Genomic DNA, 72,089 nt, shown 5'->3' with positions numbered 1-72,089 from the left:
GCGTCCTTAAGGGGTTAAGGTAACAAAATCAGTGTTCCCCAGTTTAATTTTGAAAATAAATTAATTAGGCAGTGCTGTATGTAATATTTTGTATATAATTTACAAGGATGCTGTTTATATGAATTTGGGGGGCTGCTGTACATTATGTTCAAGGAGGTGCTTTATGTAATACTGTATTATACATTCTATTCATATTAATTCAGAGAGTAAAGTTTATATTTATTTAGTGGACCTATATTATAAATTATTTAGAGGGTATATCAGATATTAGAAAATGTTGAGGGGTCCAAGATGAAGGAACCAGACGAAACACTTGTTCCAAGTGCGAAACACGTTGTTCAAATATTCTTTTATTCGCTTTTATAGTTTTTAGATGTATGGTAATGTACAAATAAAGATTTCTGCTCATAACTACAGACCATTGGACAAACAAAGAAGACAACTTCAGAAAGAGAGTACATATTTAGTTAGACTAGTTAGAATATTTTTATAAGGTCTTTTTCATATGGATCCTGATGTTCCTGAAGTTATTAAAAACAGTTACACATGCTACCATCAGATATTCTAATAGAATTTGTCCTTTAAAAAGTGGTTCCAATCATGGTACCTAACCCTGTTTCCATAGATGTAGTCAAAATATATAAAATTTATCCTCATAATGCATTTGTAAGTATATATATATATATATATAAGGTTCGAGCAATACCATGTACAGTATACATATTTTTCTTAAGCACTTCTTATAGAGAAATATTGTGTTTTTTTTAACTCCCCAATACCAAGTACCCAAAAATCTAATTTGGCTTCAACGACCTGATAAGGAAACACTCAGGTAATTGACTTACATAAATACAGTTTTTAAATGTCATAGCTGCAATGGGGCAGATTTACTTACTCGCTCCTGTCGCGATCCCGCGGTGCGCTGTCCACACGACGGGTCTGCCGCGATTAAGGTTCCTGCATGTGTTGCTTCCGCGCTGAGATCTGCCGGAGCTCACCTTCTTCTTCCTGGTGTAAGTGATTGATCTTGCGACACAATTCTGTTTTTAAATTCTGCGGTTTGTCCAAATCCGTCGGGTTGTCCGATGGCACACCCCCTGATTTCTGTGGCATGAAAGCCGGCGCCGATGCACCACAATCTGATCGCGTGCACCAAAAACCAGGACAATTCATCGCAAAATAGAAATATTCTGGAAACCCGGCAGAATCGCAGTCCGCGGACCCTTAGTAAATGAGCTCCAATGAGGCAGATTTACTTACAGTCGCGATCCAGCGGCGGGTTTTCCGACGCTGATTCGTGTCCAGCCAGGATTCGCTAAGGTCCGTGCGCTGATATCCACTACGTGTCGCTGCTGCATCGAAGTCCGCTGGAGTTCACCGGTGTTCACCTGCTATGTGTTGGTGCAGGTAAGCGCGTGTCAAGCGACACTTTTGTTTTTAAATACCGCGATTTTTCCGAATCCGCCGGGTTTTCCGGCGGCCACGTCCCCCGATTTCCGTCACATGCATGCCGGCGCCGAAGCGCCACAATCCGATCGCGTGCGCCAAAAATTTGGGAAACCGCACGAAAAAAAGCGACTCGGGTCCTTAGTAAATGACCCCCGATGTGTCACTTTTTGGGTGTAAAAAAAGTCAAATACTATAATTTGCTCCTTTTCACAAGATTCTCCTGAAAATTGACAGACTGACAGATTTTGCATTTCTTATACCAAAAACTGTCCCAAATACAGGCATATATTTAAATTTCTGTTTAAAAAAGGCAAATAAGCACCAAATTTACTAATCAGGCATATAATTGGACATGCACCTGTTATTAAATTTCACACAATTGACTAATTGGATAATAGGGTAGAAACATTCGTCTGTATAAATTCCCCCATAGTGATTCCTACATAGCATGGGATCACTGGACCCTTCCAGAAGTGGGATCCTAGTTCTGCGTCTCTCCCTATAGCTATGCCTCTAGCCCTAATCTGTCTGGTGACAGATGCCGTATAAGAATGAGGACTATTAAAACGTTATTTGACAGACAGTTTGTAGATTCTGGACCATTTGTATATTGATTTATGCGCACGTATTGATTCATGTAAACGCGCTAATCCTACTCCGCGCTGAATTATTACCATCACCCCTTTTTTTACAAGAGGTCGCCCATTGAACACGATACATAATTCAGGCAATTTCAATAAGATTTCCCTATAAAGAATATGTGTAGTCGGGGGGTCTCATATATTAAGTCAGTATAATCCCCCCAGAGCGAGGCAGTAGCCTGAACACCTGTCACAGCCCTGGGACACAGACTGCCCTTTATTGTGGGAGCTGCAGCTGCCAACTGCCATCAGCATCAAGTTACAGGCACAAAGACCAAGGCTTCATTCTTCTGGTTCCCGGACTGAGCACAAATGATGAGGAAGGGAAGAGGATGTCATGGAAATGATAATCACGTCATGGGTGGTACAAGACGAAATGTATATGGAAAGAAAATACATCAATAGCACATTAAGAAAAGATCTGATTCATCAACTTTTATTTATATTTATAACAAATGGAAACTGAATACGGAACAGTAAAAAATGACACAAATTTCCTCTTCCACAATGACTGAGCCCTAAAATTACATATACCTTTAATACTAGACTCTAAGAGCATCATTTACCAAGGGAATATCCAAGTGAAGAACGAGATCTACTCAGATTATGCCCAGACTACAGAGCATGTTCCTTCTTTATTTCAAGAGTGGGATTGCTTTGGTGGTCCCACATAGAGAAAATCCATGGGCAAATCTGCCACATGAGCTAGTACAAGATTGGACACTGACACATTAATTTCAATGGACCCACGAACATGAACACGTGTTGCAAGGAGTCTGTAGAGCAGCTCCTATCCCTACCCAGGTTTGTGGATCAGGGCTTCCCATACAGATGGCACACGGGTGTCATCCGCACATGGACCATTTTCAAATCATGTGACCTTTCAAGAGTTTGGAATTAGCTAGTGACATCATTTGCCAGGCTTAAATTTTCTATTTTTGTGCTAATGCAAAAAACTGATGACAGTATGGCATATTTTTTATGAAGGAAAGTAAACCTGTATGTTCCTGTATGTTCCTGTATATTTTGCTGGTAGAGTGAGAAGAAGAGGTGACCCAGTTGTGTATACGCAAGAGGTAACTAAGAAAAAGTAACTATCATGATATTCTCACCACGCCGATACATAAGTTGCTCCTCCAGCTCCTGCTTAACACCGCAAAAGACAGAGTACGACCCTGACCCATCATCACTACATCAGTGACAAGAAGAGTCCATGGGGGAGATTTATCATACACCAGTGCATTTTGTGCGCCGGTATATGATATAAGCCCTGCTCCGGCCTCCTCGTGTATCCAGATGATGGCTTCGCTGCTGTTAAATTAGACACCAGCCATGCCTGGAAAAAAAGTTGCACAATTAACGACAACCATTGAGGTTTGTACATTCCCAGGCTATAGCGAGTGCACAGGCATGGGGCAGGAACACCCTGTGCCGCTCCACTTCGCCACCATCTGTGCTCCCTTCATACCCCTCCACTCCAACTTGGAGGTGGGGTACAAGGGGAAATAATTGAATTTCCTGGCAGCTCAAAGAATTGCTATAATTTCAAGGATAGTACACCAGAAAACTTGCGTACAAGTCCTGATAAGTCTCCAATAAGTCCAACTGTCTACTTAAAGGGAACCTGTCATCAAGAACCAAGTTTACTTTTCTCTCTGCAGAGCAGTGTCCCATAGAAGTGGACTGGGAGGAGTGGTTCCCCTCCCAACATCCTCGGAAAAACGCTTCAACATGCGTCTACTCAAATAGGAGGGAGTTGGTCATTTTAAAAATCTGCGACTGGCAGATTCGGGCCCGATTGTAGAGATAAATAATCAATTATATGTGTGACTTAAGACACACATATAATTACCCCACAGACAGAGACGTGCCCACACACTCCATGTGGGCGCACACTATGCTTTGGCGATAGCTTGATGACGTCATCAAGCCTCCGCGCAAGTCATAGTGTTCGCACACAAAGCACGCAGATGCGTCTCTGTCTGCGCTGCTGCTGTGGATGACTAGAGACGGAGCCGAAGGATGAATAAAGAGGAAGGTGAGTATTGAGCTGTTTTTTTCACATGGCATTGCTGGAGATTATATTATCCCTGGATTTTTTTGATGAAATTTTATATGTTTTTAATATGGTTAATAAAGTTGTGATATTAATTGAAACCACAAATTTTCCCTCTTGTTTCTATTTTTGTGATCATTGATATCAGTATTGAGAGTTGTGGATTGTTTCTCTGGTTACTGAGCTATGGGTCCTGATATATTTTTTCTATTCTATTCTGCATTTCTATATAGGTGTATATATTTTATAGAAGGGAGGCTGGCTGCGGGGCATTTTGTAGAAGGGGGGCTGACTAGGACATTATATAGAAAGGTGGGAGCTGGCTGCTGGACATTAAACAAGGGGGGCTGGTTGCTGAACAATATATATATCGGGGGGCTGGATGCTGAACACTATATTAATTAGCGTATATACTCGAGTATAAGCCGACCCGAGTATAAGCCGAGGCCCCTAATTTTACCACAAAATACTGGGAAAACCTATTGACTCGAGTATAAGCCGAGGGTGGGAAATGCATTGGTCACAGCTTCCCCAGTATATAGCCAGCCAGCCCCTGCCCCAGTGTATATAGCCTGCCAGACCCTGCCCCAGTGTATATAGCCTGCCAGACCCTGCCCCAGTGTATATAGCCTGCCGCCGCTGCCGGACAGATCGCACAGAAGATATACAGGGGTCGCCGGAAAAGTGAGTTTAGATATATTTATTTTTTTGACTCGCATATAAGCCGAGTTTGGATTTTTTCAGCACATTTTTTGTGCTGGAAAACTAGGCTTATACTCGAGTATATAAGGTAATAAGAGGTTACTATACTTTGTATTAACTAAGAGGGGCTGCTGACTACATGCGGATTGGTGAGGAGGTGCTGCTCTGCCACTTTAATGATGGGTGCAGTGTTACATATGACTGCTTTGATAGATATTATTGCTGATAATATAGATTAAAAAAGTAGTGATGGTGTGCACAAATTAATAAGAGGATGTTGTTGCTTGTTAAAAATTAGTGGGTGCCGTATATAAATTAGGATGAAGTTTTAGGTGACAGTGTACTGTAAGTAACTATGATATTTTTACGGTTGCAGTTTCGAGATGTGCTGCACGGAGCTGAACCTATATAGTGTAATCTGTAACTGAGTCCACCAGGACGGACTAGGCCAGAACTGAGTTATACAGTAAGTGATGTCCATTTCTGCCTTATGACAACTCTGGCGTGCAGTATAATTTTTGGCGCTATACAGTAATGTGCAGTATATTCCCAGCTGGTATATATTTATCTGGGGTATACTCATTGCTTTGATATTTTCAGTATTGTACAGGTATGTAGATATTGTATATAGGTGTGTAGCTATATATGTTTATGTGCACCTATATTTGGGTTTTCCTATATATGTATGTGGGTCTGCTGTGTATTTGTGTATAGTATATATATTTGGTGTTGTATTTATATAATTGTGTAAGGCATATATAGTATATGTGTGAAAATATCTGTGTCGCGTATGTAATTTATATCTGTGTATTCTAAAGTAAGATTTGAGGAATGAGACCAGTAGAATGGATTAAGGAATATGGGTCCAGATGAAAATTTCAGAGCCAACTGGTGTCTTGTTACACCACTGACAATGGCCACCAGTAAGTTATCCCCTATCCCCTAGAGCAGTGGTGGCGAACCTATTGCACTGGTGCCAGAGGCGGCACTCGGAGCCCTCTCTGTGGGCACCCAGGCCATCACCCCAGCATGTAGTTCACCAGACAGAACTCAAAGAATCTTCCTGCAGAATCTTCCTACAATGATAGGCGAATTTGCTCTCCTCCTTTCAACTGCGTTGGTGTCTTTAGGAGGCTGAACAATTGAAAGTTGTCAAAGAACAAGGAGAAATAAGTTGCTGTGCTGGCACTCTGCGATAAATAAGTTGCTTTTGGTTAAAATTTTGGCACTCAGGCTCTAAAAGGTTCGCCATCACTGCCCTAGGGGGTTGAACAGAATTAGTAATTAATCTCCTATTTGCAGAAGCTGTGAGAGTCAAACTACTGGGACCTCCACCGATCACGCGATCATGGAGACCCCTGTACTGAGGATTGCTGAAGGCTCCATCCTTATAATCAATGGAGGGCCCAACTGTCAGACCCTCACTAATCAGCTTGTTATCCCCTATCTTGTACAGATGGAAACAGAAAAATGGTTGTATGTTGAAGCTGGTTGAAGTTATCAAGTTGTATGAATTTGAATACAACCCCTTTAACATCTAAGATAGAATACCAAAATAATGGGGCTTATTTACTAAGGTTCGTGCTGTGCACTTTCGTTGGTCTTTGCCCCATTTTCGGGATTTGTACGGCTTTGACAGGTATGTAACAGGTGTCTGAGTTGGGATTATGTCACACGCAATCGTTTTTTCATGCGACAGAAATCAAGGGGGCGGGATGATCCGATAGATTCGGACTGAGCGCAGGATTTAACTTTCAAGTTGCGTCACAAGACAATGCACTTATATACACCGGGTAGAAGATGGTGAACCCTGTCGGACCTGCGACACATGCAGGATACCGGGCACACGATCTTAGTGAATCACCCCAGAGTGCATTATCGTCGGACATTATCGTCTGTGAAATCCTCGGACCAGGTAAGTAAATGTGCACCAATATGTTTTTATTCAGATGGTCATACAGTAGTTGATAATATTTCCTCCCTTGTGGGTAGTCAATTCTCCATAAATTCCAGGTCAGTATACTAAAGTACAATAAATCAGATAAAGTAATAGCTGCCACATTTCTCAACCCCTGTCCTCCAAAGACATTTATATATCAAATGCTCAGCAGCAATGTGCAAATGGCACAAAACCTCAGCCTAGGCCTGCAGGTCGTAACAATGGCTGCCCCCTGCAGCTTTGAACTTCAGTAAAGTTACTATGGTAATAAATGCTATAGTCACTGGACACATCAAAAGAAGCAGGTCATTGACACATTAAGGGTAATTGACACCTTGTGGAGGAGAAGGTAAAAATTGTAAAGGATTTTCTATTTATAACCTGGATGCACTGAACAATTAAAATAAGTAATTGAAGTATCCAGACTGCATGTATGCACAGTAGTATGCAGTGGTTATGTTCAACTTTAGATGATAGGGGGTTTAATGAAAATAAGTATTAAGAGCATGACAACAATTGTGACTGTAGGGGTCACATTGACCTGATGTTATTTGTATATAAAGTTCATTTAAATCTGCCCTCCCTATCATTGGAGAGTATGCTTCTAACCCTATAAATGCCGCTAACACATGACTGTGGTCAGTCCGTTAAAAACAAACCGCACGCTGGTCAGATTTCATGAGCCAAAAACAGTGCAGAGCAGAGGACTTCATGCATCATAGTGATATATCATACAAGGAATCCCTTCTTCCCCGCTGTTATCATGATTACAGTCAGAGCTTGTCTTCCAAGGGTAGCAGGGACTCCTTGTCCTTGTATGACATATCACTGTGATACACAGAGTCTCGTCCCCAGCATTGTGTCCATTCTGCAATGCCCCTGCCCTAGGGGGCAATTGGGCAAAAATAGCTTTAAAGCCTCACCCCTACTTTTTCCCAGTTGGTTCTGACTATGGAGGACCCTAACGTGAAAGATATTGAAGAAGAAACTGAAAACTATGCTTTGGGGCTGGTGCTCTACTGACTGTTTCAGAATCAAGTAGGAGTAGGATTCATGTAGCTGGAACACCATTCAGCATCAAAGATGGGATGAGTACTACATAGGTGTTTCTGGCAGTAGGAATTTTTGTACCTCTGTTCCTGCTCTCAATGTACATGTACATAAGAGCCATTTCTGGACTTCCGAAGGTCCACCAAAGATCTGAAACCACAGATTGAAAGCAGGTAGAAAGGACGCATCCTCCATTCCCCAAGAAGCTTTATTATAGTATCATATGTAGGAAGTGATTCCAGATTTGTAGTGGCTATAATATTCATACAGCCCCGGGCCCATGGCAGTCTTTATCCGCCCCTGAAGGGAACCTCAGACCACATCAGCGAGGAGACTGAGTATCGCCACATTCTTCTGTGGTCAATGACTTAATATTTGAATCTGTGGAGTTTATGGTGGAGAAGTGTTTCTAAAGGTGTATGTATGGGGAGGGGGGTTTATAAAACTTATGGGAGGGGGGGGGGGTGTCTGAATGGATTGAATCATATTGAACATGCATATAAATGAGTATAGAAGAGCTCAACAATACTCATCAGTCCCATATAGATGAATGGAGCAGCAGTGTGTACCTATACATATAACGGGAGCCCTGTTATCATGAATAGTGGGGTTCCCAGTGGTCAGTAATCAGGCTAGGTGATACGTATAAAACTGTATATGCAACTGTATATACAGTACTGCAGAATATGAAGGCTGTAAATGTATTATTGACACCATATCTACATTCTGCATCATATTCACCCTCATCTGTTCTATATACTGGGTATATTAGAGGCATTTTACAGGATCATTTCTTTTAGCGCTTATTCAGACAAGCAATTTCCACATCCATTTGCTAGTCGTGAATTTTGCCGATGTAAATGTGACTCATTTTTTTCTATGTGCCTTTTTTTGTCACGGAGCATTAGAAGAAAATTGCAGCATGCGCCATTTCTTGCCTGTGGACCAAGAACTTCCATAGAGATGAATAGGTGCTGGGGAAGCAGGTTTTTTGGCCAAAGAAATTCTGTCAGCCAGAAGCCATATAGATGAGGACATGAAAACGGGAAGTGTTTTTGCATCGGAATGAGCCTTAATATATAGTTTTCATCCTATAGGTGGCTATAGGGCATGTCCACAAGGACACATTATACACATCACTGTGTAATAAATAGCTTATTATACACAGCCAAGATTTACACACAGCAAATGCGGGCGGCAACGGCAACCAAAATAATATCCGCGCTGTCCCTACTACATTCTCCTGCGCTACACAGCAGCTGCCGCTTGGGACAATAGCGAGCTCGGCGATTGGGCCGTGTACCACGTGACGTCAGCTGCGGCCTCTCATTCACATGCAAATAAGGCAGAGTATATGGCGAGGGCGAGCAGCCGCATTGTGACGTCACAAAGAGAGGCATAGAACGTTGTATATAGTCACATGGACCGGGGGGAGAGGCAGGTGTGAGCGAGAGGCCTGTACACACTCACACACACGGCTCATCTACCGCACAGTGACCATGGACCGGGGGGACAGGCAGGTGAGAGACCCTCTGCACACACTGCTGCACTAGGCCCCGCGGGGAGGAGCTGCTACTGGGGATACATTATATGTATATTGTTACTCTTCCTCTACAGACCGCGCATAGATCATGTGTATAGTATATACAGTGTTACTATGCATGTACAGTATAATGCATCCTGTATTTATAGTGTATACAGTATGTACACTGTGACTATCCATGTACAGGCTATTGCATAGATCATGTACATAGTATATACATCCTGCATTTATAGTGACTAGTCATGTACAGGCTATTGCATATATCATGTATACAGTATGTACACTGTGACTATTCATATCCTTTATATAGTGAATGCATTGTGACTATTCATGTACAGATAGCATAGAACCTGTATACATATACACATTGTGACTATTTCTGTATCAGTGTAGATCTTGTGTATACATTATATACGGTGTGACTTTCTGTACAGACTACTGCATAGATTGTATACACTATAAAACACAATCAATGCATTAGTCTGTACAGAAATAGTTACAATGTATTTAATGTATACACTTTATACAGGCTCTATGCATTAGTCTGTAGAGGAATAGTAACAGTGTATATATTGTATACACTATAAATACACAAATATACACTTATTATTCTTGTATAGACTAATGCATGGATCCTGTATATAGTGTATAATTTGCGGCTATTATACATTATATAAATTGTGACTATTTCTGTACAGACTGCAGCATAGATAATGTATACAGTGTATACATTATATACAGTGTGACTTTCTGTACAGACTAATGCATAAATTGTGTTTTTATAGTGTATACAATCTATGCATTAGTCTGTAGAGGAATAGTAACAGTATATATATTGTATACATTATAAACACACAAATATACTCTGTTACTATTCCTGTATAGACTAATTCATACATCCTGTATATTGTATATACGTTGTGGCTATTCCTGTACAGCCCGTATAAATAGTGTATACTTTGCGGCTATTCCTGTATCAACCAAAGCTTAGGTTGTGTGTGTGTGTGTATGTATACATATATATTGTATGTATTATATACAGTGTTACTATCCCTGTACATACATTGTGACTTTTACTGTATGGTCTAATGCATAGAGTCTGTATTTATAGCATACATGCAGTCCCCAGGTTATGTACAAGATATGTTCTTTAGGTTTGTTCTTAAGTTTAATTTGTGTGTAAGTTGGAACTGTATCATTGTAACTCCAGACAATTTTTCTATTTGTCACATTTGAGACAATTGGATTTTCAAAGTTTTGTGATGTCAAGGGAACAAGGATTATAAATTATATACATCTGATTATAGCTTCCTGGAACTAAAGTAACATCCAGAGACCATCACCAGAGGTCACAGTGGGCAGAGGGGTCAGTATGTAACTAGTCTATAAGTCGGGGACTGCCTGTATAAAAATATATGTGTGTGTGCGCACAGAGAGGGAGGCAGAGATTGTGGCTATTCCTATATAGACTAAAGCAGAAATCCCTGTGTAATTGTATACTGTATAGATGTGCTGTTATCTTCCTATTACTATTGTGTCTTTTGTATTTATTATACTTCTGGTTTCATGTCACATTGTATTTGCTTTTCTGATTCTAATTGCTGCAATAGTGTCCAATGCTGTGTCAGTATTTGGCCTGTATTGTGTCATAAGTTGTTCTCTATGGTTATTTGTTTATTTTGGGTGAATACAAGCTGATAATGTTGCGGGTCCTGTTAGGGTAGTGTTCTGCATGTGTACGTTGTGTTCTATGTCTAAAGGATGCTGGTAGCATTAAAGGTCTAGCAATTTGAGTCTAATAGTTGCTATCGCCCTTTAAACCGCTGGCTAGCTGTGGGCTATTATGCCACCACTATTGTACTCACTGATTTACCATCAAAAGTTAAGTCCTTCGTGATTAAATTACTCAAATGAGTGAGGAAGGCAATAACCTCCGCTACTTGCTTTGGCATAAATAGAAACCTCCTATTTAGGCATTTAAAACTAGGGAGCTGTATGATGCCCCTGTCCTCTATTACTGCTATAGAGCTGTGAGTGGTGGCTTATGGACGAAGGTTCCACGCAGAACTGTACGTTATACCTGGACCCAAGAGGAGTATTCTATAATATTGTATTCAGGGCCAGGACGAGGGGTAGGTGACGGTAGGTAATTACCTAGGGCGCCAACCTGGGCCTTCTACTCTGGTTTTCTGGTTAAGAGGTAGCACTTTCCATATTGTTTTTTTATACAATGAGATATCGCTTTATCATAAGCCAATGCTTGATGATTTTTTAAATTTTTATACTCCTATTCCAGATGTCTGTATCGATCTTTGGACAGTTCGGTTGCCTATATAGAATATTAGAGATTATTAGAAAAGTTTATTGTATCTGGCATAGTAAAAAATTACAGGTAGTCCCTGCGTTATGTACAAGATCGGTTCTGTAGGATTGTTCTTAAGTTGAACTGTATCGTTTATGATTGTAATTCCAGACAATTTTCTTTTTTTGGTCTCTGTGACAATTGGATTTTAAAAATGTTGGATTGTCCTAAGAATCAGGATTAACACTAAATCTTCATTGCAGACACATGTGATAACTGTTATAGCTGTTTATTGTAGCCTAAGGCTAAAGTACAGTAAGTTACCAACATCCAGAGGTCTGTTTGTAACTAGGGGCTGTCTGTAAGTCGGGTGTTCTTAAGTAGGTGACCGCCCGTATATAAATTTATTAAATCATTATATAGCGCCATCATATTCTGCAGCTCTGTACAGATCATAGAGTACTGTACATACACAGACAAAATAAGACATCACAGAACAATAACATGGCATATGAACCAATAGGAGTGGTGGTCCAAGAGCTTACAATATAATGTAATATTTGTTGGGATGACTTGTACTAGAACGTTGGTGGCAGGATTTAGGATGACTTATTTTGGGATTCAGAGCAATGACAATTTCATTGTCCTAATAGAACTTGTGATCCTGGCATCAATTCACGTCCAACTTGTATTTTCTCTGCAGACAAGAAAACCTCTTGTGGAGAAGAGAAGGAGAGCCAGGATTAATGAAAGTCTGCAGGAGCTTCGAGGCATCCTTGCCGACAATGAGGTGTGTAGTTGTGTGTGATATTAACCATTGAGCGGTTGTCGCATGGCTTTACGTTAAAATCAGAAGACTAACATTAAATTGCCAACTACCAAATCTAGGCGTCCTTGTGCTGAGGTGGGAGAGATCTGGCGGCTTCACTGACTCATGTCATATCTTCTCTCAATAGTTTCAATCAAAGATGGAGAATGCAGAAGTTCTTGAACTTACTGTGAAGCGCGTTCAGCGGATCCTTCAGACAAGAACAGCGGGTGGGTATCTATAATACGCAAAATTTTCGCATATAATAAAGTTGATAAGATGATGGTCTTTGACAATTACCGTTTTTTGTAAACTTGATCTGCTGCTGCTGTCTTGTGCTCGGCTAAATTTTAATTTTAACTTTTTGTTTTCTACAGAAACGGACCGGCTACAACGCGAGGCCAGTGAACGATTTGCAGCGGGTTACATCCAGTGCATGCATGAAGTGCACACCTTTGTGTCCAGCTGTCCGGGCATTGATTCTGGCTTGGCTGCTGACTTGCTTAACCACCTACTGGAGTCCATGCCATTGAGCGAGGGAAGTCTTCAGGATCTTGTTTTGGATGTGCTTCTGGATTCCCCAAATTCTGATCCTTCATGTGCTCTTAGCTTGCTAGGATCCTCCTCTGATGACAGCTGCTCTGATGTGGATGAAGCTGAGAATGGTAAAAGTGGAATGGAAACTGTGCAGGACAGTGAGAGGACCCCGGAGATTCAGCCTCCGACCCCTTCCATGTGGAGACCATGGTGACATGCTCCATAACATTGAAACGCAAAGGGACCTGTCCTGACCAGAACATCTGGGTCATTGATAGAAGTCACCGAAGACCAGAGCCAGTACATACTGCATCTATATTTTTGGAGTTCCTCTCTTTAACTTTTATCTGTTGCAATACAAAGAGACACAGTGTTGAACTGCATAGTTCCAGCGCCATGAATCCCTGTGATTGACCCAAACGTTTCGTCCTGGACAAAGCCCGTTTTCGGGCTGAGATTACAAGATCACAGAACAGGATTAATGATGCAGAACACGACTTTGTAAACCAGCTTGGTGTATGTCATACAATTGTTATACAGTGCAACATGTTGATTGTCCCTGTACAGATACTATTCATTATACTGCGCAGCAACATTGTGTGCCGATCCTATCCCTTGGATCACTGCTGGAGAAGACCATCCATCCTCCGCTAGGTGTTCAGGCTACTTGTCTAAGAATTGTTCCTGGCACCCGACCAGCTTTTAGAGTGGGATATGGTTGGGTCAGATTGTTAAGAAAATCTAGGTAGGGGTAATGTAGGTAGTGCTCTTGCTGCGTAGGCATAGTGGTAGTGCATTTAACTCTAATCCCTAGGAGGGATGTCTAGTGTTAGGAAACTTGAGGTTCTACCTTCAGTGAAGGAGACTAGAGGATTGTTTGGATACCGATTTTGAAGGGTGCTATAGGAAACACTTTTTTTTTCTTTGCAGGTGTATGTGTATATTAGGATGATTTTATTGTTTAGTTATTTCTTCTGTTTTGTGTATATAGATGACTTTTAATGCTTTAGGGAGCAGGTGCCTGAATCTATGTGATGCACTTGAACCAAACCACAAATCCATGGTCTCCCTTGTGTGCATCCATCTGGCAAGCACTTATTGTTATTTTCTTTTAACTTCTCACCCCACAATTTTATTGTCTTCTTTTTATACTAAAAGTACTAGTGTGTTTGAGTAGTGCTACTGTGCATTAATTTGTCGTGAATAAATTAATGATCTTTTGATGGAAAATCTTTCCTTTTTTATTATTTCGTATCCTATGACAAAGTGTGAAAGAACATTACTGATTCAGACATGTGCATCACCATTGTAACATTCTACTATTAAACACCTTTTTTTATTGTTTAGAGTCTTGTTGAAAGTGTATATAATGATGTAAAATATATTAATCTCCACTTATGTACAGGGGGTCCCCTACTTAAGGACACCCGACTTACAGATGACCCCTAGTTAAAGACCGACGCTTCTGCCCACTGTGACCTCTGGTGAAGCTCTCTGGATGTTACTGTAGCCTCAGATTGCAATGATCAGCTGTAAGGTGTCTGTAATAAAGCTTTATTGATAATCCTTGGTCCAATTACAGCAAAAAAAATTTGAAACTCCAATTGTCACTGGGAAATTTTTAATTTTTTTTGGTCTGGATCTACAATTCAAACCTATCGTGTAACCTGGGGACTGTCTGTATGTTGAATCACCTGGCACAGTCCTTACATCATTGGGATAGGTTCAGTTTATACTTCAGATTTTTTTAAGTCAAACTAAAACTGTCATCCACATTGGAATATAAACTGCAGGAATTGGTTCATTCTAGTCACAGAAACTTCTGCATCAAATTTGTCATATGTCGGTAGAATATGAAGTATAGAATTCCCATTTGAAATTTTGCCTATTTACCTATATAACATCTCTAAAGCCATGTGAAAATGAGCAGAGAAGAGTCAGATGTTACCTGAGATGAGTCAAGTTTAGAGGCTGCAGTTTCACTTCATTTGCCCCTATCTTCTGTTCTGTGATCTGCAGAACTGGAGATAAAGGGAGTTAAAGACAGTTGAAATGTGAGCTGCATATAAAGATCCAATTCCCACTGCCTGTATGTATGTAGTTCAATGGATTTAAATCAGGTGACTGTAAGGTAGGTGCACATGGATTTTCACCTTAGGGCTGTTTCAAACCTAGGGTGGTCGACCAGTGACCACAGATCTTGTGGTGTCTTGTGTTCTGCTGGGGATAGAGTTCCTTTAATTTTTTTGATATGTGATGCAAGGAGTCCCTGCTTCCGCTCTAAACAGCAGCACCAACACTGTATACGGCTCACATGGGCATGGGTTTGCTCACAATTACACTAGAAAAGACTGGGGATTATACAGTTGGCTTACTGTGGAAATAACAGCCGTGTATATGAGATCAGAGAAATGTATTTGTCTGTTTGCTATCCATTGAATCAAGGACAATAAAAAGAGTTTGTGTGAATGCAGCCTTAGGAATAAACAGAGAATAGTTAGATTTGCCTGAGATGAGTCAAGTTGAGAGGCTGCAGGAGGAGCGTCACTTTAGACACCCCTAACTATAATAAATCTGGTGTAGCTACTGTAATCGGCAGCAAATTTTCTGCACCAATTCTATGTGTAAATATGGTGGAGGAGATCTTTCTAATCGTCATGAATGTTCTGGGATAAAACCTATAAATTAGGGGTCAGTCATGTTAAAGGTTGTAAGCAGCAGAGGTTTAAACTGGAAAGAGGCAACTTTTAAATACACCCACTGCCAAATTTCGATGACTAAAAGTTGTCACCTGTGGATGTAACCTTTAAAAGGAAGAGTCCTTTTAAAGGTTACATCCACAGGTGACGACTTTTAGTCATCTCTGAGCTTTCACCCCATGTTGCCATAATAAACACCTAGATACCTCCAGCACAGGTACATACCTGAGCTCATAGCATTTATTGAAGCACTTGTCCATTATTTCTGTTTTGTGTACAGATTTTTTTGTATTTTATTTCTATTTTGTAGGTTCTTTACCAGGAAATGATATGCACATTGAAGGGAACTGCTTCACAGGGGATCTGATCCACCGGGCAGAGCATTATGGGATCTGATTTTTTTCTTTTTAAATATTTATTTGCTTGCTACAGTTTTAGGGCGAATTCACACAACCGTATATACGTCCCCCATAGGCTGGCAACCACAGTGCAGGACATGTCTATCTTCAGCTCTATAGCATCTACAGACATGCTTTGTCATATTAGAGATGAGAATGTTATATTTCAGATCAGGCTTGTGGTTCTGTAATCTACAGAACCGGAGATACAGAGAGTTACAAACATAGTTGGAAATACAAGCTGCAGGTAAAATTCCAATTCCTGCATTTAACTACATTTATCTTCACTACTGTCAATTGGAGAACCACCAGCCTTTACAATATGAAATGGCTGTTAAAGGAAACCTACCACCACGGATCTACCTATTAAAGTGGATTGGGTGGTAAGTGCCTCTATTGTACGTGAGGATATACCCTTTTTTTTTTTTTTTAGGGCTTTGATCCTCCTACCCAGACATCTTCCGTGCAGCCGGAGTTCTGCGCAAAATACAGGCCAGCGGCTGTGCGATAACGGCTCCAAAGCCGGAGTTCTGCGCATTGATGTTTTTTCTTTAAGTGACACTCACCCTGTAGCCTCTAAACCTGACTATGAGAAAACCCACTCCAGGATTTAGGGACTAGTTGCACCAAGTTTGCAAGTCTACTTCAGCGTCACCTCATGTGCCACATTAATATCCTGCTTATTGATAAATCTGCACAAGATGTTAATGACTAAAAAAAAAAAAAGCTATAAGAGACATTTTTCATAGATATATTTCTTAAATTATTCAACCAATAGGGCCATTTTTTGAATAATGAAGCAATTTTTTCCAGTTTTCTGGGGTAATTGGAACCAAAACCTGCTTTGCACTACATTTATGAAGGCTTTTAGACCTGTTTTCAACACTTTTCCACTTGACTAAGGGGTTGTGGTCTTTTAAAAGTGGTCTTTGGAAAAGGGGGTGTGGTCAGGTGGAAAATATCCATGTACCATAAAAATTAAGATATGTAGACCAACTCAGGGAAGGTGTAAAGTAGAACACAACAGTTTTAAATTACACCAGAATTTAACATCACATTGATAAATCTGACACAGCACAACACTGATGTTGTCTGACTTTGCACTGGCGGACCCTGCGCAACATTGATACTGACCCCCAATGTGCTTGTCATTTTCCTCCAATAAATGCAGGGGCTTTTACAGTGGGGCTTCATTATGTGGGTCAGTGGTATCCACTGTTACAATAGAGGGTCATCTCACTCACAATAGATAAAGAAACTAAATAATCTTTTCACATCTATGTTTAAGGCGCCATCACACACCACAATTGCAGATTCTGCCAGACCAGATGACTCAATGATGTACAGTTTTTTGTATGGTTAAAGGCTCATTCACAGGCACATTCAGAGGCTCCGGCCTCCTGGTAAATGCGCCGAGCAACAGCTTTCATGTGGCCCACTGATCCACCGGCCGTGCCCCCCTTCATACCCCTCCATGCCCACTTGCCGTGGAGGTGACATTAGGGGGGAATAGCCGCAATTAGTGGCTGTATACTGGGAATTGCGCCTATATCAGTCAGAAAACTGTCACACAAGCTTCATAAATGACCCCCTATGCGATTATTCTCATTTCCATTTTTCTCTAAGGAACAGGAGACACTGAGAAAAATTTAGAGAGTGCCCTATTATTTTTTCCGTTTTCAGACCATGGGCATCAATAGAAGTCTATTGGGGGATGTATTGTTGCAATTGACATCAGTTTTTGTCTTTGAAATCACAATTGTCACATCTGCAGATTTGCGCCTTTTCACTGCAGACGACTTACGCCATATTTATCATGAGCCCCTAGAAGTGGACAAATGCGACTTATCAAAAAGGTGAAAATCCACTCCAGTCTGTCAGAGTAGAAACTTAGGAATTAGTTGCATCTAATTTACAACTTTTCTGCATCTTTTAATCTAAAAAGGCATATGTCCACCATAGAGACTGACACCTAATGTGCCACATTTATCAAGCTGCCTCAGCCACTATGATAAGTCTCATGTTCAAAAGACATATAAAGAGACATCCAAAAAAAACTGGAGAAAGATCCTGCTTCATGGTAAATCTGCCAAAAAGTGCCCTGGACTATAATGGGTGTCCTATAGATAATAGATGTGTAGGAAGGAAATTCTCCAATATGTGGTGAAGCTCCGCTAATATATCAGTTAGATATGGAAGTGTAACTGTATCATGTGACAGTTTACAACAATTTTCCCATGAGAAAATACTTGAAATTAGAGCAAAATTGCTTCATTTATGGTTTTCAGATGAACATCCGTCTATTGTGTATTCTATATAATATCGCTCTTAGCAGTATTTCTCCATTTTTGTGGTTGACCTTTTATAAATCTACACATTCCTTTATAATGACTTGTCTCATTGTCTATCACTAAAATAATTGTGAAGAATTTTCTTCACCATAAAACCACGCAGCTCCAATATGTAGGCACGCACATAGCTGTATATAGTGTAAAATGATACAATCTACAATGGATATGATGTACAATGTGTTTCACCATTTAGGCTATTTCCTGCAATAAACTGCAATATCAGCCTGGGCTCCTCAGACCAGAGCATGAGGCTGGAGGCCCGTAGTTAAGGTGACTCTTGGTTCCCTTTGATGTGCAAATAAAGACCTGTTCTGTGGTAATTGTGAAGTTCACATCAAAAGCCCAGAATGAGTGTCCATAGTGGAAGCAGTAAAATGTCCTTTCAGCAGGAAGCTGGGATTCCCAGAGGAAACAGCTGGAGATCATACCTGCCATGTGCTGGGTGGTATATCTCCATCTATCTGCCCCTCATGCCAAATGTTCTACTGGGAATGTGCAAAAGCCTATTTTTAGAGCAGTCCAGGCATTTTCTACGCATCATTTACCTATAGTTACATGTATTTTTTAATAGTATTTTTGTGCATATAAATAACCTGGAAAGTAACTTTGCATCAGTTTTACAGTACAAATACAGTCTTATAGCAAAACATCTTATCTATTGTTGTTCTTCCTACCTTGGCTTTACAGATGTTAGTGGCAATGTTGCATATATGTACAATGTGGTGGTCAACAGATAAAGTGTATTGCGGTCACAGTAAGTTATTCCCAAGGATAGAGACCAACTTTTTGATCCTGCTGGTGCCAGCAGTGGTTCATGAGAATGGGGGGCTGTTGTATCCTAAATTAATGGAGCAGCAGGTCAAACTTGCACGCCACCGTTCCATTCATTGTCCAATAGTTTCCACATAAATATAGGGATTAAGTAGGACATGCTTCAATGGAGATGTTGCTCTTGGTAAGTTCCCCAGTGGCCCACTGTAGCTTAGGAAAGGAGAGGTGACCCTGGAAATTTGTCTTAATCTCTTCAAGACCACCGATTGTGAATATACTTCGGGCGATTGTGAAGGGGAGTATGGAGAGGTCTCACGGACGGGGCTCTCCAAAAGCGGCTGTATTACACAAGTGACACCTGATGGGAGCTGCCGCGGTCAGTGCTGGCACCGATCGCTGCATGCTGCAGGGCACTGCCATCTTTAAATGGCCGTCGCCACCCTCTGTCACATCCCTAGCTGTCGCTAGTAACTCTTTATTACAGTCTGTCTGAGACAGACTATAATATAAAAACAGTGATCCACTAAATACAACAATAAAGTTGTATTGCGGTATATTGTATAATTGATCAGACCCCCCCCCCCTTCCCCCAGGGTTAAAGTACCCTAGAGCAGTGGTTTTCAACCAGTGTGCCGTGGCACACTAGTGTGCCGTGACACATGGTCGGGTGTGCCGCGGGGAAAGTTCCCCAAACTATGGTGCCCCCTGTGTTTTGTTTCCCAGAGAAATGTAAAATGAGAAATACTATAGTCATGAGGCTGGAGTACTACAAGTACCAGCTCATATGCTGAGTATATGAGCCGGCACTCGTACTCTGGCCTCATGGCCATAGTACTTCTCATTGTACCCCTTTATTTTGCAGTACATGAGCCACATAATAATCAGCACCATATACTAAAAACAGGGAGAAACTGAGAACTGTTGAGGAAGAGCTTCGTGTGTGTCTTTCCTCCATTCCTGCCAGGATATCCCTTTTGTGTTTATCGAGTAAAATAAATTTAGAATCTATATTATTAACTATATGTATAATATGACTGTATTAGTGTCATTTTGTGCTATTTTGGTTGGTGGTGTGCCCCAGGATTTTCTAAGTATAAAAAGTGTGCCGCGGCTCAAAAAAGGTTGAAAATCACTGCCCTAGAGGGCTGAAATAATAGAAAAAGAAAAATTCAAATAACCCCCATTTCCCTAGAACACATATAAAAATAAAAAAGTAAAATCATAAACATATTAGGTATTGCCATGTCCCAAAGTGGCCGATCTATTAAAATATAAAAACAAATGTCCGAATCGCCACGTTTTCAACATTTTGGCTGCAATAAAAATTTTAATAAAAAGTGATCTAGAGGTCATACAGTTTTCAAAATGGTATCAACGAAAACAGCATCTCCGTCATCCCATCCCACAAACAACACCTTACACAGCTCCTTGCACTGAAGTACGTGGCAATGCAAGGCATTTTTTTAATTAATACAAAGTTTTTGAAAACTAAACTATATAACTGTGTTCTTTTACCAATTCCACCACCTTTGCAATTTTTCCAAGTACATGCAGAGTATTTAATAGTGCCACTAGAAATTTAAATTTGTCTTGCATATAAAAAATCAACATATAGCTTTGTAAAAGAAAATATTTTAAAAGTTATGGCTAGTGAAAGGAGAGGATTGAAAAACGTAAATGCAAATAAGAGACTTGGTCTTGAAGAGGTTAAAGGACATCTACCATCAAAATGAAGCATGATAAACCCCGGACACTTACTCATAGATCAAGGCACTGTGACTGTGGTAATCTGTGGCTTCCTTCCTTCTAAAATCAACCTTTATTGCAATCAGCCTTAAGTGCTATGGTGGTGTTAACATGCTTTAGCTTCACGGACTGTTATACTGATGTAATCTCACAGCGGCAGCAGATGTTTCAGCACACAGTGTAACAGCCTGTGAAGCTACAACACAGAGTGGCCCTGGTAATGCCCCTAGAGACCCCAAACTCAGTAGCATAATTTTATAAGTTGATCTTAGAGGAAAGGAGGCCATGGATAACAAATATAAGAAGATTACCACAGTCACAGTGCCTGGATCTATAAATAAGTGTCCATGTCTTCTCATGGTGGATTTTGATGGTGGATATCCTTTATGCGCAAATAAATTGGATAAAGTACTTTTTGGGGATTGTCTATTTCCTTTCTTGTACGATAGGAATTCAATAGAAATAAGGTGGAGATTTATCAGAAGTGTCTGAGAGCAGAACTGTTCCAGGTGCTTGTGGCAACCAATCAGAGCTCAGCTTTTATGCCGGGATCACAGTCTAATGCCTCCATGTGAAATCATAAATTAGGTCTATGCTGTAGTAAGATTATATTTTCACTAGTGGGGAAATTACACTTCGGGGGATTTAATTCTGGGAAAAAAAGGATTCATCAGTCAACAAAACTTTCTTAATTTTATATCATATCCAGTGATATATAAACCAGCTTTGAGGTGAAAAACTTTCATGACACACCTTCCCCTGAGATATACCTTATGGTTGCTGAATTTTCAAAGAGTCCGCTCTATGGAATCCACAGATTAGTCATGAATTGAGATGAATGGAGCCGATGGTTGGATCCGGCATTTGGGTTCCACTGCGAGACCGGGACATATTGCCAGATTGGTGGTCGTCGAACAGCCAATCCAGAGAATTGACGCCCCTAGCAACTAGCCATGGCTATGATTGACCAGGGACTCCTGGCAATCTGGCAATATGTCCAGGTCAGACGGCCGAACCCGACCATCCAGTCCGCTTCATCTCTAGTCATGAATTACCACCTTTCATGACAGATTCCATTTGTCATGAAAAACCACATTTTCATGTCCTGCCTGCTGATCCGTTATGGCTAATAGCTGAGCTACTTTGTATGAGACAGGCTACTGATTCTAAAATATATTTTTTCATGGACTATTTAGTACAATGGGCAAATTGGGGTTGCTGAAAACGGGCCCACGTGTTTAATATGAGAAAAAGTATTGTCCCTTCATTGATGTCACATGGCTCCTGTAAACAGAGTCTGAGATTTAATTGATAAAACTTTATATAACCACATTTTATTAAAATCCACAAAAAAGTTGCTTAGTTCAGTACCCCTCCCCCCAAAAAAAGAATAAATATATGTGTGAGCAAAAAAAATCTAAGAGGTCCTTCTATGTGTCTTATTGGGCAAAACAAGGATGTGACAACTTGGATTTCTTCTGATCCCATTGCCTTGCTTGATATCAGCGAAACAAGAGGCGTCTGAGATTTGTGTCCTTCCCCTCCCCCTCCTGACTGTGTGCACTTGGTTGAGCTAAGTGCATGTTTAGGGGGTGTCGGGGATGATAACTTCCATCAAAGCAGCTGTTTATGGAGCTTTTCAGCCACCTCCTGACATCTAAATACAAGACTCTCATAACATGAATCAAACCGCTTGAATTTCATCTAAAGGCTTCATTCACATGGGTGTTGTTCTCATCCAAGTGCTGTCCGATTGTGAACAGGACAACAATGGGGCTGAACAGTGGCAGATTTTACTCAATGGAGCCATTCACGTGTTGGTTTTTCTGTAAGGACACTTGCTCCATGTAAAAGATAAAAAAAAAACTCAGCAAGTCTTGTGATCCCCAAGTCACAAGCAGTCGGGCCCATAGAGACTAATTGTGTCCATGGAAAACAGATTACACAGATATAATAAAATGGAAAGTCATATGTGATAAAAGGATTCCTGTGGTGCGAGTTCTCGACAAGCAGAGCCGTGCTCTTATGTCTGGAGGAATGGTGTTCATCTTTCCTATGATGCTTTCTTGTATGCACTGTCTTTTGTTAAAGTTTTTACTTGCCATGTAATGGACTTTTATAAATTGTTTAACATTTCTAAAGATTAAAAGTAAAGATAAAACTTGGACTATCTTACTAAAGTATCTGAATGCGTCCTAATTCTGTTCTTTCACCTTAGGTAAGGTGTGTCAGAGTTTTTCAACATTTATGTTTACTACACACCATCTGACACATAAAGAAAACTCCAGTCAAAGTTGTTTCATTGAATGATACCTTGTGCAGGGCCTGAATCAAGGTTCTAAATATACAATGAAAATGAGTTTCATAGACTGTACGCTCTTGTGTCACCTCTCATCCTCATAGACTGTAAGCTCTTGTGTCAACCCCTCATCCTCATAGACTGTAAGCTCGTGTCACCCCCTCATCCTCATAGAATGTAAGCTCTTGTGTCACCTCCTCATCCTCATAGACTGTAAGCTCTTGTGTCACCCCCTCATCCTCATAGACTGTAAGCTCTTGTATCACCCCTTCATCCTCATAGACCGTAAGCTCTTGTATCACCCCTCATCCTCATAGACTGTAAGCTCTTGTGTCACTCCCTCATCCTCATAGACTGTAAGCTCTTGTGTCATCCCCTCATCCTCATAGACTGCAAGCTCTTGTGTCACCCCTCATCCTCATAGACTGTAAGCTCTTGTGTCACCCCTCATCCTCATAGACTGTAAGCTCTTGCGTCACCCCCTCATCCTCATAGACTGTAAGCTCTTGTGTCACCCCCTCATCCTCATAGACTCTAAGCTCTTGTGTCACCCCCTCATCCTCATAGACTCTAAGCTCTTGTGTCACCCCTTATCCTCATAGACTGTAATCTCTTGTGTCACCCCCTCATCCTCATAGACTGTAAGCTCTTGTGTCACCCCCTCATCCTCATAGACTGTAAGCTCTTGCGTCACCCCCTCATCCTCATAGACTGTAAGCTCTTGTGTCACCCCTCATCCTCATAGACTGTAAGCTCTTGCGTCACCTCCTCATCCTCATAGACTCCAAGCTCTTGTGTCACCCCCTCATCCTCATAGACTGTAAGCTCTTGTGTCACCCCCTCATCCTCATAGACTGTGCGCTCTTGTGTCACCTCCTCATCCTCATAGACTGTAAGCTCTTGTGTCACCCACATCATCCTCATAGACTGTAAGCTCTTGTGTCACCCCTCATCCTCATAGACTGTAAGCTCTTGTGTCACCCCCTTCATCCTCATAGACTGTAAGCTCTTGTGTCACCCCCTCATCCTCATAGACTGTGCGCTCTTGTGTCACCTCCTCATCCTCATAGACCAGTGATGGCGAACCTTTTAGAGCCCGAGTGCCCAAACTTCAACCAAAAGCCACTTATTTATTGTAAAGTGCCAGCACAGCTATTTAAGCAGTAATTTATTTTTCTTTGTTCTTTGACAACTTTCAATCGTTCAGCCTCCTAAAGATACCAACGCAGTTGAAAGGAGGAGGGCAAATTAGCCCATCATTGTAGAAAGACTCTGTAGGAAGATTCTTTGAGTGCTATCTGGTGAACTTCATGCTGGGGTGATGGACTGGGTGCCCACAGAGAGGGCTCCGAGTGCCACCTCTGGCACCAGTGCCATAGGTTCGCCACCACTGTCATAGACTGTAAGCTCTTGTGTCACCCCTCATCTTCATAGTCTGTTAGCTCTTGTGTCCCCCTCATCCTCATACACTGTAAGCTCTTGTGTCCACCTCATAGACTGTAAGCTCTTGTGTCACCCCTCATCTTCATAGCCTGTAAGCTCTTGTGTCACCCCCTCATCCTCATAGACTGTAAGCTCTTGTGTCCCCCTCATAGACTGTAAGCTCTTGTGTCACCCCCTCATCCTTATAGACTGTAAGCTCTTGTGTCACCCCCTCATCCTCATAGACTGTGAGCTTTTGTGTCACCCCCTCATCCTCATAGACTGTAAGCTCTTGTGTCACCCCCCTTATCCTCATAGAATGTAAGCTCTTGTGTCACCCCCCTCATCCTCATAGACTGTAAGCTCTTGTGTCCCCCTCATCCTCATAGACTGTAAGCTCTTGTGTCACCCCCCTCATCCTCATAGACTGTAAGCTCTTGTGTCCCCCTCATCCTCATAGACTGTAAGCTCTTGTGACCAGGGCCCTCACTCCTATTGCTCCATATGACTGTTTGTACTCTGTAATGTAATATTTTATATGTATATGTCCCCTATGATTTGTAAAGCACTATGGAATTTGATGGCGCTATATAAATAAAAATGATTAAATAAAGATTATTAATTAGTTATGCTCCTCCCCTTAGGTCCGTTACAATGTATTATTCAAGGAATTCGCTCTGACTGGAGTGTCCTTTTATATTAGAATACAGTTCTAGTTTTCCCTAAAAACACATTTTAACTCTAAAGCTTGGCACACATACTAAATGAAGGCAGCTTTACTTCAGCTTTATACAAACATATTCCTGGTTTGCACCCATATTATGAAGGAGAATCAAGGAATGACATGGGGATCTAAATAGAGATGCGAAAACCTGTCTGTGATACACGCTTATAAAAGTGGCATGAAACAGGCGATTAATGTGGTTTTTATACAATTGACCAATAATGACTCTGTGCAAGGGTTATACTTAGCAATGAGCCTCCTTGTGATGCCCAACAAACTCCATTATTGTCAATGGGAACTTTTAGGCTCTGTTGGATTCTATCATTTTACATATAAGGCTTCTGATAATCTGCTGTGTACATATCCTTATTTGTACAGCAGTGATGTTTTTTTTTCCTCTCACCCTAAGATTTACCATGATACATATATATATACACAACAAAACACAGTACATGATCCATGTGGTTTGGAAATATTTTTGTGTATAATAACATAAGTTTCTGGTTAGTTAAAGATTTTACTTCTATAACAAAATCGAATTTTACAAGTAACTTTCTTACAATGAATTTAATGAAGTACAGGCAGTTCCCGGGTTACATACAAGATAGGGTCTGTAGGTAAGTCGGAACTGTATATTTTATCATTGTAATCCCAGCCAGAACTTTTTTGGTCTCTGTGACAATTGGATTTAAAAAATGTTGGGTTGTCATAAGAATCAGGATTAACACTAAATCTTCATTACTGACACCTTTGATAACTGTTATAGCTGATTATTGTAGCCTAGGACTAAAGTACAATAAGTTACCAACATCCAGAGGTCCGTTTGTAACTAGGGGTCGTATGTAAGTCGAGTGTTTTTAAGTAGAGGACCGCCTGTATATATATGTTCTTTAATGTCCTTTAACTATGTTTGTATGCAACCAAGGAACTAGCAACATGTAAGAATGCGCCTCTAGAAGTATTTATATATTTGTATCGTTATAACAGGGGATGAATAAAGTGTATTGTATATATATAAACATATATATATATATATATATATATATATATATATATATATATATATTTATATAGATATACACACACACAATACAATACAACTTTTATCCCCTGTTATAACGATACAAATATAGAAATACTTCTAGAGGCGCATTCCTATATATATATATATATATATATATATATATATATACATGTAATATATATATCTATGAACAAACTCAAGGTTGGAAAGTTCAAAGCTCCCTGAAAGTCCCAGACAGTGTGATCTGTTATGGCACACGGTAGTCTGGACTGCTGAGCTGAGTCTTGTAGATGCAGACAGCATTGTCAGACTCATTAGCATGAGATAAAAGGGGCTTTCTACTTAAGGGGCTCAGCCTCTGGGTCTCTTCCCCACACAAGGAGCTAACAATTTTCACACTTCCACCAGGAAACACATTATCCTGGCAGTGTCTATCAGCAGGTTCCTGCTGAGGGTACAGAGGATCCAAAAACAGGCCAGCAGACAGATCACACCCACCCCAGCTCTTTCATGTCACACAGGAACTCTAAGCACCACATACTTTCAGATACAGGAACTAAAAAATGTGACCTTGTCTTCATGACTTCAAAGCAGCAGCAATTACAGGCAGCACATAAACACATCTAGTGACGGAGCAGACATGTACACCAAACTGGATGGCACTATTCATCTACTGGGCAGACTGAACTTTGCGTTGGATCTGTCAATGGTCTGCAGACAAGTATCTCACGTCTATGGCCATCTAGCAATGCCTGCTCATTGTAGACAGATGTCTCTTCCATACGTATGCAGTTTCTGCAGTAGCAGATTATAATATGGGTGGTTGGACAGCAGACCGGCGAAGCCTTGGTCCCCATATACAAAGGTCCTTCCAGGACCTTCCTTGAGCTGGACACAGATACTTCTTTTCCCAAGAATTTTGATTCAGGTACCTTTAAATGTCAAACCAGTAAAAAGAATAAGATTTATGGGGGCGGGGGGAGCGCACAATTTTAATACAATTCTTGGCAGTCTTATACAACCTCTGACCCTCAGTCAAGCCAAGAAGTGAAGCTTAGGCAGTCTCTTACTTAAGAGCACCCAACTTAGAGGCGACCCCTAGTTACAAACGACCCTCTGTTTATTGGTAATTCACTGTACCTTAGCCCTAGGCTACAAGAATCTGCTGTAACAGTTATCAGAAGTGTCTGCAATTAAGACCAAAATAATTTTGTCTGGAGTTACAATTATTAAATATCCAGTTCAGACTTACATACAAATTCAACTTAAGAACAAACCTACAGAACCGATCTTGTGTATAACCTGGGGACTGCCTATAAATGGTGGGTTAGTCTTGCTCCAAGATTCCTTGGTATCTCCAATAAACATCTAATGAGCAGGACTAGTTGTAGGATTCTGAAGTATCCATCAGAATATATGTTTGGAGGATCTTTCCATGTAAAGTCCTGACAGATGTACAGCGGCCTCCATTGCTAATTGTTTCCCTTTTCCAAAAATAAAAAGTATACGTTGAAGTGTAAGTTTTTTACTAATCGCCCCTGCAATATTGCTCACAGCAAATACAACCTACACTGACCAGAATCAGAGTCTGACATATAATCAGAGAGCTTTCCCATTGCATATGGTCAATGAATACTGCAAATGAAGTGTGATTGTAGCCTTAGGGTGATGTCACACATGGCGTTTTGAAAGCGTTTTTGGCCTGTTTTTAAGCAGTCCGTCAAAAAACGCCTCCGTTTTTGACAGGTTTGACCAATTATCTGAATTCAAACTGGTGAAAAACTGATGTGTTTTCTGCTTAAAAACGGGGCAAAAACGCATTTAAAACGCCACAAGTGACATCACCCTTAAAGGGGGTTTCCCACAAAGCAAGTTAGGCCCTATCCACCGGATAGGGCCTAACTTGGTGATTGGTGGGGGTCACTAGAATGGGATTTCACCTTGAAATTTAGATTTGTTACTACTTATCTGATATGCTATCACTAAGGCACAAATGACACAGAGGCCCAAGTGTAGGACTTTTGGGCTTGTTGCACAAATCAGTGAAAAATGGACGGTACAAGACTGCAGTAAATGTAATACCTGTCAGGGGTCAGTGTCTGCAGCCATTATTATAACAGACCAAATGATCGATCCGCTAAAAAGTTGATTATTTCCTAGTCAGAACCATTTTAAATGGATCTCTTATACACTACAGTTTTTGAGGATCCATGAAAAACAGATGCCAGATAACCAGCCATGAAAAGACGGAAGAAAACATCAATTTTTATGGCTGAAAATAAGCTGTTTGTGTGCATCTAGCCTTAGTCTTAGCAGCATATAGACATCTAGACATGGTTTGATTGCCCTGCAGGACCACCACAGGACAAATACAGAATTACAATATGCCTATCCCCATTTCTTGTGGTTTGTTTTGCACTACCTACAGTAATTCAAAGATAAATCGCTTACATTTAGGAATCTTACATCTAGAAGCTTGATTTAATAAGAATCTGCATTTTGCTGATGTAAAGGTCCTGACAGTCTTAGCTGTTTCCCTGTCCATAGAAACATAACTTTCAGACATATATTGGCTTACACACTTGACAATTTGTCTACTCTCCTGCCAGTCCTCCTATACCATGTCTTCCTTTCAAAGCACCCCCTCTGCTGGTTACTACAATAATACCAACATGGAAGATCTGTGTGAAGTCACTTCAGTTTTGCCAAAAAAAAAAAGAGTAAGAAATGGCTCTTATTCACTGCACTCAGGTTGTATTCATAATCATTTCCCAAGTGTTCATAATCTAACCCCAGTTGGCAGCAGCCTTTAAAGAGAACCTCTCACCAGGATTGTGATTTTTAGCTGGTGACAGGTTCCCATAGCCTACTCTATGATGATTGTCAGCATTCTGAATCATTTACTTTATAATAGTTTGCATTACCTATCTACCTGCCAGCAGCATGTGGTGAGCCCTGGGGGAAAGGGCAGCTGCAGCCTGTGTGTGCCTGTGTCTCCACTTCTTCACATCACTCCCCTCCTTCCCCTGCCTGCTCAATGCATAGACAATTGCAGGGTTAGGGAACTTTTTTAGTCTGGGATACGCATCCAGACAGGTAAGATCAATGTAGTACAGAAGAGGGATGAAACGTGGCACTCACCGGAATATGGTTCAAACAAACTTCTTTATTGTTGCAGAGATTACAGGACAGAGTGAGGAGCTGCCTCGCCAAGGCGACAGGCCTTTTCGCGCGTTTAAACGCGCTTTCTTAAGCCTTCTGCGCAGTTTCTCAAGCCTTCTGCGCCAAGGCGACGGGCCGTCCACCGATGTGTGTCCCCTCCCCCACATTATTAGCCAGAAGGCTGCAGGGGGAATTTGGAGGAGGCTGCACTAAGGAGCTGCTTATACCTCACACATAAGGTAAATATTGACTTTATATGTTGCTAAATTTTGATAAGTGATAATGTTAACCAATGGTGATGGTATTACCGTATATACTCGAGTATAAGCCGACCCGAGTATAAGCGGAGACCCCTAATTTTACCACAAAAAAATGGGAAAACCTATTGACTCGAGTATAAGCCGAGGGTGTAGTATACAGCCAGCTAGCCCCCTGTAGTATACAACCAGCCAGCCCCTGTAGTATACAGCCTGTCCCAAGTAGTATACAATCATCCTGCCCCCATGAAGTATACAGCCTGCCCCCATGAAGTATACAGCCTGCCCCCAAAAAGTATACAGCCTGCCCCCAAAAAGTATACAGCCTGCCCCAAAAAGTATACAGCCTGCCCCAAAAAGTATACAGCCTGCCCTCAGTATGCCTAGCGAATAATAAAAAAATAAACTTAATACTCACCCTCCGACGATACTCACCTTTGATGCTTAGTGGAGGCTCCCGGTCCTCGGCGGCGGCTCCCAGTCCTCGGTGGCGGCTCCTGGTCCTCGGCGGCAGCTCCCGATCCTCTGTGGCGGCTTCTCACTTCTATCTTCAAGTGCCGGCAGTCGCGTCCATGCGACTTGCCGGCAGGCGCACAGTGCGATGCGGCGGTGTCGCCGCTGATGACATCATCAGCGGCGACACCGCTACATCATATTGTGCGCCCGCCGGCATATTGTGAAGCCGCTGCAGAGGATTGGGAGCTGCCGCCGAGGACCAAGAGCCGCCGCCGAGGACCGGGAGTCGGAGGGTGAGTATTAATTTTTTTTTAATTATTATTGACTCGTGTATAAGCCGAGATTAGGTTTTTCAGCACATTTTTTGTGCTGAAAAACTTGTCTTATACACGAGTATATACGGTAACCCTTTACTACCCATAACAACCTGAGAACACACTTGCTCTCATATATTGAGTGATTGTTTTTTAACCTAAATTTAGCGAAATTAGGAACATTTGATCCTCTTGGCCTAATGTGGCTACATATTAACAGCCTGTGACTCTTAAAATTTCTAGCTAAAAGAAGATTTTTGGTTATTTCAGTTCTACTGATATTATAATGATTTACTTAGGTGAAGAAATTACTATGAGGTATCTGTGAAATCTACACATGTTCAATTTTTATGAATTTTTAATAAAATTGAATACTTTGAATCAAAACTCTTTAAAGGGAACCTACAATGAAGAATCTACTATCTGAAGTAGATCTGAGGGTAGATTCCTCCTGCCTGCCTCTGCCCTAATCTGTAATTTAATAATCCTGGAACATAATTTATTAAAAACATTATTTTAGTAATATGTAAATTTATTGCAGAGGCTACTTCTATAGCTTCCTTAGCTTCCAGGGTAAGGAATATGGGCTGGGCACCATAGCTAGTTATGGGAACATAATCCGTCTGCAAACTAGCCCCCCAGCCAGTGTAAAAGGGGCCTAAATCTGTGCATGTACAAGTAATGAAATGTCCAGTCATGCCCCCTCACTAATGAAATGTCTCGCAGCAGCATTGCCCCCTCACTAATGAAATGTACAGCTGCAGCATTGCCCCCTCACTATTAAAATGTCCATGCGTGCCTGCTTGGTACTCACCCTCCGACGCTCACTCCCGGCATCCTCTTCTTCCAAGCAGCTCTTCTTCTGCTCTTCGGGTTTCTGGCAGTGCAGTAGGAGACATGTCTATCCGCTTTGCACACGCTTTGCTCTCAGTTCTTTATTCCAAAACAGCAGCAATACAGTAGGTAGTGCAGCATATAGTATCAGGAAAGGCTGGAGGTAGGGCTGGCTGTCAGCAGGCTATAGCTGAGGCCTAGAAAACTTCCTTGGTCTTGAAGCTCTTTCTCCTCAAATTGTCAGCTTGGTTGAATGGTTGCAGCTCTGCAGTCTGTCTCTCAGAATCTACCAATCAGCTTCATCTACACCTCTGAACTACCAACTTTCATAACATACCAGACCCACAGAGAACTCCTTTTATTTATAAACTCTGATTTCTCCTTTCTACATGGGTCAGCTAATAAAAAAAGCCATCTAGCTATTATGTGACAGGAATACATTATTGCTACTTTCCCACTAACCTATGCCCACTGGGTTGTGGCACGGCAGGCACACATAAGCGCACGGGAGAGGAGGAAGGGGTGGGCCCCTTACCATAGAGTTATATGGAGCAAAGCGCTGTAATACAGGGAAAGATAGGACATGTCCTATCTTTTCCCCAGGTACCGAGCGGTACAATGCCACACGTGTGCTTCACCGTACCTCTCCGTGCGCCCATTGCCGTATATACGTCCCCCAACAGTTGTGTGAATGTAGCCTTATGTAGTAACTAGAGATGAGCGGGCACTAAAATGCTCGGGTGCTCGTTACTCGAGTCGAACTTTTTCCGATGCACGAGTGCTCGATTCGAATAACGAGCCCCATTGAAGTCAATGGGAGACTCGAGCATTTTTCAAGGGGACCAAGGGTCTGCACAGGGAAGCTTGGCCAAACACCTAGAAACCTCAGAAAATAATGGAAACACCACGGAAATTGACAGAAAACAGCAGGGGCAGCATGCATGGATGCCTCTGAGGCTGCTTAATCGCACCATTATGCCAAAATTATAGGCAACAGCATGGCGATGACAGAGTGACCGATTGAGGCTAGATAGCATCTAAAACATCCAATAATTGACCCTGACACTATAGGGGACGGCATGCAGAGGCAGCAGCGGCAGGCAAGAGAGTGGCATGGCGACATACCCTAAATGGACTCAGGCTTCAAACCAATGGGTGGCAGAGAGGAACCAAAGGAGGTGAGCAAGAAGCGCTGAAATGATGTGCTGTATTTCCTCTCGCGCTCCAGTTTCTGGGGTATAGAGAGTTGAAATGAGACATTGAACAGTTGAACGTTGCGCATGGAGACATTGGTGGACGCTGTGGAGGATTGTGGAGGCGAAATGGACAGGAAACAGCAGGGGCAGCATGCATGGATGCCTCTGAGGCTGCCTAATCTTGGGATGGAGCTGGTGGTCCACTGCCAGGCGAGCTTTCGCCTGTCCAAGCCCCTGTCTCTCAGCTCCTCCTCACCCAAAATGGGCCTGGGGGCCAAAAGCGTTTACTTTGAAAAAATTATAATTTTCAAAGCAGGCGGGGGCTACAAACAGCACTTCTAAGAACCTTTTGTATAAGATCAAGTGTAGTACTGTTCTTATAAGTAATTGACCTGGTTATGGCGGGGGAGGGGACATAAGAACATAAACAGATGCACAAGTAGCGCTGAAATAATATCGGTAAATGATAAAAGTTTGCCAGTATATTTTGTGGATAACACAGCAGGGTGGCGACAAAGTTAACAAGTTTGATGTGGAAGCCGTGAAAACAACCCAACTACTAGTGCCAGCAAGCCCAGCCACAAGTAAATAAAAAAAAATAAAAAATATAACGCTATTGTAGCCCTAACAAGGGCTGTTGGGTTTTTGTAGAATCACTCCTGCCTAACAGTAAGCTAATATAACACCCTAACGCTTTCCCTGCAGCAGCAGCTCTCTCCCTAGCGGCATCCAGACACAGAATGATCCGAGCAGCGCAGGCAGGGGCTAGTCTATTCCAGGGTCACCTGATCTGGCCAGCCAACCACTGCTATCGACGTGTAAGGGTACCACGTCATGCTGGGTGGAGTGCAGAGTCTTCTGGCTTGTGATTGGCTCTGTTTCTGGACGTCAAAAATCTTAACGCCGCGAGATGATATTTTCTCGAGCGGGCGAAATACTCGGACGAGTATGTTCGCTCATCTCTAGTAGTAACCAAATGTATAAATAGTGTAATATTATGTAATACCAACAATGGCCATCAGGTGGTGGTAGGACCCTACCTTGCACATCCAGCCAGGGGACTATGCATAAACACAAGAGGTCCTTGGCTGCTGCAAATATGAAAACAGGGTTGATCAGGCCCTATTCCCTAACACCACATGGGTTACCCAAAACAATAAGTAGGGATCCTACTCTGGGTCACACATCACAGTCAGTTTGTGAAATTTCTGGCTCCTAGTTATTGTACCATATAGCGTTAGACCATGTAACTTTGAAGAGTGGGAATACAAAGGGCTTCGAATAGACAGAGTACCAAAGAATCCTCTGCTGGGTCAAGGCTCCAAAACCAACCCACTCGCCCCCCTTACACGCCCCTTCACACCCTCATGGCTTTGAGGTGGCGTAAAGAGGAAAATAATTGCAATGCCTGGCGTAATGCAGGGTGGTATGATTATTTCAGGGGTTGTACGCCAGAAATCCCTCATAAGTGTCTCCTTATAAATGCTGAGCTCTAAACCTCTGCTGGCTTGATTGCTGATATATGAAGAAAGACCTGCCTGTCGTGGTGGATACAGGAGGCGAACGCTTCCTTATGTATCCGGAAGGTGGCTGCAGGCCAAAGAGTTTTAAGTAAAAACCTGTAAATATTCAGTGATGAATGTTTGCAGGCTCCACTGCCGGCCATGCCCTCTGCACGCTTACTTGGTGTGGAGTCAGTGTGAAGAGGGAAACTGGTGTTACCCGAGTAATTGCGATTATTGCAGGGCTTGGTGCACAAGCCTTGATTAAATGTCCCTGTTATAGATTTTTATCTAGGCCTTAACCGCCCTTCATGTTGTACAGTGACTTCAAATTAAATATTTCATGGCTGCCCCGAGGCTTGAACACAAAACCAAGACACGTCAGTCTCTTAGTGTATGTAAAGATCTTCTCCTGTTTATTTCACAGCTGCAGGTATAAAAAGACAGAAAAATCTGCATTGGTGGGCGTGACAAGGAGATAAGGAGCTTGGATGCTATAGGCTTAGTTTAAATGTACTACAGTAATACATTCTACAAAAAGTTAATTGTGCTCAGTTCTCAGGGACACAGATAAACGGTATTGTTTATAATATCAAAAGCCACAAAAAGTACTGAGGATGTCTCCAGAAGATTCTTGATAACCATAACAAGAGATAAGCAATGCTAGAGAACAAGATATAGAACAAGTGTCAAGGAGAAATCCTTACAGGCAGATCTTAAATAGAAAAGAACTGAAGTTTGAGTTATGAATTTAACTGGACAGTGCTTGACCCCCGGCGTGACCCCGGCTAATACTTAAAATGGCAGTAGTCAAGATGGCGTCCAAAACCAGTGCGATCTCCTTAATAGTCCCCGATCGTGTGGAGGAAACTTGCCCTGATGACACCCCAAAAGATTGTAAAGCACAGTCATATAAACTTTGTTTAGGTAATTTCAACAGAGCAGCTTTGCTCTACATTCTAGCTACATGTGGACATGTTCGCACATTGCGCTTCAATGCGTCTTAAGTGCATCCAAAATTCAAGTGGGAGGGGCTTAGCTCCAACGCCTCTGCATTTCCACTGAAACACATAAGTTTTGAAATGAGCACCATGTGTTTTGCATTATTGACAAAAATTTTAAAACGCATTCGAAACGCAACGAGTGAACATGCCCTAAGGGCTCTTTATATAGGATTAGACATGTTGAATATAAGGCCAATTACTAGGAACTACCGTACAGAATTCTGTACAGATAATTTGTCTGTAAAAATACTAAAATCAGAATGGGGAAGATTTACTAATGAACATGTACCAGAATTTGTGCTATCAAAACAAACACGACTTTTTTTGATGTACCTTTAACACCTTGCTTGATTCTGTCGATTCGCAGTAATAAATGTGGTGCACGGCCCAAATCGGCACCGGAACGCCCATTTAGGGTGCAAACACTTCTTAAATACATGTGAGAGATATTATATTTCTTCTCAGACCTCATCTTGTTCACCCAGACGCCATTTTGTTCACTGTCATCCATCTCATGATTAAGACACCATTTTGTGTAATCTGTCTAGAGATAGTTTTTGTCCTTGCTGCTGTTTTCCTTCTTCACTGCAGTGTCTGAAGGTCATGTTTTGCCTAGTGGGGGCCTTCACAGTACATTTAGTGAGAAGACCCTTTTTCCTTTGAGAATAGGCTTTTTGGAAGAAACGAAACCTAGAGTTCATTTGGGAAAAGCACTTAAGGGGGGTTCTGGTTGCTCAAAGTATATTCAAGCTAACCTATAGTATTTCAGTATTTTATCACCTTTTTACGCCCTTTGCAAAGGATTTCTGTTTTCTATATACACGGCTGCGCGTCTTGAATAAAGTAGGATTTGAGTGCAGCTAATGACCTTTATGTGTCTTTCTGTTATACTCCGTCATCGATGGCAGCCATTTTGTTTTCCCTTACAACAACTAATTTGGAGATTACCTTACAACTGAGAAAGGGTTGTTGGAGCCCTTGATAAAATCTTAAAAAATGTTCAGACAGAAAACTGGCGCAAACACTTTATTACATTTGGGCCATTGCATACAAAATGCTTAGATGTAAATTTTTTTGTTGAAATCTTAGCCTACAATTAGGTGGTGTTAGCCTACACAGCATCAGGCACTGATAAATCTGAGGAAGTTTAGGTCTAGTTATTTATTACAATTAGGAAATTATTATTATTAGACAATTATTGTGTGTCAATTATTGTGTGAAACTGTACAAGGGGGAATAATTATTTTCTCTGTAGTTAACACTGGCTTGTGTAAAAAGCTGATCCGTGTGTTATATTGGTGATTTTAGGGTGTTCTGCCTTGCAATGGCTTTTGAACTAGGACACTTAGGGTGTTGCCACACATGGCGTTTTGAACTCATTTTTTGTCCATTTTTAAGCAGTCTGCCCAAAAACGCATGCGTTTTTTAAAAACACATCCGTTTTTGCCAATTTTAAATGAGATAATTGGTAAAACCTGTCAAAAATGGATGTGTTTTCAAAAAACTGTCCACTGAAATACAATCTCATGTCTCCTTGTGGGAAAAAGTAATAAAAACATTTTAAAAAACTGTACAGCTTTATAAAAAAAATCTATAATAAATTTACAAGAAAAACACTAACGCACAAAATTCACCCACCCCTTTAAAAAAGGGGGTGAAATCACACAAAGTTTGGCCATCTACACCAGTACAAACACAGGTAACAAAACTATAATAGTATTTATCCTGTAGGGCAAAAAAAAGATGCTAATGATGCTAAAGATGTTAATTACGATAAAAAAAAACTACAGGACTTCTCACAAAAATGAGCCCTCGTGCAGTGACATTGATAAACAATGCTTGGAAGGTGGCGACATTAAAAGGTTTTTACCTTCCAAAAGTATTTCTTTATTTTAAAAAAAAAAAAAAAAAAAAAAATATATATATATATATATATATATACTCGTGTATATATATAAATTTGGTATCCCTGAATGCGTATTGACCCACGGAAAAATGTTTATATGTTATTTAGGTTGGACAATAAAGGTAGAAAATGTTTATCAGAAAAAAACCCCACGGCAGATTAGCGTTCTTTTTTAAATATACAGCATAGAAAGGGTTACTAACAGTTCACCAGTAGGGAATATGAAACCCAAAATTGTGCTTTAAAAACTAATTTTTTGTCCCGAAAAAACAAGACCCCAAACAACTATAATGACAAAGGAATAAAAAAAAAGTTATAGTATGTAGAAGACATTGACGGGAAAAAACCCTAAAAAATGGTCTGGGTATTAACATAGAACAAGGGTGCGGAGATAAGGGGTTAAGGAGTTGTAAATAATTATTATTTTATTTTTATTTATAACAAATAACTGGAGAAAGTAACTGGGAAAGCTGGGAGTGTGGGCTGCCGGGCACTTGTCCCCTGTCCTCCCCATGTGCCGCACTACACGTCCTCTTATGTGTCACATTGTACAGGAAACCACCCTCCGCTGTAATTCCCCATGCCGCCACTCGGAGGAGCCCCTAAGCTAGCGGAACACTCCAGCGACCGCTCTAGCACTCTAGTTACCATAGAGTTCCATCTCCGCTCCCTCTCCAGTTCCCTTGGACGTCGCCGTGTGAGTGACGTCACCTCGCGCGCCGGAAGTGATTCCTCTGGGACCGAGAGCACCATAGAGACGGGAGGAGCCGCCCGGAGTGACCCGTGAGAAAGAAGAAGCGAGAACTCCCCCTTCCCCCGGAGTGACCCTTTACCAGAGACACCCGGGAGTGACAGGGAAGGAGCGGCACTGCGGCCGTGTGACAGGATTCTAGACACCCCGGAAGTGACTGGAGAGGACAAAAGCCCTGGGAAGGAGCGGAGAAGAAAGAGCCCCGGGGAGAGGCCCACACTGACGGCAGGGAGCCCGACAGAGGGAGTGTCCCTGTGTGTGTAAGTATCGGCTGTGCGTGTAGTATGTGACCCCTGTGTGTGTTATTGTCTAGTGCCCCTCCCTGTGCTGTATGATGGGGGGCACTAGGGTCACCCCACCTCTCCTCCTGCATGGCCCCAGGGTACCTGAGCCTTCTCCTGTGTGCCCCTTTACACCTTCAGCTAAGTGTCTGGTTGTACGACCTCCAGTGGATGTGATCGTTGCACAATTCACTCTCTAAATGTAAGTGGTCATTTCTTTAACCATTATCTGTGCATTGCCCAATGAATGAAGGCGCTGCTTCTATATAATCTGTAAATTACAGCTGATTATTATGCTGGTACTTGCAGTTAGAAACAATTGGAACGCCACATAGCGCAGAGCATTGCTTTATAGAAGTTTACAAAAATGTGGGCCAAAGTCCTCATAATCCCGCACTGCACGGGTTTGTAATAGAGATGCTTTAATCTGCCAGATTGTCACCCACATACACAAAGAGTGAATGTAATATGAAGGGTTATGCTTGTACTTGATAACAGATACCTGTGGTCATCATTACATATGTGGAGGGAAAGTCATGAAAGGATTTTCTTAAGTTTCCTTCCTCTCATAGATCAGTGACCTGCTGCTTTTTAGATATTGTGTGACTACAAGTCTCAGAGCTATAGGAAAGCAGCGCAGTGTGGGAGTGATGGGGTGTTTGGCTTCATAACTGTGATCCCACAGGTTGCTTATGAGTAGTACTGTCATTGAAGATGCTCTCTCATTCCATCCTTCTATACTAGATTAGTGACCTGAAATCTGCTGCTTTTTAAATATTGTGTAACTACAAGAAAAGCGGCGTACAGTGTACCGATGATGGTTTTGTAGCTTCCTAACAACTGTGAAGCCTCAACTCAAATACTTCTACTTGTATTACTACTGCCATTAAAAAGTATTATGGTCTGAGTCTACAGTTGTCATTGGAGATAGTGTATTGCATAGTAGAGAGGAGCGGACCCCATGGCTTGGTTCGGCCGCTTAACCTGGACATATTGCCGCATTGGTGTACAAACAGCCAATAGGTAAAATTCACATCCCTAGCAACTGGCTATTCGACAAATTGACAACACTAGCTATGGCTAGTTGCACTGGGCATCAATTTACTGCACTGGCAATATGTCCGGGGCAGATGGCCGAACCTGGCCACCAGGCCACTCCTCTCTACTCATTAGTTGTGTGTTTGGGTGTATAATTATATATTTTCTGTCACTGTGTTATAAATCCATTTCCGTATTTAATGCATGAAAATTCACAATAAAAGCTAAAGCTTTTTCTTAAATCTTAGTGGTCTAATGTAATATCTCCCCATGACCACTACTTAACTAGTGTTCTAGAAGCAGTATCTTTATTACACCTCCAATATTGAGAAAGCGTTTTGTTATACAATGTATTTCTTTAATAACTTTATGATGCAAGCCTTAGTATATCTGCTTCTCCTTGTTATGCAATGCAGGGCTCTTCCTATTTTATTACTCCTTATTAGGCTATTATACCTTCTGTTATTCCGCATTTGTGTATAATTGGTGTCGTTATATAAGTAATATAGCAGCAGTTTATTATTTGTTTGTTGCTTGTAGAATAATGCATTTTCCTTTTTGTAAACAATATCTGTGGTCTAGGGGAGCAGCTAGATCGTACAAAGTATAGTTCTTTTTGTCTTCTCTATAGGAAAATTGTTGTTTATATGCAGAGGCAGAAAACTGATCCTTATGACACGACTGCATGTATGCGTGCAAAAGAGAGTTCTTTAAAGACCACCAGCAATCATACCAGTGACTAGGCAATATATTATATTTGTGTCAACTTTCCTTAAAGGGGTTGGCCATTCTCAACAAGTTGTCCCCTTCCATTAGGATAGGCGATAGTTTGTTGATCGGTGACTTCCATGGCTAACAAGAATAAGTGGTCTGTTATACCCAAAATGAAAAGAACGGCCAGTTAGACATGGGCTTTCCATGACACTGATAAAAGTTGCTGAGTATTCATCTTACCTATCTCCGTTAGTGCCATAGAGATGCTTAGAGCAGCAGGCTCATGTCTGACTAGCTGCTCTGTTTATTTGGAGGTACAATTGACCCTTGTTCTAGTGATCTGGGTGGGGGTGGTTCCCAACCGATCAGCAAGTTGGCACACAAATATATTACCTGTTCACTGGTATGATTGATGGCGGTCTGACTGATCCCTCCTTATATAAAAAAACACATGTCCCATCTCCTTTTGGTGTGATCAGCATTCCATTCACTGACAGAAATATGAGAGAATTTGTTTTCTTAGAAGTAAACTGTGGTTGATACACTTGTGGAACACCACTCATTGGCACAGGGCACTTTGAGACCTTCTTCTCATAATCCGTGGGTGTCCCATGAGACACGTATACACCAGGCGTTTAATATTGTTTGTGGTCCAATTCCTTTTGTGTTCTCAAAACATTGTCCATCGCACTGTTGGCATTTCCCTCTTCACTTGTATGACACATCACATTCTGTGAGTTATCACGGTCTCCTGAACAGGTGACATATACTGAGTGATATTGTCAGAATGCAGTCATTGTCATGTCCCTCTGCCTTCACAGCTCCCAGGCGGCCTTCAATTTTCTTTTTGTGTTACCTTGTACTGTCTGGATATGTGGTGAGAAAATTTGCATTATGTTTGAAAATCTTAAATTGGTAAAATTGTGCTTGGAAATGTACATTATATGCAAATTTTTAATCTGCAGCATGTTGATGAATTGTAACTTTAGTCTTTGACAACCCTATTAATGACTTCTCATATATCTATGTAGATTTTAACAGGTAGATGCTGCCAACTAGATCAGGGCAGGATTTTATGATAGATCGAAGGGGAATCTCTGCAGTTTTGACTATACAAAGTTGCAGACAGTGTTGGGTATCAGTCCTGGAAATATGTTTTATTATGCTAGAAAGTAGCAGCAGGACAGTAGGATAAAATTGACTAATATACCAGCATTATAGCTGGACATAGTTCTTAGGGGGAGTGTCCTCACACAGCTCTTTCTCAACTTAATGGATTGAACTACTGTACATTGCCTTTCTTATGCTGTAGTAGTCAAACATAAGCCTGTTGCAGCTTTTACTCAGAGCAGAGGGGAAGGGCTTACTCTAAAAAGCTAAGAGCACAGCAGTGAGAGGTCCCCAGTGCGCCAAGCGCAGCTACAGTCCTGCTTCTACTTAAACCATACATAAATGTATGATACACCGATCTCTAAGACTGCCTGCAGCTTTGTATCATCACACCTGCTGCTAGACTCCCTTTAAAATCTCTCCCAAGGCTTCACATTACTAATGTTCATATCCATTAGTACATCATCATAACCATTCTCCCCTCTCTACACTGACCTCCTGATGAGATGGTGACATATTGGTCACCTGGTTCCTTAAGATTCTCCTGACCTAGTGTAAGCTTATGACCACACTGACTTGTATACAATTGTAAAGCAATATCCTGTGATGTCTGTATAATATGGGATGAGTAGTAGCTGAGCTCATACTAATGCATTGCTACTAGGGATGGAGGTTAAGGGAGTCCTGTCATAAGAGGAGCCTGGTGAGCTTGAGTATCCATTCCTCGTAATAAAGTCATCAGTCAACATATTATTGGGGAGGACAAATTTGTCATCTCTTATGCTGCTGTTTGTACACTTTGTGTAGAAGCCTTGTATTCATTTGTTTTCTTGGTATGTAGAGCTGGTCAGTTTTTTGTTTTGCTGTCAGCTTACATTAATGGGGTGTACAGTTGGGACCCCCACCGATCACAAGAACGGGGTGTTCCAACACTGCAGCTCCCATTCCATTGAATGAAGCAGCAGGTCATGTGTCCTGCCACTTTATTCTGTCCTATGGGAGATGTCCAAAATTGCCAAGTACAGTTCTTGGATGGTGAATGGGACTGCCAGACCTAGTAAAACACTGCACAATGTTTTCTGGTGCTCCCATTCTAGTGAATGGAGCAGGAGGACCCATGCTTGACTGCTTCATTCAGATGCAATGGGAGCCCAGTTCTCGTGAATGGTGGGGGTTTCAGCAGGTGGACTACCACTGATCAGGTTAACCAATAACCTTTGAAGCTGTTGCTTAGTGTGTAAATCTTGATAAGTAAGTGTAATGCATATTATTGCAAAACAATGGCCCAACGTTTAACCAGACAAAGACAGATAATGGACATTAGAACTTGAGCCTATGGAATGCTTATAGAGTAAATATTCTCTCTGATGACTTTACAGGATAAGAGGTTATGTGTCTGCACATGAGGAATAACGCACCACCACAGTCCTCATCCTTGCAGCATCTCCAACATTGATAAGAAGAAAAAACGTGGCACTCACTATTACAATTTCTCACCTTTTATTCCATTTCTTCATAAAGTGTCAGGATCCGGTTATATGGATGGGTAAAACCTACCCCGGGGTGCCCATACTGCTTTGGTGCGTGTGACATACGGTACCCTAATTTTTGGGGCAGACCTGTTTTTGTTATTCTTACAGGAGCAACCCGGCAATCATTTCACCCTATTGCTAGGTGTCTGACCTCTGGGAACCCCACCCTTCGGGAGAATAAAATGGATATGCCTGACCTGTACCTTAAATGAAATCTACCATTTGATTTAATGCAATTATGAAGCAAACATACTTTGAGAATACTGTAGCTACACTGATGCTGGATCATATCTTGGTTAATCCCTGAGCTGAATGGTTTTGCTGATAAAACAGATATAACATTATGATAATGAAGCTCTGTCGTTTCTATGGCTCCTTCATGGCTTCTCCTAGCACCTGAGTTATTCACTGTAGGAGAGGATGTTGTAATCCCTGGGTTGTGCCTGAAGGCAGAATAATCAATTGCTGCACCATCCCTCAGCTGGTGTGTATGAGTGATCCAGCTCAGGTTGATTAGTCATGACTTGACTAATCTCCATTTGTAATTACCAGCGCCCGTGTGTAATGTGTTTATGTAGGCAGCAAGCCTGACCCAGCTTTTCCAAGGTCCTGAATGTTATAATAGTTTTTTCAGCAAAACCACTCAGCTCAGGAATTAACCAATTTATGATCCTACATCAGTGTAGCTACAGTATTCTCAAGGTATGTTTGCTTCATAATGCATCAAATCAAATGGAAGGTTTCCTTTAAAGGGAACCTGTCACCATGTTTTTCACAAATACAGGTATTGGCAAGTTCCTATAGAGCCCTAGTAACTATCTTTTAGCTAAAAATGGTTCTACGCAGATTCCCATAAAATCAGAGTTATAATCTTGCCTGGTATCTATGCATCTATGGAGCGAGTCGAGGGGCATGGCCTAATGTCATGTGACCAGGGTGACATCATCACAGATCCTTAAGCTACTTAACATTAGCAAAGTGTATCCTATGTACATATCTCACCACATAAAACAATCACAGCCGCCTCCATGGACTTCTACTCCTCTCCATGCAGGCTGCTGTGATTACATGTGATACAGTATGCTGTGATTTCATGAGATATATGCTTGGTGTACAGTTTTCTAATGCTAAAAAGGACCTGCGATGATATCACGCTGATCACATGACATTACTGCTGCATACAGAGATAGGATAGAGAGGAGCTGCTGGATTCAGCCCGAGGAGGCCCCGTGTATCATGCTTGATTTTGCACATATGGTTGCAAAAAGCAATTGAAAAATTAAAAATGATTTTTGTTTATTTGTTTTGTTTTATTGCAGGTTGGCTGCTATTATCCATTAGAGTTTTGCAGGGCTGGCTGCTGACCCAACTATTGGGATATAAAAAGTATAACTACAGGTAACCAAAAATACATTCTCATTGCTGTGTCCTTTTTCATGTATAGTAAGGAAGGAAATCTTCCACTGGTTTATACATGTATTTACCCTTAAATGGGTTTTCTCATGAAAGAAAGCTCTCACATTTCAATCCCCTAGTAATGTTTACACAATAAAGATCATTTTTAACCCCTTACTTACTATTATTTTACTAAGTTTTATTGCTGTTTTAGTTCCTATCACTCAGTGAGGGTCAGTGTAAGAATCCAGAGTAAGGGCAGGGGCTCTCTAGTTCTGTGAGATGCTGTGCGATGACAATGTGCTTCGATTGTCGGGATACAGGCTTATCTACACTTTCATTTATCTTCTGAACATTCACTAGTATCTGATACATAGAAAAAGACAGATGAGACAGATGAGAGATGAAAGGTGATGAGATCCATGAGAATGAATATAACACACAATGACACAATCTGCACTGCTACACCTGAGCAATAACACACAGTCAGCTCTGCTGTAACTACTTCCCCTGCTATTAAGATGTTATCTTATCTGTAGTTTTGTATAGTAAGTCTTCTCATCCAGCTGCTTGCAGGCAGGAAGTGTCTGTGAGTGTCAGTGTGTGAGTTGGTCTTGTAATGCAGGGGGGAGGGGCAGGAGGCAGAGAACACTGCAGCGTGCAGACAGAAGAAGCTCTTCAAATTATATACACCAGGACTGATAGAGACAGGTTGGACTCATATCTGTGAAATGCTGCATTTTTGTTAATAACACTGAATTGCAGAATGTGTTATTTTGATTTTCTGAGTATATTTAAGAATCTTGTCTTCAAGGGAATACGGGTAAATAGAGCTATAAGTAATTATGGAGCTCTGCTTCTGTAGGTTGCTCAAAAATGAACTTTACTCTTTGTGTAAATGAAGTGGAAGGGCTCTGGCTTTCTCCCCCTCCCTCTGCTTGCTGTAATTTAACAGAACACAGCGATTGCTGTCGAACGTACAACAGATGGTTAACACATATCCCAATGTTCATAAAGTAATGAGTTGTTCCTATCCTGCCCCACCGAAAGCAAATCATTGTCTTCTGTCGATGTTCAAGGTGTTTACCCAAGTAATGTCACTGTCCTTATATAGACAGTGATATCACTGGGGACCTCCCTGCATGTATGCAATACAGGATGGAAAGATATAGCTTCCTGCGTCTCTCCATCCTCCATTTTTTGCAGGATCTGAAGGTATACTGTGATGACAGAGGCAAAAAGGATGCCCCCACCTGCCAGTGTATGTCTATGAATATGCTCAGCATACACACAAGACAAGATGGGAATATGCCATAGATCTGCATCCCGTCAGTCCTGATCAGTCCTTGAATTGTCCAAGATGACGACCTTCAATGGCCACTTGGAATTTAGTCAATGAGTAAGAACGGGCAGTCCTAAAAATAAACCAGTTTGTGATACTTTTATAGCATTTGAGCCTTTGTTAGAAGTTGTTTGACTTGGGATAAGTTATTCTGTATACAATGGTGCCTTTTTAATGGCTCTGTTTTCTTTTGTTATCAGTTTAGGTCTTTAAGTTTACTGCTAGTATATCCTTAAAGGAATTACTAAAAGGAAGGTTAGGCATTTAGTCTTTAACTTTGCTTGACCTTAGAACCTATTCTAAAAAAAAAAAAAAAAAAAAAAAAAAAAAAAAATTTTGGCATTTCTTTGTCTATAACTGCAGCAGTAATTGCTCAATTTGGGGAAGTTATAGTAAATATAGTACAAGGTTTTCAGGGGAAGTAACATAGTCATACACTACTTACCACTGTGGGAGCGGTGGGTCATGTGACCTTGGGGACTTTCAGGGACATCCCATGTCATGCTGGCTTCCCGCAGATATAGGCTTACTGTACATTACTGTATGTTCGCCCTCTCCATCATAACCACTTTTATATCAGTCGTTGGAGGGGTGTGCAGATGTCCTTGGCCAATTGACACTACATAGTGATAAAGGGGTGCCTGCGGGTGTGGAGAGCAGCTGGGTATTATCAGGCCTAGTATTGTTCTGCTGGTCACTGCTGCCTCCTCCTTGGGAAGGAGGCCCCCCTGAAGTTCCCCCCCTTCTAGATGCCCAAGTAACAGTGTATAACCTTTTTTTTTCTTCAAAAAGCAAGTAGAAATGTTCCTTAGGGGCTTTTTATGTCCTAATGGCGACTTATTATGTAACCACAAAACATACACAGAAATAGATTAAAGGCCTATAAAACAACAACCAAATAAAGACAAAAAAAAAGGAAAAAATATTACGCAACGGGAAACCCATAACAAACAATGAAAGAGCAGGAGGCCCACAAAACGGGCATGTGTTCTGGTCGCAGCCCCATAATTAATTATACACGAAAAGTAAGCATATTCGAGTAGGCATCCGGCTCTGAAAAGACAACACTAAACATAAACCTTACAACGCAAATGATTTGGGAAAGAGGAGCTGGGAAGAAAGAGATGGAGAAAAGAAAAAAGGGGGGGGGGGTGAGTGCATCCCACAATGGCTTATGAATATGGGCTAAGCGTTACATCTTTGATAAATAGGCATAAGTTATTGAGTCCCATGGAGCCAGGTAGAGAAGGCAGGAGATTGTCTAAATGTTACCTACTTGTACCAAATCTACCCTAAGCTCCTCCATACGTCTAATTCAATTGACTTCTTCAACCCACATTAACTTTTTGGGCAGAGAAGTGGATTTCCATCGCCAATCTTATTGCCAATAGGAAGAGTTGAAGCAATCCTCTTTTGATATCTTTGATATGTCCTGGTAGCATGGATAGTAGGGCAATGGCCAGGGATAAGTCCCCTGTGGTTCCACAGATCCGCTTATAAAGATCTCAAATAGCATTCCAGATAGATGCGACCACCCCACAGTCCCTCCAAACATGTAGCATAGAACCCCTGGATGACCGGCACCGCCAGCAGATAGGTGAAACAGAGGGAAACATGCTGTGCAACCAAACAGGAATCCTATACCACCTGGTGAGAATGTTAATACTGGTCTCCTGAATTTTACCAGACACCAACAGTTTGTGCTAGGAGGAGGGATTTCTCCCATTGTTCTTTTGTAAATTTCTCACCCAATTCTTCCTCCCATGCCCTCATGTAGGGCAATGACAGGTCTTACCCAGAAAGCATAGAGAACCCTTTTTAATTTAGCAGGTGATATGTCTTTTTTCCCTTAAAAAGTACTTGTTGTAGAATTTGGTTTTCACTTTGTGCAACATAAACCACAAATGAAACTGAGAAAAAAAAATCACTGTAAAAAAGAAAATGATTAAATAGCCCTTCATGGCACAAAACCCTGTTTTCTGGTAATCCACCAAGATAGAATAAGTTCAGATCTGTAAATATTCTAAAAAAAGCATTAAAGTATTTGGTGGTTAAGGAATTTTTAGGCCGGGTAATTACTTGGTTAAAAAAAGTCTGATAATGATAAAGAGGCTAATGATTAACTCTTTCCATACCTAGAGAATACTTCCCTTGAATATTCAGCTCTCGGAGAGGATTAGACCATCTAGGGACTTTAAAGGAAACCTACCACTTAGAATGGCAGGGGTAAGCTGTAAGTACCGAGCACCAGCTCAGGGTGAGCTGGTGCCGGTACTTACTTTCGTTAGTGTTATAAACCGCTGTATCGCGGTTTTAACACTTTTTAAACTCTAGACCAGAACAGGCTTCGGCGCTGCGTGCGCAACATCTCCGCTATTTCCTATGTAGGCGCGCGCACGATGGTGCGCACGCAGCGCCGAAGCCTGTTCTGGTCTAGAGTTTAAAAAGTGTTAAACCGCGATACCGCGGTTTATAACAATAACGGAAGTAAGTACCGGCACCAGCTCACCCTGAGCTGGTGCTCGGTACTTACAGCTTACCCCGGCCATTCTAAATGGTAGGTTTCCTTTAAAGAATTAAGTCTTTAGACACTTTATCAGCTGTCAGTGTGAATATGGGACACAGTTTTTTGTACACAGTTTGCGTTATCTTTTGCACTATTCATTTACATTTTAAATGTAATCAATAAAGGATTTGTTAGCTGCACTTACTCATCATGGCCACTACACAGAGAATGGCGCTGCCTGCTTCCTGATTGATTTTATGTGCATTGATTCCTGATCAGTCATATGTCCTATGCCAGCTCCCCCACCAATATTTTGTACAGATCTCTCAAGTGTTATTGAATACTCTCATACCTGAAAACTAGACTTATTACCATTTTGGCTGGATGGAATATGTTATGAATAAATTAGCTCCACATTTATTAAGCATTTCATATAGTTTTTGGCACTTTTAGGATATGTATGGTGTGCTCTTGCAGAAGAGGAATGTGCCTTAAGTCGCACCAAATGTTATGCCAATGAGGCAAGGGCTTGGTTCATCTTTCTTGTATAAAATAAGCCTGAAAATAGTAGATGCGAAGTTAAACTAGACCGATTTATCATCCAGTGGTAGATACTTTGTGCTGTCCATGTCCCCTGGTTAAATGCAGATCCTAGGCTCCCCATGCCAAGTGGCCTATAAGCCCTGAATACCATCCTCATGCATAGCAGGGAAACATTGCTGTCTGGCCGCATTCACACCACCCGTGTCATATATTTAGAATGTGCACATGGATCGGCTTTATAAAGAGACCGGAGTCATCCACCATATTAATCCTCAGAGCTGATGTAAATCTTGTAGAACTCTAAAGAGATCTGCATTTCCTCTAAGCATATTCTCTCAGTTAAAGGGAGTGTGCCAGTAATTTTGTTACAGCAGGATTATGTGACATAGGTGAGGGGTAAAGGAATTGTGCAAACCTTGATTGTTATCACCTATCTGGTAGGTGGGGGTCCTACTGCTGGGACCACTACCAGTCATGTGAACGGGGGTCCTGTTCACAGTAATTTAAATGGAACCTGTCACCAGATTTGCCCCACTAAACTACTATCCCACGCAGGTAGGGCATGAAATGTCCTTTCTAAATTCCCCCTTTTATATGAAATCCCTTCTGAAAATCTCCCCCAAGGTCGGGCAAATATGACTCTTCTCACTTCCTTTTCACATGGGATAAGCCAAGTTTAGTGGTTGCAGGTGGGGGTGTCACTTAAGAATCCCCTATTTTCTGTTGTATAGCACCTAGAACTACTAAACCAGAGATACAGAAGAGATACCACGGGTTAATCATTCTGCTCCATTCAGTGGTATTGGAGTGTTGGAAATTGCTAAACACTCAGGTATATCCTATTAATGTGTTGGAGATGGCCGACCCAATGTGCCAAGCAACTTCTAGCACTCATATGCAATGGATTGGAGCAGGACACATGCTTGACATTATGCTTCAGTTTATTGGTGTGAATTGTACCCTCCCTTCTTGTGAACTGCGAATGTCCATTATCATAGTCGGCAGTCAGACCCCACAAAATCATTCTCATTCTATATTCTGGGGGTGTCTGGTATGTCATCCATAGTCTGGTGTAGGGCCGGTGTCAGCTATTGTCTTATCTGGATGGTCTAGGGCAGTGATGGCTAACCTTTTAGATACAGAGTGCCCAAACTACAACCAAAACTCACTTTTATGTTGCAAAGTGCCAACATGACAGTTTGAGCAGTTACCTACTGATCTCTGCTGTATCACAAGTTTCAATCGTATTGGCGTCATGAGGACAACAATACAATAGAATTCAGAAGACATTTGGATTGTAGCTTCCCTTCAGGGTCCCCTGGAGAGGAAGCAGGATGTCCACTGATAATCCATCTCTGTCCACACCTTCTGGCTCCTCCTGTAGTCCTGGCAGCCAAGTAGGTGTCACTTTAAAATAGCACTGAGCGTGGCACGTCCTGGACTGTCTTGGACTGCAGGAAGAAGCCTTGAGTCCTGTCTGGTAAATTCTGTGCTGGGTGCCCACAGAAAGGGCTCAGAGTGCCACCTCTGGCACCCGTGCCATAGGTTCCCCACCACTGGTCTAGGGCATCAGCCACAGTTTGGTCTACAGATTGAAATTTCAATAAAATAAATATAAATTAATATAAAGCATGATGAAAAATTACTATAATTGTCTCAATTTGCTATTTAAGAACTCAACTCATCTATTAACACTATATATGCCTATGAGTTACTTATTTTCATTACTGAAAATCTCATACTCCTCCCCGGTTAAAAATACTCCTCAAAAATGACAGCCCCCATCTTACAGACAGTATAGGTTGATTGGGTTTGTAAGTTGAATTTGTATGTAAGTCGGAACTGTATATTTTATAATTGTAGCTCCAGACAAAAAATTTTTTGTGTCCCAGTGACATTTGGAGTTTCAAAGTTTTTTTGCTGTAATGGGACCAAGGATTATCAATAAAGCTTCATTACAGACACTTTACAGCTGATCATTGCAGCCTGGGACTATAGTAACATCCAGAGAGCTTCACCAGAGGTCACAGTGGGGAGAGTGGTCCATCTGTAGCTAGGGGGCTTCTGTAAGTCGGGTGTCCTTAAGTAGGGGAACTTCTGTATTACTTTTCAGAAAAAAAAATGTTAGTGTGACCTCTGCCTGTATCTCACCTCCCCCCCCTACCTTCAAGGGGCAGATAACACCCCCAGATGGGCGTCACATGGCGGATTATAACACCTTTTTTTCTTCCCTATATGACAATCCATGTTTCCAAGTAGAAGTGGGTGACTTTGTTGTAGCTTTTTGTAAATCAGAAGGTTTCTAGTTACCCATAAATATAGAGCGAGGTGTGGAGAGGGATAAATACTGAATGGAGGATCAGAGCTCATCATCCGACAAGTAGGACAACATTTAGGGCAGGTAATTGTAAGTGTAGCTGGAAATTAGTGTTTTTCTTACCGAAGGTGTAACCTAAACAAATAAGGAGTCATTTATAGAAGAACTGTCACTCTAACAAATGACTTATTATGTGAGGACTTGTGCACATGCTGGGACACTTTCACATGATTCTCAGAAGACGTGGCACCCGGCTGTATATGTATATACAGTCTATATATGGCACCACTGGATTTTTATGATTTTTATGTCTAATAATAAATATTATGAATCCCATTACATTTGAAGATTCCATCTCCTTTATTCTGGTTACAAGCGCACCCTACTGGCTCCCCCTTTTTTGCATTCCTGTATTTATAGGTGATGTAGCAGAGCTAAGTGTGTCATTGTGTCTTATATCTTTCTCATTACTCTGATCTGTCTCATCTCTCTTATTCCCTGTGTCAGATACTGGTAGAATGTTCAGAAACTAAATGAAAGTGTAGATAAACCTGAAGCCTAAAAATCTACCACATTGTCAGCACATAGCATCTCATGGTACCGAGGAATCATGAAGTGTCTGCTCAGAGAGTCCCTGACCGCACTGCTGTATCTTAGTGGCCTGCCTAGACAGCAATAGGAGTTGAAACTGCCATAAAACTAAAATTGAGAAAGTAATGCACTTAAAAAATTATATTTATTGTGTAAACCTCACCGGGGGATTAAAACTTTCTTTTATGGGCAAACCCCTTTAAGTTCGATTTCTGCAATTAAAATGTTTTCCGTATTCAATGGATAAATTGTCAATGGCAGATTGATGGGGACACAACACCCTGTCACAACTAGGACTGTAGGATTTGTTCTGCTGCCTCTTTTTTTCCTTTGCGAGTTAAGCAAGATAAATACCGTATATACTTGAGTATAAGCCTCGGCTCGTCTTATACTGGAGGCTATGAAAAAAGACTCTGTACTCTCCTTTCCCATGCCCCCTGCAGATCCTCTTCTGTTCTTCAGCTCCGGGTCCCTTTGTGATGTGTCGCACACACCATGACGTCAGCCGCTTGCCGACATGATGATGTCATCAGACAGCTGACATATCATGCTATACGGCAAAGCTCGGTGACCCGAAGACCGAGACTGAGCTGAAGACAGAAGAGTACCTGTGGGGGGGGGGGGGTGTTGGGGGGAAAGGAGGGTATTGGGTCTTTTTTGTTTTTAGGCTGGGCATAGGGGGCTGCTGGCTATATAAAAGGGGGCAGGTACTGGCTGCTTAATACTGGGAGGCAGGCACTGGCTTCTATATACTGGGAAGAGGTTGTGACCAATGCATTTCCCACCCTCAGCTTATACTTGAGTCAATAGGTTTTCCCAATTTTTTGTGTTAAAATTATGTGCCTGGGCTTATACTCAGGTCAGCTTATACTCGAGTATATACGCTGATATAGTATTGGTGCTGGGTATTACAGCTCAGCCTCATTCAGTAGTGACATCACACAAGTCTGCTCTAGATATATGAAATGTACAAAGCAGGATCACAAGGTGTCTGGAGTGGGGACTGATGTGTATCCTTGTGCTTTTACCTGCAGGAGGTACGGGACTGTGAAGCAGTGTTATCCCAGCAAACATGCCATTTCCCTTTGGGAAGTCCCACAAGTCTCCTGCAGACATAGTAAAGAACCTGAAGGAAAGCATCGCTGTACTGGAGAAGCAGGACATCTCGGACAAGAAAGCAGAGAAGGTACAATAAGCCTTAAACCCTTTTATTGGTGAAGAGACCTGAAAACAGATATTGCATGTCATATAATGTGAACATCTACCGTGCCGTGGTTTCTCCTGTGTGTGTGTTTTTTTTTTTTAATGTAGGATTTGAATGTGTGTGTGTTGTACAAATGTTTGTCCCCATTGTTAAATTTGTTAGTTTCACATTGTGGACCTGCCAGAAAAAAAATCCTACTACTTTTCTGAAGCTTATAGGGAACCTGTCACCACAAGTTCCCATAGAGCCTTAGTAACTACTGACACTGTTCTTTTAGCTAAAAATGATTCCCCTCGGATTCCCATATATTCAACTCTATAATTTTACCTCGTATCCAGGGATATCGATAGCGAGTCGAGGTGGACGTGACCTCATTGGGCTGAAGCCAGCAGCTCCTTTCTCTGCATGCAGCAGTAATGTCATGTGGCCAGGGTGACATCATTGCAGCTCCTTTAGCCTTCTGACATTACCAAACTGTACACCAAGCATATATTGCATAGTGAGGAGTAGAAGTCCATCCAGGCTGCTGTTATTTTTAATGTGGTTAGATATGTGCATGGGTTACAGTTTGCTAATGTTAAGAGGCTAAAGGACCTGTGATGTCACCCTGGTCACATGACATTAGGCCTCGCCCCTTGACTCTATAGATCCCTAGATACCATACAAGTTTATAACTCTTATTTCTTGGGGATCTAAGGGAAACCATTTTGTGCTAAAAGAAGGGTGTCAAATAGTTATTAGTGGGGAGATTTATCAGACGTTTTCGAGGTAAAACTCTTCAGTCACTGGACTCCTGGTAGAGACGGTGAGGGTCCCGGTTACCACTGCCCACATCATGGTGTATGTACAGAGAAGACTGTCAATCACTGTGTGTGGGCGGGGTTATCAGGACTTCTTATCTCTCTAAGGAGTCCAGTAAGGATTCATTCTCTGGATCCTATAAATCTCATTTATCCCAAAGCTCAGCTTCTCTCCTTCTGTTATATTATATCAGATGAGGCGGAAGAAATTACCTGACAGGTGCATTTAACCTCGAGGCTTTCCAGCCGTAATCCTGTGATAAGGCTCAGTGTTTTTACAAGGACATCACATGCATATAAATCTAACTTCAGTAAATATCCACCTGACATCCGATCTGTATAGTGGCAGATATGTTTCATAGTCATAGTCAATCTTTCGTGCACTTGGTGCTGCTAATTTTCGAATGCATTGTCATCTATTGTATTGTATGTGATAGTCACACTATTACGGGCATATAGTAGTGTCATTTATGTTACACAGCACCAAGTCCCTGATGTAAGCTTTCAAAATATTCTGTTATTGCTATATAGATATAATTACTGCTTCTAGCTAAAAGAAAGCTAGTTTGATAAATAACAGCCCAGTAGCTGGAAGGACACACCTTTCTGTCCTTTTGGGTACATGGGATGAGTAGATCCATACGTCGTATACCTGTGAATTTAGATTAATTATTATATGTTATTTACAGTCTTGTAGCTATAAATGGAAACAGCTTTTTACTCTACACATAATTGCCATAAGCAGCCTCTGTAATCGTGTTATAGAGCACGGAACTGACTGTAGAAGAAAGGATTTGACATAATCTTTTATTTGACATATTCCATAGTCAGCGACTGACTCTTAATGATTCTAGTAATGTGTTAAAGGAAAATAACTTTGTTGTTTGTAAGAGAGATCCTGTCTAACTTTTCCTATAGATGGGATATCCACAGCATATACTGTCATTGTAAGATCTGAGGGAATAGACTTACTGGAGCTATAGGGATCAGGAGCATTGGAGGGCTACAGCTCCTCAGGATTATGAATTAGAATAACACTTGACACATTGAAAACTAAGGCCTGCATATACCTCCTGTACCATCTGTATTGTGACTTTTGGAATCCACGTTATACTCCACAGAATCCATCATGTACTGCATATAAGTAGATTGGAGTCCATTGGTTTCCAAGTGTTTTTCCAATGTGAATCTGCTATGAATTCTCTCATGCAGACGTTGGCATTTAATTTAATTCCTCTAAAATGTAGATACATTTCTTCAATTGCTCAAAAAATGTCCCTGTGTGAAGATAATTTCCAATAAAAGTAGTCTTATGGCCCCTTAGGAAAAGAGGACAGCCATCTTTGTATACGACCACCTCTGCTGGAGTGTTTTTTTTAATGCAAAGAAATTAATTGTTTTCTGATGTGAAATGTTCAGGAGTTACACTAAAGCTAGGTAGTCGGTGCCTTAATAGCGCATGTGTGAACACTGCTGCCAGAGTGTAGGGATTGTCGTATCCAAGGACAGCTATCTTGTTTCTAAGGGACAGCATGGCTACATTTATGGCAAATTATCTTCACTCATTTTGAATAACATTCAATGTATGAAATATTACAGATGAATTAAATTAAATGTGAATGGCCAGATTGCAGCACTCCTTTAAAGGAGTTCTCCCTCTCTGGTACATTTTCCTATACATATGATACAGGATTGTTGTATGCATATTTTCCTTAGTTAACTGGAAGGGCTAATGAGCAATGTATACCCCCCTTGGTGTGCAGCTAAAAAGTAGCTATTTATCCGGAACACTCCTCATCAGCTTTTCTTTAGGTAGTTGGGGGGGCTGCTGGACGTGTGTGCCATTGCTTTACCCCCCACCACCCCCACCCATAAAAAGAGCAGTGTTCATGTATATAATACCCAGTTCACACCTGCATTCCGTCCAATTTTCCGCTCAAGTAATGGAAGTACCAGTGCAAACGACATTGTAATGGATTCTGTTATTATCTTTGTGCCGGTAGATGGTAAAAGAGATGCCCACGCAGATCCTAAGAAAGTCAGGAGGGATATCGATTTTTCTGACGATCCATAATATTTCGTAGAAGTGATTATGGTGCCACGTGTCTATCACTGCTTGGCTTCAGTCAGACTTAAAGAGAACCCGTCATGCAAAATAACCCCCCTAATCTAAATATATTTTCATAAACTGCCATTAGAGAGCATTGCCTCTATCCCTTCATTGTCCCTCTACATGCCTGTAAACCTAAGCAATAAGGTCCTAAAGCTGTATGCAAATGACCTGTGAGATGGCCAATGAAGCATTAGCATATTCAAGCTGTCCAGCTTATTCATGAGTGGGAGGTACAGCTACACCCCCAAAGCATGACTAACAGCCTGTATAATGATGTGATGTATAAGGTGTAATGGCTCCTCCATGTGCTTCCTGGTGCTGGTGGCCACGCCCCCTGCAGCCTGTGTGTGCATGTGTGTGTATAGGAGAGATACAGCAGCTCCAGGCAGCCATGTTATAGCAGAACATGTCAGATTCATGTGTAGCTGATGTCTGTGTCTCTCACCTGTATATTAGGAGGATGCAGCATGTCAGCAGATGACATACACACACTAGCCATGCTTTACTATACATTACACACAGACATGAGCAGGGGGAGGAGAGGGGGGGGGCAGGGGTGACATCACTGCCTCTGACCATGTGACCAGCCTCATTTACATAATAAAAATAGATGATTTTAGAATGATTAATGTATGAAATAACTAGATAAAGGCTGGGATGGATCCTTGTGAGCTGCTCCAACAGGTAGAGATGACGGAAATAGTGACAGGGATCTGATGACAGGTGTCCTTTAAAAGGGTTGTCCAGCTGTAGAAAATGTCTTGTATATTGCTTGGTGGGGGGGGGGGGGGGCTAATAAAACAAAGAGCATATAGTTACTTCCTCATGCAATCTCTTACCTGTGACCATTTAGTTCCAATTGATAAACTAGGATAACCTGGTGTGTCTGTATTTAAACACATGGTCGAGATCTAGTGATATTTCTGAGATAACCACATCCCTTTCCACGATTGTGTGAACCATTGATCTAGGCTACAGTTTTGCTTTTTGGCCCTTCCTGTCTGGTTGGGTGTGGGAGCTTATGATGTGATTCAGTTCTAATTCTAGAAGTTCTTAATTGTAACCACCATAAGTCACACCTACTCAGTGTAAACCTGTTTTGTCACAATCTGTTTTATGTAGTCAGCAGGCGAGTGACTTGTCCAGTCTGCACAATGCGCCATTGTAATTACGTACGCCTTGTGATGGCAAACCTTCTGGCCCCCTGGCCTTCATAAAGATAGGTCATACTTGTTGGTGGTTATAAGATCATGGGATACCTTTACAAACCAAAAGACATTACAGAGAAATAACATGATAACATGGTCAGATGGAACAATAGGAAAGAGGGTCCTGCTCTCAGGCGCTTACAATTTATGAAATGTTTGGGAGATGGCAGATAATGTTAGGCAGAAATCTCTTATTGACACAATCTGTTTTATGTTTCTAATAAAGAAGGTCTTGGCCCTCAAGTTCCTCCACGATCGAGTCCTCTGGGCTTTGACCTTACATAGACCAGTATACAGAAGCACTGTCCTGTATTTATGGGATCAAAGCACTGGTAGTCAGATATAAAATCATAAAGGGGACGCTTAAACTGAGGATGTTATCCCCAATCCATATGATAAGGGGATCCTTTGTAAACCAGTCTACATCTGAACATGAGAATGGGACGCCGAGACCTGCCACTCCATTCCGTTATCTGGCATCAGCCAGTGAAGGTCTTGATCGGTGAGGGTCCCAGTTTTCGGACCCTCGTTGATTAGAAAGTTATCCACCTATCCTGTCGATTGGTTATAACTTCCTATATTGGGACAACCCCTTTAATCTTATAAAGAATATAATCTGCTTCTCTCCCTAGGCTCCTGCTTACTGCCAGAGACAACTATTGTGTCAAAAATGGGAAAATAATGTTCGGCTCACCCAATCCAAATGCCTTTGATTGCCTCGTGCAGGGACAAGCTGTCTGAGTCAGGAGATTCCAGTATAGAAAAAGTGAAGATCCAATAACGTCTTGAATCTGAATACGGCTAATTTTTCTTCAATAAAGTGTTTGTTTTTAACTTTTTTCTTCAATGTATAAGGACTTGGCCGTTGCTGGATGTTCACTTTTTCTCTACTACAACTATTGTGTGCTGTGATATGATCTATCCCTTTGTCCAGATTCAGATGAGATTTCAATTTAAAATCAGATTGAAGCTGAGGAGAGGAGGATGAGAGTCAGATAAGCTGACAAAGGGGCATCTTTCTCTGACCATATATATTATAGACTTTGCTTGTATTTGCTTGTGGTGTTAAATCAAGTGTAAATAGTGCCCATGTTACACTTTCTCCAGCTGTAATGGGAACAGTTCTTATTCCTGGGCTTTCACGCGTGTGACATTTTGCTTGTAGAGATGCTCTTCTGGCTGTACCTATGTATTTTATCCATTGCTTTCTTGTGCTATTTACTTTTTACAGCCGCTATATCCTCACACATTCAGCACCCCCAACCTCCAATCCAATTCTCTCACCCGTCCCACGTCTGGATCAAACCTCTCCCTTTCCACATACGCTGCTGATGATTTACACATCGGCAGCAGGAACAAAGATCCAAAGAAAGTGGCATGGCCCAAAGCCAAAAGGAACTCCTTTGGGAAGCAGAAGATGGACAGAACTGCGGTTTTATCGGTTAATATGAGTGACTTTGCGCTAGGTTTTCTTTGTAGGATCTTCTGGTGGAGGACACCCTCTATGGCGGAGTTACTAACCTCTCAGCGGGAAAATCGACTAATGCCACGTTTATGTGTCTGAATACATTAAAAAGGAAATATGTCTGTATGCAGGTGGGGGTGTTTATCTGAGAAGCCCCCCACTGAAATGAAGCTGAAAACACAGAAATGGTGGGCATCAGTTCATTAGGAAGAATCTCCTTAATATTTTTTTTTTTGTTTCGGGTTCTCTCCACCCATGACAGTGTAGCAGGGGTCAAATTTGACACCATTGACTCCCAATGTCAAAATATAAAAAAAAAATAGATATTTATGTAAAGAGGAAACACATAACATTGTTCAACTCCGCTGCCATTTCTGTGTTTTGGGTCTTTGTCATAACATTGTGTCTTTTGGAATACTAACACTTGTTTCTTCTGACTGTATTGATGTATGGTCTGTATAACCCAATCCACAGGTTCTCCACCTTCGAGAAGTTGACCTGTATTGTAATGCTGTGTCTTAGTCTTTGTGGTTGTCTGCAGAAAAAACGTCCACGTCAAACCTTTGGTGCAGGGTACAAGTGTGACCAAAAGGATGAACGTATCTGGCAAGAAGTCAATGTCGCTATAATATTCAATGTAAAAGTGACGTTGTGTTCTTTTCACAGGCCACTGAAGAAGTGTCTAAAAACCTGGTGGCTATGAAGGAGATCCTTTATGGGACAAATGAGAAGGAGCCTCAGACTGAAGCCGTGGCTCAGCTCGCTCAGGAACTGTACAACAGTGGCCTCCTTGGGACTTTAGTGGCTGATCTCCAGCTCATAGACTTCGAGGTACCGGCCAAAAATGTAACTCTCATATCAAAGTGCCATATTTTCAAAGTGCCAGACCTTCCTGACCACTATCCTGGAGATGCTTCTCGTGCACTAAAGATTGTTCTCCTACTTGTATAGGAGACACACAGTTTGCTTTGGATTTTACGTGATCAACGCTTACAATGTAATTCTTTCCAGGGCAAGAAGGACGTGGCTCAGATTTTCAACAACATATTACGGAGGCAGATTGGAACACGCACCCCAACAGTGGAATATATATGCACCCAGCAGAATATTCTCTTCATGTTGTTGAAAGGGTATGACCTATGAAGTTTTGCATACAACACAATATAAGGTGTATCAGAGCAAAGACAATAATTATCACATGTGTAGAATACAGGATTTGGTTTAATGGAACTTTTGACATTGAAAATTAAAAATGACCTGCAGAAAGCATACTATAGAGCAAGGGGGGCTGTGCAGATTGATATATAGTTTTGTAAGATGTTTTAAAATCTCTGGTCATTCGAGGCTCAGGATAGGAGTCCAGTAACCGACACCCATCTCTATGCACACTTATACAGGGTATGATTACCAACTGGTATTGTAAGCCCAAGTGGATCGTACAGAGGTAGATTTTACTGCAAAAATAAAAAAAAACACAAAAAGCTCAAATCATCCCCTTTCCCTAGAACAAACATGTAAGGTATCACCGCATCCCATAATACCCGATATACAAATGGATATTCCTGGTGGTGAACCCCATAACGAGAAGATGGCACCCAAATGTCTGAAGGGACACTTTTATGGCATTTTGCTTCACATAAAGATGTAATAAAAAGTGATTAAAATGCCCTCAAAATGGTAGCAATAAAAACATCAGCTCATCTCGCAGAAAGTGACACCTTACAGTTCTGTGAACTAAAGTATAAAAAAGTTATTAGTGTTATTAGATGGTGAAACAAAATAATTTTTTTTCCGTACACATTGTTTTAATTTTAGAAAATTTATTAAAACACAATAAAACCTATATATTGTAAAATATATATAACCTATATTATAAAATATAAATTTGGTATCACAGTGATCGTACCAAACAGAAGAATAAAATAGATGTGTCATTTGGGGCGCAAAGTAAAAGTCGTAAAAACTGAGCCCACAACCAATTGTGTTTCTAGCCAATTTTACCATATTTGGAATTTTTTTTTTCCAGCTTCTCAGTACATGAACGAAAAAGCCTGTGGCACAAAAGGGTTAATCTATGCAGTTCCTACTGCTCTATGACATACTGTCCGCCAATAGGGCACTATTTACATCTACTTACCTTCTCCTGCTCTAAATCATTTTGCCTGCAGATAGGACACTTTGTACAAGCTACCTGGCTCCTCTTGCTCTATAATGTGCTGGCTTTAGATGCGTGGGAAAGCCCAGCAATAGAAGTGTTTAGCAGTGCTGGTTACTTGACGCATGTACATTCTCCGTTTGTTTCTAAATGTCTGATTCTCTCTTTTATAGATATGAATCTCCAGAAATTGCTTTGAATTGTGGAATTATGCTACGGGAGTGTATTAGACATGAGCCACTTGCCAAAATAATTTTGGGGTCTGAGCAATTTTATGACTTCTTCCGATATGTAGAGATGTCAACATTTGATATCGCTTCCGATGCCTTTGCTACATTTAAGGTAAGTTTTATTTTGTAAATATTTTAAGGGGTCTCTAATCGCTCTGCTGGAACCCCCAGCATTTTCCACTTTCCTGTAGGAAAATTGGACAGCAACTGTTCAGTTTTACCCCAGCCCCACCAGAATTGGTAATAGGTATTACATTACCTCAATGGGAGTTCTGCCAAAGGCTTAAAAATATATCAACATTCATAATTCCTCAGTACAAAAGATTCAATGTTTCAATCTGTAAAATCACAATATTCTTTATTGGTACTTAAATCAATGCAGAAGCAGTCACTGAACAATTCATTAAAATGTTTGCATATATGACATCTGACACATTAAACACATTTCATACAGTATTGCGGGGAGAACTAGAGTCCATTATATATGTTCAGTAACCAAAGGCATAGATAATGAGACAAAGAAGGAAGTAAAAATTGCTAATAGAACGTGCCCCAGATATAAAATCAACCAGTGGACTTGTATAAACATAATGCTATCAATAATGAAAGGACACAGGAGTATTATTCATAAGTCTTAAATATCCATCAACCTGCCAATCGTTAACTATTCCTTCACCACAACCACTGCAGCCCCACTGTGATGCATGTTTAGCATGATGACTTTCTCAAGGGGTAAGTTATTTAAGTAAGGGACAGCCAATCAGGACGCTAAACAAATGAAACAGATAAAATATACCTAGTGCAAACGTCTGTTTCAATCCACATCGAAGGGAGGACTCCAGCACATCAGACGTGTGCTTCAGAGCACTCTGTGGTGTGGTGAGTATCTGTAATAGCGGAACCGTGCATACCCAGAGTACAAGCAGGCGCCATTTTTATGAAGTCCTTCATAAATGGCTTAAGAGTAGCTTACATCCAAACATGACAGACTGGATTGCAATAAAAGACTATCTTTATAGACAACATCATTATTGTTTCCACTACTAACAATATAGATGTTGCGGCTTATCTACACTTCCTATGTGCACAGAAAACTCCATTAACCTCAATGCGTTGACTTCCGCTCATCATGAGGCTGCTGTAAAGCATTTCACAAAATGCTGCAACTAAAGCTCAGTTATAAGGAAATAGAAAAAAAAAAATCAATAAAGAGTTCTAGTCTCTCAGGTTTTATTGAGTGCCAACAAAAATTGATGAAACTTCCCCCCTCAATTCTAAATAATATCAGTGCAGGGTCACCAGGATATTAACACAAAAGGTTCTATAATTGATGGGCTCGGCTTTGGTCCCAGTTGGTATCATTTCATGCCATTCCTTTAATTCTTCTTCACATCCTTCATCCTTTTGTTACTCCTGTTGGTTCATTTCATTTTTTTTTCTTTTTTAGGACCTATTAACTAGGCATAAACTCCTGAGTGCTGAGTTTTTGGAACAACATTATGACCGGGTAAGGTACAAACTACATTTTGCAGACTACATATTTACCAGATATACTTGAGTATAAGCCGAGGCCCCTAATTTTGCCACAAAAAATGGGAAAACCTATTGACTCAAGTATAAGCCTAGGGTGGGAAATGCATTGATCACAGCCAGTATATAAGCTAGTCAGTCCCCTTCCCCCTTAGTAAATGGCCAGCCCCGGTTTGCCCAATTCTTAAAAGACAATAAGGTCTTCTCTTCTTCAATGCGGCAGGTCGGTGTGACTCTCTGGCGCACAAGTTGAGACATGTGCTGTGACTTTTATTTAATTAGTAGAAGTTACTTATTGAGTCTTTATTTTTTCAGTTCTTCAGTGAATATGAGAAATTATTGCACTCAGAAAACTATGTGACAAAGAGACAGTCGCTGAAGGTAAGTTGGTAAACTGAATTTTCTTATTTTCACCTTCAGACAATGAAATCCACAGGTAGTGATCACTAGGAGGTGTCTCCCCTATTCCTCCCATTCTGGAGCATATTCCTCCCATATGGGGAATTGAATTCAGTTATTAGTTGGTGACTTTAATTTCCTAGAAATCCTCTATATAACCTTTCCATCTTTGTGTTTATTCTCTCTTTCCTCTCCTCAATTTGCCTTCTTATTTTACACTCCTGCAGCTACTTGGTGAACTACTTTTGGATCGACACAATTTTACCATCATGACAAAGTATATCAGCAAACCCGAAAACCTCAAGCTGATGATGAATTTGCTTCGTGACAAGAGCCGCAACATCCAGTTTGAAGCTTTCCACGTGTTTAAGGTGTGGCCCTACTAGCTATAGCTTAAACATATGTGCAAAGAAGGGTAATAGGTCAACAAATGGCCATTAAATGGTTGGCTACCCAAACTCTGCAGTATGGTGCAAATAGTATTGGGGAATCTGTCTGCTACCCAATCTGGATATGACTATGTAAATGCTGCCAGTCCAGTTATTTTTTTATTTCCTGGTGCACCTGCTAGAGCTTCTATTTTTATACTTTTTCTGCTGTCCAGCGCCATCCAGCATAGGGGTATGTGTTAGCCAATGTTTCAACGGATAGCACATTCACCCATGTATTTATATGGGTTCTCACACGGGCCACAAACATGGACCACGGTTAGGCTCAATTTCCAATTCAGGCATCAAATACTGATCAGAATACAGTTTGTTGAAACTGTCCAGTTATTGACATCATTTAGAAATAAATTGTAGTAAATGGGTGCTGGAACCCCGCCCCTGATGCACGGAAAATATTTTCATATAGATAAAAGCACATTTTTGGAAATGAATGATCTCTTGGAGGTAAGGTATATCTAGAAAACATATGCAGGATGAAACACAGAGGTCGGGACAGTGGAATATCTTGTGAAATACACATCGGATCAAACAACTAAAAATGTACATGTCAAATATTTTTCAAAAATCCTGGGGGTAGGGCTGGGGGCAACTTGGAAAACACAAATGGTAATCCCCCCTTTTTTTTTTTTTTTTTTAATTGCATAATTCGATTCCCAAAGAAAAATGACATTGATACAAGTCCTTTTCATTGACAGATGGCGCTGTAATTACCAAAATTATAAATGTGTACAAAATCGTTGAAAAGGGGAATGTTTCGGTAAATGCACATCAGATCCAAAATCTGACAATAGACAAATTTTAATTTTTCTATCTGCTATCCAGTGTTACCAAATTCCAACACTTAATGTAGAGCCTTCGATATTTAAGAACTTTGTAGGCAACAAGAAAAACCCCCTGTCTTCAGGCGAGGAGGAGATTTAAGAAAATCTCTGATGTGTGAGAGGCTGGGGACTTGCATTATACCCGCCCCCGTTGTGTGAGATGCATAAGAAAAAAACAAAAAATAAGCAGAGGACAGCGCCGCCGTGATACCTTCCAGGGAATGAGAAATAGACAACAACCTAATCAGGGGGGCTCACCTGGTTACCACCTGAGTGTATGCCAAATGCCCCTGTACTGGGTTCAAGAGTCCAAGGTCCATCTTCATCAAAATAATTGATTCAACTCCATTAAAAATTCTGAATTTATTGTGAATAAAAGTATAAATATACAGATATAAAAGTAAAAAAGGCAGGAAGTAAAATAATTCAAATCCTAGTTAACTTGTTTCGAGGGAAACCCCCCTTTCTCAAAACCATAGGATTAAACAGATGGCAACTAGGCAGGAAGAATATAAATACAAATAGAGGAAACTCCATCAATCAGGAAGTGGCCAATGATAATTGGCATGTAATAAAGAGCATATAGTAGCACATTTCATAGAGTATTCCATAAAAGATAACTTATATAAAGGTAGAGGGCTGTAGCGATTGCATAGTGTAGCTGTATTGGCATCCACGCATCCTCGGATGAGCATAACTACACAGTGTACCAATATGGCCGCCGTAATACTACAAGCTAGGGTGAAGAATAGAGCACCCGTAATCCTAGACCTAAACTCTGTGCCCTGTGTGTAATTGATTCGCAACATTTGCAGTGAGAATGAATACGTTTAATAGACCAGGCTGTTTTTGGAAAAAAGAGATCGGTGCTGTGGTTAAATTCTTCACAGGTTTAAGATGGCTACGGGCTAAAATATTTTTCAAAGTTTTAGTTCGCCTCAACTCCTGATGTGTGAGAGGCAAGAAGGACTCGCATTACACCCGACCCTGAAGAGAACAGAAAACTACTACATCCTCGTCTTCATTCCTGGGTTACATGGAATGTAGTTTCTACATAAATCTATTAAATTCCCCCCTCCCCCTTCCCAACCTACAGGGTCAAGTTCAGTATCATTGGCTAGGTTTTTAAGAAATATTTGTCACATATTTTTTGTGTTTGGACTGTTTTTATTACCCATTTTTATTTTCAGCGTTTACTGTGCCATCTGTTATTTAAAATGACTTAAATTGTAGATTGAGTTAATGTTTTCCTGAGGAATCTGAAATTAAAAAAAATGGGTGTTCTAATTTAAGATTTTAAGTTTGGGAAGGGGCAGAGTTTGGTCTTATTTGATATACTTTAGAAAAGAATATATATATATATATTATTTTATCTATCCAGTCTGTATTTTTTTAGATATTCCACCGTCCTGTAGATAGAGAAATTAATTTTAATTTGGGTGGAGATGGGAGGGGTTCCATCTCTATAGGATCCAGGCAGTCCATTCACAGCATGGGCAGAAATAAGACCTCGCTCACTCGTGGTACGGTGAGTCACCACGGCCTCACCACTCTATTGATTGTGCATAATAGTCAACAGTGGGCCTGAGCTACCCACAGTTCAGTTTGCCTTATACGGTTGTGTGCATGAGACCTAATACACCAGACTATGATAGAGAATGATTCATTTTATTTTTTTCCCCAAACTTTTTAGGTATTTGTAGCAAACCCGAACAAGACACAGCCTGTCCTGGACATCCTCCTCAAGAACCAGAGTAAGCTGATTGAATTCCTCAGCAAGTTTCAGAACGACCGCACCGAGGACGAGCAGTTTAATGATGAGAAAACCTACCTAGTGAAACAGATCCGGGACCTGAAAAGACCTGCACAGCAAGAGGCCTGAAGAGGATGGCGGGGGACCCAGCATTTGCTGCAAGAGTATTCAATATCCCGTGGACTTTGAGAGCAACATCCTCACTTCTGCCCCGGACAGTTTCACCCTATTCCATTGCATTTGAAGTTTCAGTCTGAATGTAACCCCCTTCTGTGATGGAAGAGCCCAGACGCTACGCTATGCTTCTGCAGCACAGGGGTTACCAGATGAATGCATTACTACCTTATGTTCTTTCTTTTCTCCCTTACACCTTCTACTCGGCAAGATGGAATCCCTTCTCCCTTCTATCCTTTATGTTGCATCAACACGGGGATTGTGACTCGCTGGTTATCACAGCATCAGGGTGCAAAAGTGAAATCTAAACAGGTCTTAGAGTCTCGGGCGAGTGCGTAGTTACCTAGTCTGGGTTTTGGATAAGATGGCATACTTGTAGTTAATAATTTTTTTTCCTTTTTTTTTTCTTTTTTTTTATTGCAATGCATTGCATGCTTGCAGCAAAAACCTGAGGAGAAAAAAAAAACATCAACGAAAACCGTCAACACGAAATCTGGTTTCCATCAGCATATTTGCACATAAACTTGTAAGAAGAGAAATCGAGCACAAAATCTGATCTGTGCATAGCTGGTACCTTATAGTTATAAAATAACAATATGCCTTGATTTCAAAGTGAAATAACCAATAAAGTGCAACAGCGCAGTGCTTTTATGTGTAATGCCGTGGGGCGGGGGCGGCCCACTGCGGAGGAAGATTGGGGTCTGCATACGTATTTTATCAGTGTGGATTGGGAGTTGCTTATTACAGAAGGGTTTATGTAAAGATGAGTGTACATTCATTATATATGCTTTTTCAGTTTCTTTTTTCGCTCCCCCCCCCCATCCTTCCTCTTTCCTTAGCAGTGGGATTCTTGTTTTACCACAAAGGGAAGAGCATCTTATGTTGTTGTACATAAAAAGTAACAGCACATCGCTTGTATGTACAACAACCTCTTGCCAAATAGCATAATCCAAGCTTGTTAAGGAAACAATTGTGGGGGCTCATTTAGTGAGCTCCCTCCATAGTGGGGGCCATGCTTGGACAGGCTTGGTTAGCCACCACTTCATTATGGGACATAACATGCTGGTTACATTCTCCTGACCGGATCATGTTCACCTCTCTAACTCCCTGATATCTCGTAATAACGGGGCGTTAGGCAGGTGGTCTTGAGGCGTTCTGTGTTTTATTGCTTCACCCCGAGAAATTCAGCAAAGTCCCCTTCCCCCCTTACATAATACCACATTTAATAGCACTGGCAAAATCCACATAAGCCAAGAATGTATTGCTGGTTTGTTGGATGTGGCCTCCGCATGATTGGATTGTTTGGTTTGTGTGGTGGTTGGATGATATCCTGGCGGGTTGTGCGGGCAGCAGCTACATTGCTGGCTATGAATGTAGGTACGTAAGGGTAATCCTTTACTTTAAGCTTGCATTATAATCTAGCGTTGTCAGACACGGGCAAAAAGGACATATCATTCATGCAAATTGCTTTAGCAGAGTCTCTGAAGAAAGAGACCTGAGCAAATATTTTTGTTTTTTATCTTATTTATTACACGGCGGATCCCTGTCTGGCGCATGCAGCTAGTCCAGTGCATGTCATTTTTATTTCATTTAAGGAGCCGCTACCATGTGGGTCTCTTATTGCCCCCCCCCCCCCCCCCCCAATACCCACCTCCCAGGACAATGCTGAAACCAAAGCCTCGGGTGAAGGGGTAAACACTCGCTTTGTGCAGATTTGCTTTGGGTTACTTTGGATTCTCTGTGTACATACGTTTTTGGCCTCTTATTCGTAAAGAAAAAAAATAAACTGTACAGCAAAGGAGTGTACGCATGTTTCTTGTCATCGAGCTTCTGCAGTGTAATGTCCAGCTACTTTCCTATGGGCCCCAGATGTGTAAATGGTAGTGGGCCCTTATCTGTACACAAGGTTAGGACTTGCAGAATAGCCTCTCCTGCTCTTAGTTCTATTAGTACAACCACTTTAGTCTCCACATACTGTGACTAATAGGTTTTAAAGATTATTGGAAACTCATGTCCATGGACCATAGCTGGTATAGTTTATTGGCTCAATTTAACATCTTAGTGACCGTCCTATCTGCTTTTTATACGACCGTCATCATGAGTACTACTTCTGATGATCAATAGAAGGTTGAAGGATATCAGGTCCTGCTGCTGTTGGCACTGCCTCAGCACCATCCTGCGGTCATAAAAACTCTGATCCCTGGTGTTTAACCCCTTACAGTCTGTGGTCAAACATGGACTATTCTGTGGTTGCAGAGAAAATGAGCTCCTTCTTTCACCCTTTGGCACCCTGCAGCTGCAATTATGGGGTCCAATGTGACTCTCAGCAGTCTGGGGGCTACTGAAGGGACCCCATAGTTTTCTATTAGGCTGTCATTAATTTTATTAGAATGACTGTCAGTAACTGACAGTATAAAGCACTGCACTACATGTCAGTGTCCTCTTGTGGGACAAAGTAAGAAAAAAAGGTAAACAAATAAAACTTAAAAGGCTAAAACAATGCCATTTTTTAAAATCATTCATCACACAAAAAACACATTTAAACATTCTGAACCCCAAGTGTGTACACATAAAAACTGCAGTTCTTTACACAAAATATAAGCCCCCACACAGCCTTATTGACCAAAAATGTCAAAGGTTGTGGTGTTTGAAAGGTGATGATGCAAAAAGTTTGTTTTTTTTTTTTATTTCCCAAAATGATTTCACTATACAAATGGTGGTCATTTAAAAGAAAAAAAAAACCTATAAATTGGGTACTGCTGTATACATATTGTTCCAGAGGGAAAAAGTTTCTATTTAATAGTGTCCTTTAAGTATACTGTACAGATAAGGTTCATAAAAAGTTAATAAGTAGCACATATGAAACCTAAAATTGCACTTTTAAAGGGCATTTACCACCAGGATTAAGGATTGTATGTGAATGAGACAGAGGGGCTCCTGGCTCCATAGGTGTTAATGGAGCCCCTCAGGCTCATTTGCATACAATCTTTTATCCTGGCGGTAAATGTCCTTTAAAAACATCATTTTGTCCCCAAAATCTGAGTTTATCATACTGGATTTTGCTGGTAGATTTCCTCTTAAGAACGAGGGTAAACAATGCTGGGGTGATGGTTACTACATAGAATTTTGGATTTCTATGCCTCTGGAATCACAATACCCTGGAGGCAGTACGTTAGGATTGGTGCTTTTCTAAATCACATTGGGAAAAAAAAAAAAACGTACGGGTGAAAGCACAGGCTGAGTCAAGGTGATGTAAACCACATGGTTAGGCTGTGTACACATGGCAATTGTTTTTGGTTGCAACATTTATGACAGTTTTACTTCAAAGAGCGGGGTACCAAGAAAAAAAACCAACCTGATTACAGCTTATGATGCCTGGGGCAGGGCAGTTTTCAGGACTGGTGGGGGGCCTAGGTATTGGTGAATGCTGTGTGTTGCTGAATATTGTGCACTGTTCAGCCTGTGTTCCCATCGCTCAGGTATGTCTTGATCTCTCTCTTTCCCATATAGAGCAGCTTCCCACAGTGCTTGAAGACCGTGTAATACTGGACACAGCCTGAGGAATAATACTTTGAAGAAAATGTAGCTTTTTGGGTGTTTTTGAGCAAGAAATGTCACGTACCAGAATGCTTAAAATAGAATTGACAATGTTTTCAGGAAATAATTAGATGTGGACCAATGTTTTATCAATAGAATATTTTTATGACCGGTAGGGATCTGGCTCTTGACCCCTGTACACATCAGGTTATCACTACACATAGGAAAATACAAGGGCAGTCACGCTGGCTGCACATTGGTTCGGCCACTATATCTGCTTCCAGCTCTAGAAGTGTACAGAACAGCTGCTCCCACCATCTGACACTGAGGAAAGGCAATCAGATTTGCAGCATGTCCACCTCTACCTCCATCTCAGAGATATGTGGTGCCTGTGAAGCAACCCATGCTATAGGGTATTTGGTGACATAGAGCCCTGCAGAAAAAGGTACAAATAACAGGTAGAGCTACTACCAGAAACCATATGCACATCCTATCCTCTACCATCCTAGAGCTCATATGCTCAGCACAGCATGCACTGGGCCCGCCACCCCATGGTAATGCCTTCTACTGGGTTTCCCCATTAAGGTCCATCAGGAAGGTTCATGGGGTCTAGACAGCATATATGGCAGCAAAAAGGGGTTAGGTCCTCTTCTGCTGAAATGTCTCAACCCTGCCCTGAGCCTGCAGACGCTGTACACATGTATACGGGCGGTCCCCTACTTAAGAAAACCCAACTTACATACAACCCCTAGTTACAAACAGACCTAATTTACTGTACTTTAGCTCTGTGCTACATTGATCAGCTATAACAGATATCACATGTGTCTGTAATCAAGCTTTATTGTTATCCTGGTTCTTATGACAATCCAACATTTTTAAAATCCAATTGTCACAGAGACCAAAAAAAATTTGTCTGGAGCTACAATTATAAAGTATACAGTTCTAACTTACATAAAAATTCAACTTAAGAACAAACCTGCAGAACCAATCTTGTACGTAACCCGGGGACTGCCTGTAATGGAAATGCATGAACACAGTCTAATCACTACATTAGTACAGGTTTGTAGTGTCCTGTAATTTTTTTTTTTACTTCTGTATTTTGCAAAACAGAAAATAAGTAAAGTGCGAGATAAATGGGACTAAAATTTTAAGATTTACAATAAAAACTTTGTATAAGATTTGTAACTCTGGGAAACCTGGGGGAGAATCAGTGATTATGTTGCTGGCCACTAGATGGCGGCAGACATCTGAACTATAAGGTGATAGAAAAATATAGGGTGGAACAGCAGTGTGGTATAGGGGATAATGAATCCTTGTGTGGGGGCAAGCCTTGGCAAACCAGACTCCAATATATATAAGGTGCATTACCAAACTAAAACGAAACCTGCACCAAAACTGAAAAAGTAGCCCCGGAATATGTAACCCCTGTGTTGTGGTAGTGATACCTTCAGCTGGGGTTGCAGTTGACCAAGACAGTGTTTGGCAGTAGAACAGCTCCTTTAATTTTAAGTAATTACTATTATTGGGGACAGGGCCTGATTTGGCAAGCTGTGTGCAGCGCTGCATTATCTGTGTGCACTATTATTATGTATAACAATGGATTTCAGTCTGAGGCTACATTCAGTGACGATTCTGTCTCTATCCTAAGCTGTCGTATACTCATTGCATATAGTAACTAATGAAAGCTCAGAACTCATATTAAAACCTGTTACCAAAATAGAAGTTGAGCTGTGATTGGTTGCACAGCAGCAGACAATGGCTTCTGTATATGATGGTTAATAAGTAGATTTTGGAAAGTGTAGGGTGAAAATTTGGACTCAGAACCAAGTCTATGACGTTCCCTGAGTCACACAGAGCGGCTGTGCAAAAATTTGGTGATTGCAAAAGCGACAATGCTGTTTCCTATTATATTATTTTAATCTATTCAAAGGATAGTTGTTAAAAGTATCTGCCCCCCTCCCCAAAAAAAAATACCTTTAATGATTTTAATCACTGAATCTATTTTGCTTCACTTTGCAAATGTTTCCTTATCACAACCTTAATCTGAAATCTCTGCTGAACCCATCTTACTACCGCTAGTATCTCATGGAGGTATTAGGTTACATAGAAGTCTATGGAGCACAAGTGAGGAGTAGGGTTACTCATGAGTCATGAGAATACATATAATAGCCATACACCTTGTTATTCCTTATGTATAAAAATATAATTGTGTTCTACACTGTATACATATATATACACACATATAAAGAACATACATAGTGTTACTCTTTCTTTTCCAGTAGTGATACTCCCCCCAATACACAACCAGCCCCAGTATACAAAGCGGGTCAGGGCGCCTCTGGGATTTTAACATTTTGCCATTAATTTATGCAAATAATAAAATATATGTTTTAAAGTCTGCAAAAACATTGACAATCTGATACATATTGAAGGTCCATAGCAATGTACATATATGTGTGGTATATACATTGGAGCAGGGTGTATAGAGCTGAAGTAATATGACTAAACACATAGCCCTTGTCAAGAAGTCCCATGCGTCCTATACAGGTCAATATGACCTATGGCCCTTCCTTCGTCTATGACATACTAACTGGTGTGTAGTTGTCCATGTGTGACAACCATCATGGAAAGACTCATAGCACACCAGTGTTAAACCCATATTTTTAGGAAGAAGAGACCAGTAAATATTTTTATAAGAGCTTCTGGAATCCACATCTTACAGCCTTATTCCTGACACTGTACACCAGTGGATTCAGAATGGGAGTTCCAAAGGTAAAAGCAACAACAAATATTCTGTCTTTGTCTATCGCATAAGCAGAGGTGGGGCGCAAATACAAAAAGCCAAGGCAAGCATATTCCACAACCACAACGTTTAGATGTGAAGAACAGGTGGAGAAGGCTTTCCATTGCCCTTGTTTGGTGGTGATTTTGGTTATTGCCCTAATGATTAATATGTAGGAAACAACGACAAAGAAAAAATTAAAGGCAAAGAAGAAGAGAATTATAAAAAATGTCAAGACTTCCACCACTCTATGTATT

At 41.2% G+C, this 72,089-nt stretch overlaps 3 protein-coding genes across 3 annotated transcripts in view; 2 read left to right on the top strand and 1 right to left on the bottom strand.

Annotated features, from left to right (window-relative positions):
• The first annotated feature begins 9,134 nt into the window (after window positions 1-9,134).
• On the top strand, window positions 9,135-14,375 carry LOC140122452 (transcription cofactor HES-6-like). Its single transcript, XM_072143328.1, has 4 exons — window positions 9,135-9,357; window positions 12,386-12,472; window positions 12,639-12,720; window positions 12,868-14,375. Exons 1-4 carry the CDS (start codon window positions 9,337-9,339, stop codon window positions 13,239-13,241), a joined length of 564 nt encoding a protein of 187 aa, XP_071999429.1. The 5' UTR covers window positions 9,135-9,336; the 3' UTR covers window positions 13,242-14,375.
• A 23,345-nt stretch (window positions 14,376-37,720) lies between these two features.
• Window positions 37,721-66,313, top strand: LOC140122451 (calcium-binding protein 39). The gene is made up of 10 exons (XM_072143327.1): window positions 37,721-38,103; window positions 43,838-43,916; window positions 52,247-52,398; window positions 58,669-58,833; window positions 59,014-59,132; window positions 60,331-60,499; window positions 61,835-61,894; window positions 62,233-62,298; window positions 62,544-62,687; window positions 65,280-66,313. The coding sequence occupies exons 3-10, from the start codon at window positions 52,285-52,287 to the stop codon at window positions 65,466-65,468; spliced, it is 1,026 nt and encodes a 341-aa protein (XP_071999428.1). The 5' UTR covers window positions 37,721-38,103; window positions 43,838-43,916; window positions 52,247-52,284; the 3' UTR covers window positions 65,469-66,313.
• A 5,427-nt stretch (window positions 66,314-71,740) lies between these two features.
• Window positions 71,741-72,089, bottom strand: part of LOC140122892 (olfactory receptor 10Q1-like) — a 927-nt gene continuing 578 nt past the window's right edge. The window contains exon 1 of the mRNA XM_072144134.1: window positions 71,741-72,089. This exon is cut by the window's right edge and continues 578 nt beyond it. Within this exon, the coding sequence (XP_072000235.1) occupies window positions 71,741-72,089 (349 nt within the window).

The sequence above is a fragment of the Engystomops pustulosus genome, chromosome 3 (genome assembly GCF_040894005.1).
Source record: "Engystomops pustulosus chromosome 3, aEngPut4.maternal, whole genome shotgun sequence".
NCBI classification, from domain to species: domain Eukaryota; kingdom Metazoa; phylum Chordata; class Amphibia; order Anura; family Leptodactylidae; genus Engystomops; species Engystomops pustulosus.
The sequence above is the reverse complement of the archived record's forward strand: the minus strand, read 5'-3'. Positions and strand labels throughout refer to the sequence as shown.

What these genes read in the sequence shown, in the direction of transcription:
- LOC140122452 (XM_072143328.1), top strand. Translation starts at nt 9,337, where the DNA reads ATGGACCGGGGGGACAGGCAG. An exon ending in TGGACCGGGGGGACAGGCAG is followed by an intron (nt 9,358 to 12,385) that starts GTGAGAGACCCT and finishes TTTTCTCTGCAG; the next exon opens with ACAAGAAAACCTCTTGTGGA. An exon ending in GCATCCTTGCCGACAATGAG is followed by an intron (nt 12,473 to 12,638) that starts GTGTGTAGTTGT and finishes TTCTCTCAATAG; the next exon opens with TTTCAATCAAAGATGGAGAA.
- LOC140122451 (XM_072143327.1), top strand. Translation starts at nt 52,285, where the DNA reads ATGCCATTTCCCTTTGGGAAGTCCCACAAGTCTCCTGCAGACATAGTA. An exon ending in CTCTTCATGTTGTTGAAAGG is followed by an intron (nt 59,133 to 60,330) that starts GTATGACCTATG and finishes TCTCTTTTATAG; the next exon opens with ATATGAATCTCCAGAAATTG. An exon ending in ATGCCTTTGCTACATTTAAG is followed by an intron (nt 60,500 to 61,834) that starts GTAAGTTTTATT and finishes TTTCTTTTTTAG; the next exon opens with GACCTATTAACTAGGCATAA.